Here is a 71,409-nt window from a genome sequence, read left to right on the forward strand (position 1 = left end):
GGTTGGATTTGCGATATTGAACTGAAAAAACACCAAAATGAAAAACAAATCGAATGTTTAACAAAACAGGTGTGTGTTAAAAGGTATACAGACAACTGAATTTGAGTGTTAGGGCTTTTCTCAGATCAAACCTTCATCTTCGATGCAGCAGAGAGTGAGCCGCCGAGATGCAGAAGAGGTGCTCTAGCTCTTGCTCAGGGTTGCTCGCAAAGAAATTAGGGTTTTGTTGGTGGCTCCGGTACTTTATAGTATAACAGTGTAGGGTTGTTATGGGCTTTTTTATGAGAATGGATCTATAAAATATTACCAGAAATTGACCCATGTTCTATTTGGGTTTTGAAGTAGATCTGGGCCTTTGGCCCACTAAAGTGTAAAACAGGCAACTTTAGAATTAGTTTATTGATATAGCTTTTTTTATTATTATTATTTTTTAAACACCAAATAATTTTATAAAATTTCAGAAGCAGCCAACTCAGATGAAGTGAATTTTTAGTTGGGACTTCTGATAATTTTGAAAGTTTTACAATTCATAGACGGTGGCTAATATTAACAAGTTTTTCCATATTCTATTTGGGTTTTTGAAGTAGATCTGGGCACTCTCAATTTTACTAGAGTGATGGCTAACATATAGTGTGCAGTGTGTGTGTGTGTGTGTGTGTGTATATATATATATTATCAATTTGAATTACACCATTTACGTGATCATAACAACCATTTTCATAACTGAAGGTGTAAGAAATTGCTCTCTATCAGGAAAGTAATCTATTACACTTCAATCAATCCTCCTTTACATTCTCTCTTTATTTATAGAAGCGTACAATTGCCCTAACACCTCTCCCAAAAGTCTCAAACCTGGACCAATCTTCAATGGGTCTCATCTTTGGGCCGTAGTGAATGGAAGTCCATTTTGCAACGCTGAAAAGATTGGGCTTGGAAGTGGTTGAGTATATATTTGGTCCTGGTGGGTCATTCTGAAAGTGAATCAACAGCCCAGTAGTGTTCTGAATTGAGTGGACTGGCCCAAAGATGGACCGGTCCACTTTCTGCTCCTTCAATAACACAACAGTATTATCAATTATCATTGATGTGAGTTTGAGTCTCTAAATGGACAATGCGTATTACTGTATTTGAATAGATAATGCTAAGTTTTGGTTGAAAGAGTTTCCCTTATATGGTATTTTAAGGTATGTATCAACAATTAAGGATGCGACTTGATGGTCTAAAAAGTCTATCAGATATAAAATCAACAATTCACCTAAACTTTTTTGAGAATAAAACATAATTCTAAAATAATAAATTAATCAAAATGAGAATGCATACTTATCTCAACATGTATGTAGTCACTATTTATGATAAACTTATCTTAAAATTGATAATAAAATGGTCCCATCCACCAATTTGTTATGTTTTTGGTTCATACTTTAATGTTACGATTCATAAATTCCAAGGCTATGTTTGCGTGATGGAATTGGAACTTTGGAATTGGAGAAAAACAACTTATAAAATTGAACTAAAATTTTCTCCGATTCAATCAATTTTAATTTCAAGACTTCAATTCCATACCGCCAAACACAGCCCTATTTCTAAGAACTCTTTTACCCCTTAAGGTAGATGGATCATATTCATGTTCATAATTCATACCCCAAGATCCATACATGGTATGACCTCCATTTAGGGATTTGTCATGTTTGTTAACTTAAGCTATAAACATATACCTTGGATGGATACAAAGTAAAGGCAATGTAGGTTAATTATCTTGGATCAATCACTATTGGGGTGGCTTAGTGAGAGAAACAGGCACAAGTTTTCTAATAATAAACTACAATATATATATATATATATATATATGTTATTAGAGAAAACTATATATATATATATATATATATATATATATATATATAGTTTTCTCTAATAACATGGTGTATATAACTTGGTTGGATATTTTCATATTAGAATCTTGGTTGGATAAAGCTCATGTCCACATCAGTACATCACTGTGCATTGTGTAGCATAGGTCTCTAGCTATATTGTTGATGGCTTTGCCTCATCTGCTTGGATAGAATCACCCAAAACCATTTGTTTACTCAGTTAGTATCAGTATAATATCTCAGATTAAACTACACATCTCTCCAATAAGTTCCAGATTATTTTTTCAAAAATTTTAATCTAATCTTTGGTTTTTATTATAAACGTATGATAATTAATTGTAGGAAACGACACTAGTAGCAAACGGCCAAATATTATGTCACACCAGTAAGTAGCAGATCATTTTCTATGGCATCAACAACATATCTAAATGAACCCATCAATCAAATATCTCCAACAAAGTGACTTTCTATTGGATTCTCTTTATTAATACACATACATTCCATACACCAAGGAGTTTTTAATTGCCTACCTTATAACAAATATCTCTTGTACTAATGGTCCAACTTTTTTTAATCAAGATGATAGAACACTTTTGTGTTACTTTGTGTAATATTATATTATAATATATATATATATCAAACATCAACCTATTATATATAAACACATTGATCCACACTTCGTATCAATTTATAGAATTATAATTAATGGCGATTGTCAACACATGCTTTAATACAATATATAACAAGATTATCCAACTTCCATTTAGAAAAGTAGTTTTATTGACAATTTTACATAGTACACAAGTGAGAAACAACAAAGCCCTGGTTTCAAACGACATATTATCTAATGAACAGATAATTTGATTCCCTTAGCTTAGCTTAGCTTTCTATCCCGAATTACATTTTTAGCATGATACGAACAAAGCACTCACAGAGCGCACACAAAATCTCCGCTTGTCTCTATATCATCATCTATATCGGCATCATCAATGTCATCTAGATCCATGCTTCCTCCAAGAAAAAGCCCGCCAACTTTGGCGCCCCCTGCAGAATTTCGAGCCTCTTGGATGATAGCCAACACTTCTTCAATACTTTGAGATGGCTTATCTGATTCAGTACTTTCTAAGCTAGCTTCCTCTCCTTCCATGAACTCTATCGGCATGTTCTTCAAGAACCAAGGGTGCTTTTTAATTTCCGGTATTGTTACTCTCTACATAGAAAATATAATTCAAATGAATACAACATAACAACGATTTAGAAAAATGCACAGAAATGTAAAAGTTAGAACGCAAATGACCTTTTCGGGGTTGGCTACAAATATACGAGATAAAAGATGTCTACACTCCATGGAAACTCGGACGTAATCTGGAATTGAGTATTGGACACTAAGTATCCGCTGCCATAAACCATTTGTGTTATGTTATAAATAACAACAGAAGGTAAAATATGAACAAGTCAGTAAGTATTTTTAAATTGGTGTTACTTATAACTTACATTAATTGTTTTCCTGAAGTTTCTCGGATCATCAGGATCTTCAAAGGGATAAGCACCAACCAGCATCACATATAGGGTTACCCCACAAGACCAAACATCTGCAATCTATAGATCACAAGGATAACTTATTGGTTACGAATATTAGGTGACCAAACTAGGTTCTAACATTGGATTTAATAACAGGTGACAAGAAAAAGAAAAATAAATAAAATAAATAATGCCGAAAAATCGATTCAAGTTCTACATTGGTTATGAATATTACCTTCCCATCATATTCTTTTCTTGATAAGACCTCTGGTGCGATATAGGCCGGAGTTCCCACAGTAGATTTGGGTTGAGAATGCAGCACAGATGACTGAAAAAAATTGAAGTTCAACAGTTAGTATCTGAAATCTGAATGCAGATAAAGCTGTATTGAGTTTCGAAGAATTTTGTAAGTTCATTGCCTTGGAATATCCAAAGTCACATATTTTAAGACGCGGTGCTGAGCTCCCATCTAAGAGTGTATTTTCCAGCTTGAGATCTCTATGGCAAATTTGCTGCAACAAATTGGACATCTTACATTCAGCTCAATACACTAGCCTAAAGTGCATATATATATATATATACACACACAAAGGAGTGAACCATTACAAATCAAAAATGAATTGAGAATAGTACCATTGAATGGCAGTAACTGACCCCTGATATTAGTTGTTGAAAGAAAAACCGCGCCTGAAAAACACACGAACAGATAAGGAAGCATTTAGCAAAGAACACCATCAATTGAAAAAAACAATTCATATGTTTTTCGAAATCCAATCAAATGATTTCTAAACTATTGAAAGAGTTAATGGTCTATACAATTGGCAAAGTAATATTTGCGTATATCATTTGTCCACTTTAATTTACCTCGTCCTCACTGAATCTACCAGCATTGCATATTCTCTCAAAAAGTTCTCCTCCTGCAGCATATTCCATTACTATGGCTAGATGAGTTGGTGTTAGCAGGACCTGCACGGCAAAAGCGCTTTAAAATTTCAACTTTTATGGAAGCAAATGCGAGAGAGTACCCTGTTCCCGCCATAAGCAGAGTATTAGAAATTGAACCAATTATGAAAGGATTTACTATTACTTGTTGCAGAACAAAGAACAACAATTAACCATGGTTTCACAGTTTTATGAACTCTAGTGACATGACTGGTGCAAATTTTTTTTTTTTTTTTCCCCTTTCTTCTTTCTAGTAATTTAAGTTTTACCCAAATTAACCACAAAATAGGTTATTGAATGTTTATGTGAGAGGAAGAGAAACTTTTACATGACCACACTGGTGAAGAAATTAAATTCGAAACATTGAACCAATTAAGGTAGGAATAGCTTAGCATTGAACAAATTAAAGTCGGAATAGCTTTTACCATATACTTTTCAGTGTCATTATAGTACTCCATAAAGCAAGACCTGCAAAACAGTTCATCTTCAACTTGCAGTTAGGTATCTGATTCACAGAATCTAACCCATAAAGCCCATTATCCCCCACAACCAAAAGAACACAAATTATACTTTGAATTGATATGTGAAAATTATTTTCATTTATTATAAGTTCTAAACTTAAAAACTATTTTTTCCACTCTTATGGTAGACACAATTAAATACACCAATTATATCTTCGGTGCACAGATGAAAGAAGAGGAAGGACTCAAAACAAATGGAGCTATAAATATATATATATATATATATATATATATATTAGTTGAAATATATATCATCGTACTCTTGAATGCTCTTTCAAATTGGGCAAAACCCCAATTAATAAAAATAAAATAAAATCCTACAAACCTTCTTTAGATATATTGACCTCTTTAACAAAACATGCCCATATGAATTATCAAAATAAATAAATAAAAAGAGAAGCCAATATGAAGAAGGAAATATGACCGTTACAAATAGGTGAATTAGTCAAATACCTCCTTAAATCTAACGATATTGGGGTGCTTCAAGGATCTGTGGTTCATGATCTCCCTCTGCACATGCTCATCTATCTGCAAAACCCACATAAAAATGACACTACGTTCCCCAGTTAAGCGTACAAACAAATAAACAGAGTGTGTTTGCATGTGTGTGCGAGAGAGAGAAAGATGAAGCAGACCTTCTGGCCTCTCTCAATATACTTGACAGCATACAGCTCACCAGTAAATCTCTCTCTAACCAGCTTGGCCACACCGAAGTTCCCAGACCCTATATCTTTCAGAATCTCGTAACGTTCCATTTTGTAATCAGCTTTCTTTCAAACATATATGACTACTTAACAAATTGTCTCTCTCTCTATATATATATACATATATATGTATATCTATATCCTCATTCTATGTATGTCTACTTCAAATTGTTAGGCATCTCCATAGTGCTAACAAAGGAGGAGGAGATGTAAATCTCTCTGATTAATCACTTGTCCAGGTCTTTGCTCGACCTGTTCATTATATACAAGCAATGAATGAGAGAGCAGCACGGTCACACGTGTCCCAATTTTAGAGGTTATAAGTTTGTGAAAAACGAAACAAGTTGCGTCCGACGTGGCATCCCTAATTAATACGTCCTAGGGTACGTTTATAAAACGTACACGCCAGTGCAAACCAAAGAGTGCTCAACTCTGGGGCTATTTTGGTAAAATGACCAATATGTATAGGTGTCGAGATATAAAGGCGAGTATAGTACAGATTGTTCTGAGTCGAAGTTGGGTACATGAATTTAGTGGTGGAAGGAAGGTTGAGAAATATTTGCTGTTCCCGAGGGGAAGGGTTCGTCAGGAAAATTGACGTGGACGGTGACAATGAAGGTAAGCAATTCGATGGTGGGCCCAGATATGATTGGGATGCTGTCATTCAAAAATTATTGTCCTGTATATACACAATAATACTGTACAACATTTTTTTTTTTTTTTTTTTTTTTTTTTCATACTGTACAACATTATATCGTGGCAAGGTGATAAACATTGAACCTGAGAAAAAAACGAAAACATTAAACACAACCTGTTCCTAATTCAATTCATAAAAAAAATAAAAAATAAAAAATAAAAAATAAAAAATTAGGGAAATAAAAGAAGAAAAAGCTTAACTTATGTAACACTAAAATTGTTCCCTTATGATTTGAATTTTGAAGGTCAAGATTTTTTTTGCCTGGTGATATTAAAAAATTAAAAAAGAAAAAGAAAAAGTGAAGTGCATTTTACTACCAAACATTGCATAACATATTTTTAATGTACAACAGATATTTTTAGTGCACTAGACCAATAACAAAATCATGTTTTTGTTAGGGCACATTGGAGGTGAAAGGAGGGACAATAATTAAAAAAAACTTCTGAACAAGTAAGTTGGAATGTAATTTGGGTTGGGCAATCCCGATTCAATTTAAGTCGAATCCTGATTTTTCATTGGCTTGTACGATCATTTTTATAAGTAGAGTTGGGTCGGGGTTGAAAAACTTAATCCAAACTTAATTAGGGTAGAACTTGTTTTTCATTTTTTTATTTAATTTAAAACTAATTCAATATCACATTAAAATTTTATTGTGGAGATTAATTATATGAGTAATCCCGAATTAATTTAACTTTTTTACTTGAAATCTAAATATAAATTCAAGTTTAAAAATTTAAGAATGAATTAAACTCTGATTGGTTAGTTAAATTAAAAGGTAAAGTTAGAGTTAGGTTCAATCTAATTTTATATTTCGAGTGAGCCTCAAGCATTCAATCTCTCCGACCTGCTCGAGTTGCAATAGTAATGAAGTGCATTAATTTTTTTAACATTATTCTATTTATGTGACGTTCTAGATATATACAGGGAGTACAAATTTATAATCAATACTTCAAAATATGTCAATTTCGAGAGATCGAAAGCAGTTTTTTTTTTCAAATAAGTGGGTAACATATATTATTTTTTGTCTCGAGAAAAATATGTTTGTTGCTACCTTCGTTTAGATATTGTGTTTGTGAAATCGTGACTCACAATTTGACAGGATATACTGTGAACAATACCTATTTACTTTAACTTAAAAAATAATACTATCTTTCTTTCAAGTTCACTATTTCATTTTTAGATATTTCAAATTAATTATTCTCTTAGAAAAATCAAAGTAAATAAATGTCATCTTTTTATTATTATTCTTTATATTTTTTAAAAAATTTAAACTTAATAATATATATATATATATATATATACAAACAAAAAAAAAAAACAAATTGATAGTTTTAAAATGGAATAATACATTAATTATAAAAGTTATAAAAACTAAATATAGATATTTAATATGAGACTGAGGGAATAATAACAATAATAAATAAGTAAAAAGTACTTGCCTTCACCTCCTCATACTATTGTTGTCACAGTGATATAATGCCATTTGTCCATTTTAAATTTTAAACATAAAAGGTAAAAAGCTAATATAATATTTTAAAACTTTTTTTCTTTACATATTTATAGTCCACTGTGATTCGACGTCTTTCAGAATGACACGTGTAAATTAATCTTTCTGGATTTAGTCACTGTGATTCCAATTTCCTTGGCTTTGCATGGAAAGGTTTAGGTATCAAACCAGATGCTCACGACAGCGTGTGTACCTTGGCCATCTCGTGTCTCAGTTGAAGTCCTACAGACGTCAATAAGACAATTGGCTTTTAATAAAGTTCGGCAGCATAGCAACCAAGCACTTGTTATTGTTGAGTGTGAAATGACTATCGGGACACTACTCCAATTGTATGATCTCTCCTCTCTAGACCATGTTGAGAGTTCGAGTGTTATCCTGCCAGTTTGCTTCACCTCAAAAAATTATAATAATAATAATAATCAGAATAACAAAAAATTATCTTTAAATAATGAAACACGTGTTTAATTTCAATTTTATTTTTGTTAGTGTATTGTAGTGAAACAAATGCACCAAAGTTTGGTAACGTTGATTGTTCTTTAAATAATATCGATACGTTCGTAATAAAAAAAAGGACAAAACTGAAAGTAAAAGATCGATGTTTTTGGTTGCTTTCATGTTATAGCAAAAACATTGTTAAAAAAAAAATCTTTTAACCAAATACATTTTCATGCTTTATTTTTAAAAATCTTACAATAAATAAATGATATTAAACAAGTTTCTAACACTTTAAAGCTAAAACATTGCATCTGCTTTAGGTCAAAGCGAAAATACAAAACTTTGGTTGTTGAAGGGATGTGCTTCTTTGGGTCAATGCTTTTTCAAAATAAAAATTAAAAATTAAAAATTAAAGATTTCAAAGTCAAAACCAGACCTCTCAATTGACTGTTTTACACAAAACAACTCAGAATTCATCATATTTTTCTACTGCCAACGAGCTTGCACTATTTTTCTTGCTTGGGCTCACACTTGCTTCCTTCAAACGTCGACCCAAAACTTAATTACACCTCAACGTCAGACCATACACGCGAACCACAGAATGGAATGTAGCTCGTATGATTTAATATTGACCATTTACTTCTCTAGTGAATCATGATTCCAGACCTTGATAACAATGAATTCGAATCTTCGGCTCAATCACAACAAGTCTTTCAATTATAAAGTTCAATAAAACTCACACATTTAATTGGTTGAATGACTTGTAGTAATGAGTCGGAACAGCATGATTTCAGACTACTATTTGGTAGTATATTTCTTCCCATATCAACACAATGATAGAATAACCCAACTTGAACACAACCATATAATTTGTTGACTGGCCACAATAACCTAGCCAGAACATTCATATATTAATAATGCATCTGATATATTTTACAGCGCTTTGTTTAAAACATACATCTGGTCATATACAAGTCCGAGTTATCTTCTATTTTAGAGACATACTACAATTTCTTTCATTGTCAACCTAAGGCTCCAGCACTCTCAACCTCCCTCGACTCGACTGAGCCTAAAGTTCATACCCGGGAAACCTTGAGCGCTCTGGTGCAAGCAGATCGAACCAGAGGCAAGCTGTTCCGGCAAGGCCTTGGAAAAGGGAATAGTCTTGGTCAGCCTCCCGCAAGTGTCCCACGGTCACTAGCTTTCTTGCATTGTGATACAGGAAGCTCGCGAATGCATTGGCTCTATCCAAGTATATGCTCTCTCCTGTTAGCCGAAAGAGGGAAAGGAAGGCGTAAGCATTGCCTGCAACACCATCCGCGAGTCCCACCTTTTTTACCAACCCACTCTTCCACACAACTTCCCCTGCTTCTATGGCAGCATTGCGAAATTCCCTATCAGTCGGAAACACCTGCAAATGTCAAAGTATAAATCTCATTTGGTCTGTAATTATGGATTTAATTTAGCAACACATACACCTAAAGCTATTATGTACTACATGACTACTATGTTCGGTAGCATGGAATTGATGTCTTGAAATTCGAATTGGAGAAAAGTTACTTTAAAGTTCAAATTAATTTTTCTCTCATTCTAATTCCATGCTACCAAACATTGCAGTAGTACATTTATACATTCTGTTATTATGTTAAAATTTCAGCAGAGTATTAGTCTGTAATTACATCAGGTAACCTATACACTACATCATTCCGTTACCAAACAAAGATGAGAATGCATTCATAAAATGGAACATCTGAAGCAACCAATATATAATTATGGGGATTATTAGAAAATTGAAAGTATTCATATTACCTGTAAATCTGTCCAAAATAAATAAATAACTTACACGTAAAATTCATGATATTTCAGATTATAATTATGTCACATTAAAAAAGTTTCTGAAACTCTCTCTTGTAAAGAGCTAATTCCGCTTGATTTTCATCTTTGAACCTTCCACTAGATTATCGTTCGTATAGTCTTTTCTGATCATAAGCAGAATTCTAACACCCAAATTCCTTTCTTTTTCTTTTTCTCATTTTTTCTTTTCAATAGTTCAAATAAACTCAGAGCTCAGAGCTACTAACCTGCGACGCCTTGCAAAGTGTAATTGCCATGCCTGTCGCCCCGTGAGACCACTGCACCAGCTTGTCCCTTGGGTTCCCTTCGCTCGAGGGGTAATTTCCACTATGAGGGAACCTATTACTCATCATGTATCTCAAAGTACCCTTAACATCCTCAGAATCCTCTGGGGAGAGTGGGAAATGAAGTAACACATGCAAAATCCCTGCAAGACCATGTGCTGCACCCCAGTACCTCGTCCCGTGCCATCTATACATCAGTGGGCAAGCCGTGTTATCAGATGTCCCTGCTCTGCCCCCGGCTAAGACGGCTTCAACAACTGGCATAAGAAAGCCAGACGGCAATGTATCTGGCCCAAGGTGCTCGTTTATGAACAAAGCAGCCCATAAAAACCCAGCTCGCCCATAAAGAAGATCATATGACATTCCAAAACCACCTTCCTCGGGTCCAATTGGGAGGGCTCTCTCTTGTGCCACCTGTGAATGATGAATTAGACAAATATTAGACACGGCCATTACTATATTCATAACATCGACTGCAGTGGTCAGGAATAAACACAAAATTATCATAGTACTAACCGAAGATTTTCAGTGCGATAACAGTTTCAATAGATATAGTTTACTTATGGATAAAAATGCACAACCCAACGCACCATTATGTGTAAAGCTCCCAATGAACTTCAATTTGGCTCTTTCTAGTATTGGTAAAACATGATATTTAAAAATGCTAAGTATTTGTATGCTTCGAGTTCATGCCAAAGTTCTGAAAATCATGGAGGTATTTTTCTTCCGGCTTCCCTCAGCCAATTTTGATCCCGAAAACAAACCATCGCTTAGGATTGACTTTGGAAGTGCAAAGAGAAGGAAATAGTTGATAATTAAAATAATAATAATGTAATGTTCAGTCCCAAGAAGTCAAATTAGTTTAAGCAACACTTGAGACATGCTTAATCCATCCAGCTGAGAGAAATGTATAGCTAGATCGAACTTACAGTTTGATAAAAAAAAATTCAAAAAATGTTGTACACAAACAAAGGAAATTCGATAATGATAATGACAAGCGATCCAACAGCTGGTGATGTCTCCGGAAAGCTAAAGCCAGGCATATTAGTCCCCACCAATCACAATAATGGAGCAAACAACTCTTATCTTGAATGTCAGACAATTTCCTAATATCCCACTAGTGACCAATTCATCAACCATCTTGTGGGGTTTGCTTCGTGGGGTAAAAGACTCTTGTGTTGGCATATGCTTCCCACAATATGGCACGACTGTTTCATTTTCTAAATCTGCAGTAACACTGCACAAATTTAATTTGTTGCTTAACAACATCGATCTATCATTGTCTAAGTCACATAAAGCAGGAGCAGGAGTGCGAGAGCGCCAAAATCTAAAATATTTGAGAGCCGGAGCGTCTACATATTATATATATATATATATATATACACACACACACATATATATATATACATATTGTATATATATATATATATATTATGCATTTATACTTTTCAAATTATATCACTTTATTAAAAATTATTTTCTCTGTATTCTTAAAATTAGTAGTACGTAGAAATTACCTTTTGATAATCTATTTAGAATTATATATAACTTAGCGAATTTTTATACTAAAACAAAAAGTTGCCAAATAGTTAGATGAACCGGTTTACCTTGTATAGAATTTATTTTTGTATTCATTTACATATAAAAAATCTAGGGAATGTCTCTAGTAAGGGAAGTGGAATGCACGTACGTATGATGAATAATTAAGGGAAAGGAAGTGGAATGCACAGTTACAACCATTGAATGGATAATTGAGGGAATCTTATGCTATTGAAGGGATTTGTTTTGAATTCTCGTTCTCGAAACTTCAATTCACCAATTCCAAAAATTGAATTTGCGAATTTTCGCTGAATTCGCTCTAGATTCGCAAATTCAAATCCCAAAACGATCCCCTGCTACACGAATTATGTGACTAAGGTCGTTGTCCTCCACATTACACAACTCCATAATTTGTTCATTAATTGTATGCACATTCAAACATACTAAAATGACAAGATTCCACCATAAAAGAAGATAAGGTTTAGGACCACCGACCACATGCTGTAAAGCGACAAGTAGATTCTCATAATCTTTTTTCTTATTTGAAAGTGTCTTTGATCGCAAAATCATGCATCCACTTAAAAAAAATAAATAAAGGATCAATCGAAAAATGGTATAAGAAACCTCAAGAAATAATAATCATGACAATGTCTACATTAATACCAGAATGCATGTGGGCTAGGGTTGTGAGTTTTCCACGTCGTGATGAATCTACATGCACGTAGCTAATTTTTCTTTGTGTTTTTAGAAAATGCATTGACATTGCAGATATCATGAGCTAACTTCCTGTGTAAATATTTGAATTTGCCATTTTACAAATTAAAACAAAAAAAGAAAAAAGAAAATTGATACTTTCCATTAAAAGTTTTCAAACTATTCTCACTTTCATCACACTGAACAGAATCAATTGATACAAGGCCTATTCACAAATTTAACCACTCCATCTATTTATGTTACCTAAATTTTCAATGAATGAATTCAAATTTAGTCAACTAGCATCACCCTTTGAAATCAGCCTCAATAAATCTGATGATAATTTTTCTTATGCGTATCATAAGTCTTTTATGGTATAAACCATGAAATCGATTTTTTTATATTTTATTTTTATTATTATTTTTTAAATATGGAGGATTCGCATATAAACTTTGACAGCAACTTCAATAGGATAGGTCAAAATCAATAGATCAGAACATAACAAGCTCAGCCAGTTATAAAGATTTTTATGCCAAACAACTAGAGCAGGTGTCCATGTGGGTTTCGTGTACAACCAAAAATGACCAAATTGACAATTTTTTGTCGCATGAGTGTGTATGATAGATAAACAAAGCTTATCAGATATTTTCCAATTCTTTTACTCAATTGATTGGGAGATAAATAAATCCACAGATATTTCAAGATGGTATTAACACACTGTGGTCCAAGAAAATATTTTTTTAAGGTATGTCGATTTCTGTAGATCTGATGTACACAGTTGAAAAAGTTGTTATCTATTTCAAATTCATAAATTCCTGTTACAATAAAGCAACCTTAACACCACACGCGGACCTACAGTTGCCCCTAGGAACGGACCTAGCCCCCACGAATTTTTTATTTAGTAAAATACCCTTATTAATATACTTTTTTCAAGCATATGCCCATAAAATATTACCATTGCCCCCTGAAATAATATAAAAAATTTATTATTGCCCCCCCCCCTCACATTATTTTCTGAATCCGTCCTTAACCCCTCCAATTTTTTTTAGTAATATACTCCTTATTAATTTGTTTTTTTCAATTATATACCTATAAAATATTACCATTACTCTCCTAAAATTATAAAAAAATTCATTATTGCCTCCTCCAATAATTTTCTAGGTCCGTCCATAACTACACCAACACCCATCCACCTATATGTCACTTGCTGAACATATATATATATGATATAAAACTGAGATGAAATTTCTAAACCGCAATAAATATACACATATGAGTAGTACCTCGCGGAAATGATCCAAAAACAAGTCTCGTTTTGCATGGTCCCCAATGTAATTTGCAGCCACGGCACCAAGGGCGTAAACCCCTCCTCTACCGCACAGGAAAGTCACATGCCTGGGTGTTAGGTTAAACCAAAACATCTCTGTTACTAACCTCATCAATATCCCGCCCATCTCTCAAGAGTCAACATATATGTCATAGCATATTCTCTTTTTTTTTGGAAAAAAAAAAATTAAAAAATTAAAAAATTAAAAATCAATCTATTACGAAGACTTATTTGTCACTGAACGTGATTTTTTCTACAAATGTAAAATCACATAACACGTCCGAGATGTGTGACATGAATGTTCCACTTATTTGATTTAACATCATAATCAATTTCAATCCACAAAATCAAGGTCCACTATTTGATGAGAAAGTGATTAGGGGACCAATCTGGACCAACCTACCAACTGGATATCTCAATTTCCATATGAAATTAAGAATTTAGTAAATATGTTTAATTAGTCAGTTTTTGTTCAACATGAGTCAAAGACTCAAAGGAACTCACAAATCTATTTATATCAACAAAAATCAAAATAAAATATCAGATTTGTCCTTATCATTTCACATGAATTTCATAATTTAACTAAAATCATACAATAGAAGCTAAATTAATACTCATTGCCAGCGTTATTCTACGAAATTTTTTGAGGATAGGTTAGTGAGTATGGACATGCTTGATCCAGTTTTCTTAGTATATAATTTACAGTTTTATAATTTTGTAAAAGAGTTTTTGAACTGGTTTCATAAATTTTGAAATAACGGAATTAAATTTATTTTCAACAAGTTAAATCTGGAAGAATTTCCTGTGTTAAACTCGATTTAATTGTGTTGAGTGCACCAAGCTTGGTGTATTATAGTGCAGTGCACAACATCTCCAATTTTACTCTGAAAAGTGAGGAACACAAACACCAGCAGATGAACATTGTTAACAGTAAAACATAAGAACCTTGAGGAGGCACGTGCGACGGAAGCACACGTGTCGACGATATCGGCGCACACTAGCAGGTCCTGGTGACTACCGGTAGCCTCGTACGACCGCAAGCAGGTGAAAGCTGTCCCGAGCAAACCCGTGTATACAGTTGGGTCCGTGCAATTACTGCTATGTCCCTCACACCCTCCCTCCCACGTTACTTGTACTCCCTGATATCGGACAGAAAAGAAAGAAGCGACATGCTTTAGTTAACGCGCTCCGGGGGTGATAGTGATACGAACTTAACCTACACCACCGCCACACTGAGCTAGAAAATCGACACATACCTGGTTCTTGAGAGAGATGGCAGCTTTCAGGAAAGTGTCGGATGGAAGTGAGAGATTCTTGACCGTTGGATCAGATACGTGGAGGAGATCTAGGCGTTCGTTGCCCTCTTCATGACCGCCTTCCTGAGAAGAAAACTTCATTACAGATGACATTTTCTCTCTCTAGAAACTTTGTTTCTCTCTGTATTTGGAAATGTTTTGATTCGGCAACGAGCAGAGGAAGCTATAAATAAAGGCAAAGGAGGGGTTTAGAGTGTGCTCCCATAGATTGTACAAAAACGCGGTGCCTATTAACCACGTGCCACGTATTACTTGGGTGGAGCATAAGGTTTAATTGATATGTGCGTCCTGTGGGACCCACGCGGCTCTTGTGTGATTTCGATTTGAGGTCTGAAATGATTAGCATGATCTGTTACCATCACTGTATCAATATCGATAATTTTTTTTTTTTTTCTGGACAAAATCAATATCGATAAGGGTATAATGAAATTTGAATATAATCAGTATCAATTAAACGATACAAAACATGTATTGAACTTTAAAAAAAGTGAAATTTTCATCCATACATCTCATATTAAACCATAAGGTGAATCATGATCTAAATTGGGAAATGTAAAATAATAATAATGTGAATTACAACTCTATATTTAATTAATACAATTATTGACTCAAGTTTGTAATAAGAGAAATTAGAGTTAGTTCATTTTAAAAGCTTAAAATAATCAATGGGCTTTATTTGAGTGCCCATTTTATAAGAACCCACGTGGGACTCGTTGTGTTTAATTACAATCAGGTGTACACACGTGATCGAAAGTTTAATCGGATATAGTATTGTGATGTTCACATGTGAAAATTGCTGCGCACCGCATAGATAGAATAGAACGATATTGTTCCTCAATTATATCTATTGGTTTTTATAATCTATTTAGATGTCAATTATTTTTTATTATTTCCTTCATTTTAAAATATATATTTAACTTTTTATTTTTAATTGTTTTAAAATAAATGTCTCAATAAAAAATTGAAGAATTTTTTTTTTTTTTATAACATTATTAATTTAATTTTTTCATTAAACTTATAAAAAGTAAACCATTACATTCATGTAGAGTTGTAGATTTAATAATTTGATAATTCATTCAGTACAAAATTAATTAAAAAATATTAAAATTCATATTAGTTAAATTTCTAAATAAAAAAAAAAGCACTAGGAAACTTGTTATATAAAAAGTAAGATTAACAAGTAATTTTTTTTATATATATAAAAAGCACTAGGAAACTTGTTAGGTAAAAGTAAGATTAACAAGTAATTTTTTTATATATATATAAAAAGCACTAGGAAACTTGTTAGGTAAAAGTAAGATTAACAAGTAATTTTTTCTATTTTTATATTATCAACTATGCAAGTTGGAAATTAATTACATCAATCATATAATTAATTTATTGAAAGGATATGACATTTAAAAATGTTAATGGGATTGACATTTGACATGAATGGAATTTGTCTGAATTTATAAAAAGTGAATCTTACATTGATAGAAATATGATAATATTGTCCCTTTTGAATTTGACAACCTAAATTTTTTTCTTAAGATAGAACGCAAATTAATGTGATATTACCATAACTTTTGTTTGCTTAATAATTTATTTGTTTTGACTTCGAAAAAGAAAAAAAAGCTTTCTACTATTATCACGGAGTTAACAAAAATAAAAATGAAAAAATTACATATAAGTGGTGTTAGACGTGGACGTGGTATTCTTTTTTTTTTTTTTTTTTTTTTTTAATCAAGTATGATTTATGGCGTGGTACATTATTTTCCCATTACCTACTTATTATTTTATTATTATTTATTTGAGTAATGTATATACAAATGGTACGGTTGATGTTGATGCCTACAAAAAGTGACCAAAAACACCACAAAGGAGACTAAAATATTATACTAGCAATAGATATTAATATTATCTACCTGTTTGTTCAACTGTGGACAATTGAGTAAATTATTACAAGTGAGGCCCACTAATTTGAGCCTTCACTTTTCACCCATCCCGTCTGTCCTTTTACTTTATGCCTGGTACGTCGTTAAAAATTGTGAAAGTCCATATACTCAACTTTTTCTACCCGGATGCTTTTAAGAGTACTTAAATAACAAAATTATTTATTTTAAAAGTTTATTTTTTAATTTATTAAATTAAAATAAAATAATAAAAAATACATCAATAATTATTGATAGTTGAGATTCAGTTTGTAACGACCCACGTGCATTACATTTATGAATAATAATTAAACTATCTTCATTATTTTTGAACATTGTACTTCATATTTCTTTTTTAAAAAATACAATCTCAAGAATCAAAAATAAATCACTATACATTTGAGACAATGTTATCTGAAAAATTACCAAATTATCCTAATATATGAAATATAACGTGAATTTGAAATAAAGCTTTTTTTTTCCCCTTAAATTATTTGTTTTCAATCAATTTTTTAGCAGAATTGTTTGGAGAAAACTAGTTCGGCAACATATTTTTCTTTTATTTTCTTTTTCTTTTCTTATTATTTTTTTCCCTATGTAAGCAAGATGATATAATATAATTGAAAAGAATTTACAGATTACAAGGGGCATACCCAGGTGAGCAATATCTATAATATAATTAAAAAGAATTAGTTGTAGGACTTTGTTGAATTTTTTTTTTATTTATAAAAAGCACTAGGAAACTTGTTAGGTAAAAGCAAGATTAACAAGTAATTTTTTCTATTTTTATATTATCAACTATGCAAGTTGGAAATTAATTACATCGATCATATAATTAATTTATTGAAAGGACGAGACATTAAAAAAATGTTAATGGGATTGACATTTGACATGAATGGAATTTGTCTGAATTTATAAAAAGTGAATCTTACATTGATAGAAATATGATAATATTGTCCCTTTTGAATTTGACAACCTAAATTTTTTTCTTAAGATAGAACGCAAGTTAATGTGATTTTACCATAACTTTTGTTTGCTTAATAATTTATTTGCTTTGACTTGGAAAAAGAAAAAAAAAAGCTTTCTACTATTATGACGGAGTTAACAAAAATAAAAATGAAAAAATTACATATAAGTAGTGTTAGACGTGGACGTGGTATTTTATTTTATTTTATTATTATTTTTTTTAATCAAGTGTGATTTATGGCGTGGTACATTATTTTCCCATTACCTACTTATTATTTTATTATTATTTATTTGAGTAATGTATATACAAATGGTATGGTTGATGCTGATGCCTACAAAAAGTGACCAAAAACACTACAAAGGAGACTAAAATATTGTACTGGCAATAGATATTAATATTATCTACCTGATTGTTCAACTGTGGACAATTGAGTAAATTACCACAAGTGAGGCCCACTAATTTGAGCCTCCACTTTTCACACATCACGTCTGTCCTTTTACTTTATGCCTAGTACGTCGTTAAAAATTGTGAAAGTCCATATACTCAACTTTTTCTATCCGGATGCTTTTAAGAGTACTTAAATAACAAAATCATTTATTTTAAAAGTTCATTTTTTAATTTATTAAATTAAAATAAAATAATAAAAAATACATCAATAATTATTGATAGTTGAGATTTCGTTTGTAACCCACTCTATCACATAGTATGATATTATCCGTTTTGAACTTGAGCCAGCATGAATTTACTCGACATACCTACATATAAGCACTTCACCTTTTCCTTACCATCACATTTCCCTTACCCAAGGTATGTAGTGTAGCTCGCCGGTATGCAGTGTAGTAACCCATATGGTATGATATTATCCACTTTAAGCCTGAGCTCACATGTTTTTACTCTTGGGCTTGATTCCAAAAGGCCTCATACCTAGGGATGGTAATTAAACTCGTCCCCACGATTACCCGCCCTGTCCCCTTTTTGGCAGTTTTGGGGGTTCGTTTTGTTTATTTGGGCAGGAATGGTTTGATATAATAAAAATTCAGGCGGGTTTGGTGTAGGGGCGGGGGGAGGTTGCCCCGCACTGTCCTGCCCCACTCCATTTAGATAGGCAAATTACATAAGAACTCTTATTTCATTAGTATATATATTTACCATTATATATTAAGTACCCCAAATAACAATATTAAAGTAACAAATGAATTTGATTAAAAGGAAAGTTGCAATAGTAAAGAATTGAAGATGAAAAAAAAAACAAAACAAATCTATTTCAACAATAAATAAATTATGGTCTTAAAAGGGGCGGGACGGGTACCCACATGGGTAAAAATGTTAAACGGTTACGGGACAGAAAGTTTCTCCCATTTTGGGCGAGGATGGGGGCGGGATTTTTAAACGGCTGCGGGGCTGGGAAGGGTACACTTGCCCAAACCCGCCCCTGTTGTCATACCAATTGGAGTGACACCTAGTCACCTACATATAAGCACTTTACATTTTCTTTATCCAGACAATGCGGAATTGTGCATCCGTAACTCGCCAGTATAGTAACTTGACAGTGTCTCGCACCTGCCTATAGTGTCATCACATAGTTTGAACAAGCAAATACGAATAAATTGACTAGTACATTCCTATCGCAAACCCTCATCCACGATCACCTCAACCGCCGCTGCGGCAGTACTCAAATCCATCCTCAAAGTCCCCGGCACAACAACTTCCACCGCTGCGGCGGTACTCAAATCCATCCTCAAAGTCCCCGGCACAACAACTTCCACCTATTACTATGTTTATTAGTAGTACGTGTTATTGGATGTGTTTGTATGAAAAACAACCCACTACTGTCATTTTGTCTGTGCAATTTTCTCCTTTAGCAGATAGAATATCAATCAATTTAGTCTAGCGGAGGTGATGGTTGATTGATTTTAATGCTTGAGTGAGAGAGATTGATTCAAGACATGGCTAACCCGTTTTTAGAATGTTTAATTCTTTTTAAAAAATAAATTAATTAATATTATATAATTTTTGAACAAAATGGGGAGTTTTGATTAGACCACTTGACCTAATCGGGTATGGCCAGAGAGTCCTTAAGGAAGCCATGAAAATAAAGAAAATCCGAAGAAATCATAGTACGAGTGCTTGATGTCAAAAATCCATTGCATTACAACATCTTGGAATTGTTTTTTTTAATTTTTTTTTGGTATTTTGATTATACGATTTAAAGATGGATATTTTGATATTTTGGAATAAGAACTTAAAAAGTATTTTGGACTTTAACAATTTTTTTTTAATGCATTTGTAATTATTTTATTCAATTCAGTCAATTTAAAAAATAAACTTTTAAAAAAGATTATTTTGTTATTTAAAACGCCTAACTTTATTTATGTATAGTTTTCTCAATAAAAAAATAGCGGGAAATATTTTATATTTATTTCATCACACCGACCACAATTTTCATTCTCTTTTTAAATTGGTATTTGTTATACGTATCCCAGCCATCAAATAATAGTGTGCCTTGTCAACACCGTGGGGTGGTTAGTGGAAAGATCAAAAGTTGTCTTGAGAATTCACTTAGCTTCGTTTGGTTAGGTGGAGTAATGAATTGTTTTTTTTATTTAATTCTGTTGAGAGTTTGGATGGACACAAAGAGAGGGTTTTTAAAAAAATAAGTTTCATCGTATGTATTTTCTCCAAAACATTTCTGACATAAAACACAATGAAATTTTACTTTTTCACAAAAATTATGTTTTTATATAATAGTTTCCTATTATGCCCCAAGTCAGTTTCTGCATCTAATTCTTTACAGATTAAGGGCATTCCTCAATTCCCAACTGCTTATATTGATAGTTCTTGATATTTCAGGTCTTGTAAGTCATTAATTTAAAAGTGTCAACTCTGAGTCTTGTACTGAAAGTTGTGATTAATAATCTCTTTCGTATAGTGTTGAAAGATGAAGATTTATATTTATAGGTGCTGAAAGATTGAACTTTTGGAACTCTAATTATATTTTGGTAATGATATCTTTATTCAACTACTACTACGTATTCTTCATGGTTGTGCTTATATCTATATTTGCTATTTTTCTCACCTATCCAGCCACCTCGTAGTGCAATCTGGATATCCAAATAATATACTACCAGTTTTATCCTGTTATTCAAGTTGTACCAAATATGAAATTGGGGGTAAAAGGCATCCTGAATGACATTATGTTGTGTCTTACTAACAACTTGCTGTAATTTGTCCATTTAATGTTTGGAATTGTGATTAATATAAGAAATCAGAGAACAGTCAAGATTCAGGCAGTAGTCTATTTTTATTTATTTATTTTTCTTCTTGAATGGAGATTGAAGCTTTGCACCATATGACATCCACAAACTGTTAAAACCAGATAAAATTATAACTACAAATGCCGAGGGTGGTTATATTATTAGGCCACCAATCCGAATTGAATCTCACCAACAATAGCAATGAAAATTCGGGAGAGCATTTCTTTACAAGCATACACTAATGCTACTTCAACATGCAAATTTCTCAGGCAAAACCGATGAAATATAGGTTGGAAGTTGAAACACCCTACGGGAGTAGGAAGATCAATTGTCGTGTCTTACGAAAAAAAAAATCAGAATCTAATAGCATCACAGAAGCAAAAACTCCACAGCAATCATAGGAAGCTTGCAGTAAATATTTTCCTCAGAAGAGAAGGCAACATAAACAAGATCCGCCAGTAATGCAATACTCTCAGAAGTAATTTCATTCATAAACTTTATCACATAAAATGACATGGACCATATTCAAATGTAATTTACAGACTCGTAATTATTGTTACACAAGGAACTACATAAGTAATTCTAGCATTAACTAAAAAACTATGTAAATCTAGGTAAATAAAAGGGCTTATTCAATGGATGGTTCCTTTTTATGGGAACTTTTCTTTTTTACAAGAAGATCTCCGAATCTTCGTAACATTGCTCTCATTTTTCTCTGTGACCCATGATTTTCTGCATCATCAGAATGAGTCTCATCTAGATGACCAAGATCTTCTGAATTTGTTGATTCTCCATCATCCATGAACGAAGACTTTCTTCGGTGATGGGACACTGGTTTTGGTGTTCGGGGCTCTGATTTTGGTGTATCTACGTTATTATCAAATATTGAGCCCTTAAGTGCCTCGGCCTTTTCAGGGTCCTCGTATACAATCTCCTTAAATACATCTTCATGTTCATTCAGAATTTTCAGCTCATGTAGATCAAAACTGAAAGCTGTTCTATGCCTGTTTTTGCCCTCTATACGCTCTTCAACCACTGAGAGTGGTGACTTAAATCTCCCTCCTCTATCCATATCCTCCGTCTTTAACTTTGTTGAAAGCAACCGCTTCAACTCCTTGATGCTTGCATGAGCTGCAGCATCATCGATCCTGAGGCGTTCGTTTTCTCGGGTAAAAAAATCCAAAGCCTCGTCCTTTTCAGTTATGCTATCCTTGAGATGGGAATTTTCAGACCTAGCAATGGCAGCGGCTTCTTTTGCAACATTAGCTTCATTGAGAGCCTGCTTAAGTATGTCCCTCAGTTTGTGATTTTCTTCCTTGGATGTCCTAGTCATGTTTTCAGCTGCTTTTAGGGATTCAACCAGTCTAATGTTCTCCTGTTGTGTAGAAGTCCTTTCCTCTTCAGCTTTTTTTATACAACTGACAAAGCACTTTTCTTTATCATTCCATGCCAAAGTTGATTCCTCAGCTTCTAATCTCAGTCTCTCCACAGTGTTCTCATACCGCTCTACTTCTATCTTTGCTTCCTCCAAAAGCTTTTGATACCTATCCTCAGTGTTCCTTACCAACACCTTCAATTGCTCTGCCTCCTCTTTTAAATGCTCTAGCTCCACTTGGGTTGAGCTGAGTTCCTCCTTCGCTTGATTGGCTTCTGTCGCGACTTCTTTCAGTGCTGACGCTAGATCGTCCATAGCCTTCTTGTTTCTCTCTTCTGCTTCAAGTGCCAACTTCAATTCATTCTTAAGCAAATCTGTCTCCTCAAGTGGACTATTGGCCTTCAGAGAAGCAACTTCCTCATCCTCCTCGGCACTTGCCAGATTCTCTTTTGGCAATAAGAGCTCGGATTTCAGACCTTCAAAATCTTCCTCCATGTGATATCCACTAAGATCTTTACTACTATGCCCAGAGGTAATTCCCAAATGATCCAACTTATCGCGAAGAGAAGCAATTTCAAGCTTGGATTCTTCAAGTTCAATCTTGGTTTGCTCAAGCTCTTTTGTTTGGGAGACCACTGTATCAAACATTTTGGACTCTGATTGCTTTCCTCTCTCTGCTTCACCCTCGAGTTCCCGAATCCTTTTCTCACTTTCTGACACTAAATCAGCCAAACGAGTATTGGAGGCTTTAACATTACTCAATTCCTCATTCAACCAATCTAAAGACTCTTCGTCTCTCTCTTCCTGATTGAGCTCAAACTGTTTTGCCTTTTCGAGTTCTAGTTTCAAAGACTCGACAATCTTTTCTTTGTCCTCCAATTCAAGTTTTGAATTAGACAATGATTGTTTCACAGTATTAAGCTCGGAAATTACCTCCTCCACCTTCCTAGACGACAATGCCTCACTTAGCCTCATATTAGCCTCCTGAGCCACAATCTTCATCTCTCGAAGCTCATCGTTTGCTCGATCTCTTTCTTCTTCCGCTGCAACCAGTTGCTCCTTCAATCGCTTCAGCTCATCCTCAAGCTCACCCATTTGCAGTTGCATCTTAACAATCCGATTCTACACCGAATTACACAAAACCCCATCAACATCATCATATATATTACACCAAAACCCAATCCTATTAATATATAAATCAAAAAACATATCTACAGAAAAATTAGTTTTATACCTCAGATAAATTGACAACGTTGAAGGGCTTTCGTTGGAGAGATTGAATCGCTTTGGTGTCAATCTGTGAGACCAAAGCGTCCCCTCTGCATAATTTTGTTGCAGAGATTGTCCTAGAAAGAGCAGAAACGTGGCTCTTTTGTCCAATTTCGATATAACCAGATCTATAAAACACGTAAATCACACAAATTCAATGCCAAATTTGTGGTATTAAGGTGTTTGATGGTTTATATATATATATATATATAAGCTACACATATATATAATCAAATCCAATGCCAAACACATAAATATTAGGGTGATTGATGGTCATACAATATATGTATATGCTATATAAACACATATATAATCAAATCCAATGCCAAACGGCCCAAACACATAACACTAGGGTCAACATGTGCTATATACACACACATATGATCAAATCCAATGCCAAACATATGATATTAGGGTGATTGATTGTTCTATAATATGTAAGCTATATATATGTGTGTGTGTATAAGCATGATACAGTAAAACCCATCAAAAGAAATGCATGAAATCCCTAAATAAAATGACCCAAGAAATCAAAAACCAAAAATAGTATACAATACAGATAATTTATATGTATATATATCTGAATCTAAATACAATACAATAAATATGAGTAAAAAGAGATAGTACCTTGATTTTGAACGCGACATGTTAGGATTCGGCTAAGTATATGTTCTATCTTTGGAAAATCAGAAGAATTGAGACAAAAATAGAACAAAGTGCAGAGGGTAAAATTTAGGACATTACAAGGAGAGAAACCTTGTTAATACTTACGAAGGTCCGAAGTTGGCGGACTAACCTCTTAACGAAGGCAAACTTGTCGTAACGACAAAAAGTAGATTTAGAGAGAGAAAGAGAGAAGTGTTTTGGACGGAATTGTTTGGGGGTGACTTTTGGAATTTGGAAGAAATATGTGTTAGTTGACCAAATCAACCTGTCATTTTGGATTATTGACGGAAAGGCCACGAGGTTTACTCTTTCTTTTCGCCGGCGCACACAGCTTAATTTATTTGAATTAGTGGACTGGGTCTATGAATGGGATTGAATCAACTTTTGTTTTTGTCAGTTGGGTTTACATCAAAACATTTTATCTCAATTAACTTGGATTTAACTCATTTAAGCATATTTAAGAGTACCGTTTAGAACAAACCAAGTCTAATTAAATTCCACAGATATTATTATTAATACAGTAATACTTAACGAACATTAATGAGAGCTCAGTCCAAACATAAATCCAAATCATCAATTCAAAGTCTAAATGGAATTAAAATTTAAAATAACTTGAAGCTTAAGCTTCAGCTTCAGCTTTGATTGTTTATTGGATTTCGACATCAATTTTATTTTAAAAATTAATTATTAGATTGTTTAAGACTATGTGATTTCGGTCAATTAAAATTAAAATTCTTTCTAGACAATTTATAATTGGCCAAAATTTATTGATTTTGGATCATCTAATAATTTTTTAATTGGGTTTAGACTGAAACTTAGGTTAAGAAAATTTTATTTTAGATTAAGTTTAGTTAACCCTCGTGATCAATGACTCGTTATAAGCCACGTAATAATGTTAGATCTAGCCTTGGGCTTACCAAATGTTTCATTCAATCAATTCTTTCGTGGCACTGCTCCCCATAACTAGACCCTTTTTTTTTTTTTTTTTTTTTTTGAACATTAATGAAATGAATCTTCAACAATATCTACACATTGCATGTAGAAACAGTCACATATCCAATAATCACACTGTTGAAAATTGAAGCTTTATATGTCATAAATGCAAGCATTCTTCCTGATCGATTAATTAATTGAACATGAATTATATACAAATTCACAAGTCAACCCAAGTATCATAATCATCTAACAAGATCCGAAAACAACTGTTAGGTGAGACTACCATTTCCTATATATATATATGCAAATGAAATTAGATTCAATTGACTACTTAATAAAGAATGCTTACACACAAGTAATGAAAAAATCTCCTTATGATATTATAATATAATCATGAGGTTACCCAGAAATTTCCTTCTTTTTTTATTTTTTATTTTTATTTTTTCGAAAGAGAAGGCTATTCTCACATAAAATTAGGCGGGAACTCTATAATTGGACTCTGCTTATTCCTGTCTGTGCAAAAAGAAAATAAGTTCACAACTTGAAGTTCAATTCATAGTCATGTCATTTTTGATTGCTTGTGTTCCCTGGTATCTGCCCTAAGCTGGCAACCCTAAGGAGAATATCAACTGACACCAACATTTACAAATCACCTTCCATGCATAATGACTAAATTCTCAAATTTCTACCCTAAATGCTGAAGAGAAACGGTTCATAATATTTGTAAAATCAGATTTCTTGAATTATTCACGAGAATAAAAGCATAGAATGACAACATTTGTTTCGCTACTAACCTTGTCAGACCTAATTTTTAGTTGCAAATCAAACTGTTGCTGAATAACCCCTAAAACAAACTCGTCACTGCACAATTTCATGGATGTCCAATCCTTTCGTGCATTGTTTGCTCTGTCTTCTGGCTCCATTATTGGATGATACATTGGATCATTACTTTTACCCCTCCATTGTTCACATCCCAAACCATGATTTCTATCAAGATTCTTCTCCTCGTATATCTGGAAATTGCTCCTCGACTTTTTTATCCTACATTAAAATTAAGTCCCGAGCATCTGAGGTCAAGTTTCTCTTCCTTGGGCAAATCACATACACGAATGAGGATGTATTTCAACTTAAACAGCTCCATTTCGAAACAATATCAGCAATTCTGTCCATGGACTTCATTTGTAAGTTGATCCGCTTGAGCTCTAATTGAATCTCTTCAATATCTGGATGAGATGTATCCCCTCCCAAAAAATAATGTACTTTATTCTCGATCTCCATCCAACTATATGCAGGTTGCTTCTTAACTCCTTGCTCTTTCATCAAGCTCCTCACCCTAGTAACTTCCTTCCACATCCCAGCTGCAGCATAAATATTAGACAGCATAATGTAAGCTCCAGAATTCTTGGGTTCCAATTCTACCATCTTCTTAGCGGCTAATTGTCCTAGCTCTACGTTTAAACAAACACGACAGCCTGCAAGAAGGGCACCCCAAACCCCCGAGTCACCTTCAAATGGCATTTCTTGGATCATTTTGTAGGCTTTCTCAACCTGACCTGCTCGACCTAAAATACCAACCAAGCAAGCATAGTGCTCACTCCTAGGGATGATGTTGTAGTTTTTGATCATTGAGTCAAACCAGTACATACTCTCATTCACCATTCCAGCATGACCACAAGCAGATAATAGACTAAGGAATGTTATCCCGTCAGGTTCAAAACCACTGCAGCCCATCTGTTTGAAGAAATAAATAGCTTTCTCATAGAGGCCATGCTGTGCAAAAGCAGCGATAATGGTGTTCCATGAAACAAGGTCTGGACTGTCAAGATGTCCAAAAGCCAATTCAGAGTCAAGGATGCCACCACATTTGCTGTACATGGTAATCAAAGCATTACATACAGATACATGCGAGTCAAACCCATTTTTGAGAACAAGTACATGAGTTTGTCTTCCTTCTTCTAGTGATGCAAGAGTAGAACAAGCAGTAAGAACTGAAACAAGGGTGGAGTGATCTGGTTGCATGCCACTCCTGAGCATTTGTATGTGTAACTTCAATGCCTCCTCACCGCTCCCATTTTGTGCATAACCTGTAAAATATGAAAGGCTTTATTCTAATTAAGAAGGTGCAAGCATGCAGGGAGAAATCACTAAGGTGGATATGAGCATCATCAGTCACTAGCCTTGATTTCCAAGGGTTGGAGAAGCTACCATTTGGGTTTCTTCCACTTATCTCTTTATTTCTTTTATAGAAAATAAATCACCAATGTGGATTTGGAAATATATTAAACAAAAAAAAAAAAAAAAAAAAAAAATTGTTAGCCACTCTTATGAAACAAAAGTAGCACCTAGAAATTATATATATTTTCCACAACTAGGCAAGAAGGCAATCGGGTAATACCTAACAAGGTGGTGGCCTAGCCTTCCAGATACACCTAAACAATGGGCACCCTCCTGGTGAGGGGGTAGCCAGGCAAACATAAAACAAGATTCTTGGCAAATCCTATAAAATACTTCAATTCACGCATGTTCAAGACAAAATATTCTACATGTGAATGCACGTACTCAGAATTTTCATCTTTTTGCCTGTCTAAGTCGACCTAAGGGTAATCTTTCTGTCGAGCAACATATGGAATGGATCCTAGACTAACTGTCAAGTTCGATTGTCAGCAATTGCCATGTAGCCTTGACAAATTTGGTCAGATCCCAAGGATCTCATAATGGATGTGTAACAAAAAAATCACATGTACTAACAGGCCTGTGGCCCAGCAGTATCCGGCCCCTACTTTCCAAAGGAAGGTCAGGAGTTTAAATCTCAGTGGAGGCATGTGTGTGTGAGTACCAACTAAGAGTGGAGGCATGTGTGTGTGAGTACCAACTAAGAAAATATATATATATATGTATATATATCACATGTAAAAGCTACAAAAAGTAATTATGTATACCTTTCAAAGTGTTTTTTTCTGCATCAGAGTCTGACCAATGTATATTCTTATATTTATAAAACTAACTTAAATTGGAAAATAGAAGGCATATCATAAACAGGTGGAAAACAATATGTTCAGAGCATATGATTGAGGTACTCATTCAAAAGTGTTCTTTACCTACTTTAACTGTCATCATGAGTGATACCACCAAGTTTGTTACAGGTACTCTATCTTGAGCACTTTAAATGTCATCTCCACACATACTTTGCATACCTGTTATCATCGCATTAAACGACACTCGGTCCCTGCAATGAATTTCTTCAAACAGAATCCTCGCATTTTCCATCTTCCCCTCCTTACTATAACCCGTGATCATAGCTGTCATTGCAACAACATTCTTATCGGGCATCTGATCGAACAATTCCCTCGCCTCGCCATATCTCCCATTCTCCACATACCCACTAATCATCACGGTCCAAGAAACGGCATTTTTACACGGCATACAATCAAATAAAGCTCTCGCACGCTCAATCTTCCCTTTCTGCGCATACCCATCAATCATAGCGGTATATGAAATCACATTCTTCCATGGCATCACTTCAAAGAGCCTACTCGCTTCCTTAATATTACCACACCTAACAAAACCCGAAATCATAGCATTCCATGATGCAGTATTTCTCTCAGGCATCATCCCAAAAAATTCAAAAGCCTCATCTATTCTATCATTCTCAACACAACCCGCGATCATGGAATTCCAAGAAACAACATTTCTCATGGGCATCAATTCGAACAACCTCTTCGCTTCCTCGAAATACCCATTTTGCCAGTACCCAGTTATGATCGCATTCCACGAAACCACATCTCTATTCGGTATTGTATCGAACAGTTGGCGGGCAGCTTCAATCTTGCCAGCGCGAGAGAGTGATCCAATCTTGACATTACAACGATAAACATCTTCAGCAGAATGGAACCTCACGGATTGAAGGAAAAAGTGGCGGGTAAAGCAACGGTCAAGTGAATGGCCAACGAGACTTTGAATTTTAGGTACAAGAGAGATACAGTTGCGAGAGAGTTGCCGTGTAAAGCAGAGGACACGCATCAGGGCTTAGCAGACTGGTAGAAATTTGGACGGACCAACGGCTCACTAACAAATACTATATAACTCAATGTTAGGTAAAGGTGTTTGTATATAACTATATATATAATTATATATTAATGAGAATGTAAATTCGATTTACTTTATGAGATTAACTCACATGCAATTTTGCAAATAAAATTTTATCTTTTTTCTAATATACTTGCTGATGAAATTAGGGGTGGCAATAATGAAATATAGACAAAATTGATGAAAACAGATTGCAGCAAATTGGACCTGGATGGGCCAAGTTTATTTAACTTGAACTTCAATATTCAAACCTATAGCCTTGGACAAAAACCCAGCCCATACTTCAATATTCAACTACACTCGATTTGTAAAAAATACTATCCTTACTCCTTAAGATAATTATTTGTTGTTCGAACACCGAACAGCCTGAAAGTCCCATTATTTAGTATTTTATTTTTTTCCCGGAAGATAAAACTCAAACAATAAACTGCAAGTCCCATTATTGTGTAGTGAGCAAACCCACACCTGGCCACGGATTGGATCGGAGAGGAACGGATTGGATTTGTAAAATGACGGATTAGATTTGATTGATTTTTTAAAAAAATTGTCCAATATTATTTATTTTTTAATATAAAATTTTAATTTATCAACATTAATTCATATATTTAAATGGTCATTAACTAATCAACATTAATTCCAATATATATTAACTAAAAATTTATGAATTTATCAACATTAATTCATATATTTTTAGATCCCATTAGATGATAAGTAATACCTTTTTTTAATATGTATATATAAATCTTGTGGAGTGGGTCGAATTGTCGATCCGTGAGCTACGGGTTCATTTTTTTTGAATTCATCACCAATTCGTGGGTACAGTAGGGGTGGCAATTCGTATTCGCGAGTCATAATTGTGTCGTGTCAACGTAAAGGTATTTTACGAAATTCCTCAACCCGAATATGACCCGTTTAACATTCGTGTCAAGAACTCTCGACACTAACCCATTTGATAACTTGTTTACTAAAACAAAAAAGTTATATTATTTAAATTATTAATAATACTCAATCAAATAATAAATAATATCAAAAAATAACTTTCAATCCAACCAAATTACTAAATTGCCTCTAACTTACAAAACATACAAAACAATAATTTTAAAATACTAGTTTAGATAGTTATTTTAGAACTTACATATAAATTTATTTAAGACAGTATAGTTAAATGGTATGAACAGATTATGCCTGTTTACAATCCAAGCTAACTAAAATGTGAATAATTCGCCAATCATTTACTCATCCCAACTAGTCTCTTACTCGATTATTCAAAGTTTTGCCGCCTTTATCATTACTTTTTTCAATGCTGAGTCACCTTCCTTTACCGAGTCAACTTCACCTCCGTGAAATTTTCAGTTTTTTCTCTGTTATAGAGTCTCCGCAGTAGCATGATGTTATAAAGATTTTCAATTCACTTAAACTTGTTTTCACACGTTTGTTTCTACAGCAGAGGAGGATGACTCCTTAGAGAGAGAAGAGTCGGATTAAATCAGTTTCACATATCACGTTGTTCGAAAACCCCCTTGTTGCTGTCGTAGTATAAGATCGTTCTAGTGTATTGTAGAATAAACCAAAGGCTTTCTAGTGCATAATTAAACCAGAGATGTTGCCGTGGTGATCCTCAAGAGACTTATAAAAAATGTGAATTTTATTGCCAACCCAACAACAGAATGTGAATTGTATTGCTAACCCGACAACAAAAGTTGGAACCTTTTAGGAACCAAACCTGCAATTTGCTGCCGGAGAAATTTTTTTTTACTGAACAGTGATTTTCAACTTAACACTGCTTATCAACTAACATGCTTGATTATTCTCATTTGTTAACCACAAATCACTCTTTACCAGACCAATATTTTTTACAGAAAAGGGAACAATCATTTCACATCAGCCAAACAGTCTAGAGAATCCAACAAAAAAACATGTCAAAAGAAGGGCCGGGAGGACGAAATAATTAGAACAAATTACCTACTTCATATGACAATATAAAAGATTGTTTGTCACACCATTGGTGTACAACAAAGACAGCTTTAACAACAAAATACCATTCCCAACAGATAAACAAACGTTTGCCCAATCACTGCACACCACCAACCCAGGCATCCAAGGGATACCACCACATACTACTGCTACCCAAGCACTAAAACTTCAAAACTAAATTATATCCTACATTAATTGAGGATGGAAAGAACAAGAGACCCAAAAGTTCAGACCACCATCAACCACAAAACATCCCATCAACCATCCTTCCACTTAAGCACGCTCACCCCTGATCCTCCTAGCCAACTGGATGTCCTTGGGCATGATAGTCACACGCTTGGCATGGATGGCGCAGAGGTTAGTATCTTCAAACAAACCCACAAGGTATGCCTCAGCCGCCTCCTGCAGTGCCAGCACTGCATGGCTCTGGAAACGCAGGTCGGTCTGCAACCAAATAAATACCATATCAGTATGTGTATCCCGACCCACAACATCAACCATGGTTTCAATTACTATTTCAAATAAAATGAAGATAGAAGAATCAACAAGAACTTCAATTTACCTTGAAGTCCTGAGCAATTTCACGGACAAGCCTCTGGAATGGCAGTTTCCTGATGAGCAGCTCTGTACTCTTCTGGTACTTGCGGATTTCACTGCATATCATCAAATATTATCATTAACTACTAAAAGGAAAGAGAGAAGAGAGTGGCCTCTCTCTACTATCATTATCGAACAAACAAGTCTAATGCAACTATTGTTATAATCATCCAACAAATGAAACTAATGTTAGTGTGCTTTCGAATACAAACTCACCGAAGGGCAACAGTTCCAGGGCGGTATCTGTGTGGCTTCTTAACTCCTCCAGTGGTTGGGGCAGACTTACGAGCAGCCTGAGACAAATCATTATATCAATGACATAACCCAAAAACTAATTCAAACACACTGATATTTATTCAGCTATGTGAAGGTGTGCTCAAGATACAAGACATACCTTGGTAGCAAGTTGCTTCCTAGGAGCCTTTCCTCCAGTTGACTTGCGAGCAGTTTGCTTAGTACGTGCCATCTAAAAGTACAAACATAAGTTCATAAATTTCTAAAATCCAAGTAATGTATAAACAGGACATGCCCACTAAATAGAGCCGACTTCCTAGATCAACTCAAACACAACCATAACAATTGGGTGCACAGATAATCATATTCGAAGATTGTGGTAGAATCGGGCCAGTGAAGCCAGCTCTACTTTGTTATTCATGATAGCTTCTTTCTCCTAAAGTCTATCACTGTTATAGTTCTTATTATTCCTTCAAACAATACTTTAACTTGATAATTATTAACCAAATATAGAATGATATGGAACGGGTATTAAACGATCAAAAATTCAATAACAACCAAATACACATATATATACAAACATATGTAATCATCTTAAACAATAATTGAACATCCCCTGATAGCCCGTTAAATCATCAACTAATAACTCACACAAATAACTCTAATTAACAAAAGAGCTACATCGACAAATCGATCAAACAGTTTCAAAATTAATCTCAACTACTATCGATAGTATAAGAACCCTAATTCTAAAAATAAAAACAAAAAAAACGTTTCTAGTGCACAACAGAAAAACGAAGAAGAAAACCTCAAAAATACGCAAACAAGGCCAAAAATTTCAACAAAATACGAGATCGGAAGGCAAGAGAACATAAAATTAAAATCGGAACACCGAAACCCTAACCCTAGATTTTCATATGGGGCACAAGAGCGGCAAAACCATAACAGAAATTAAGCCGAACCAACAAAGTAAAATCGATCAATACAAAGATATAATAAATCAAAGACTTGATAATTATTAGATATTAAAATAAAAAGACGAACTAACCTCTCAGATTATGAACAGCTATCTTCGCCTTCTCTCTCTCTAGACAATCAGAAAGTTTGGGGCGTTTAGTGGTATATCGGTATATATAGCAAGCAGGTGTTGGCGAAAAGAGTGAATCTAACGGTTAGAATTCATTATCCGTGACCTCTTCTGGCATTGTATCGCACGGTTGACAATGGCGGAGGTTGTGTTTTCTCGAAGGAAGTGGACGACTCAGATGTGAAGATGAGTGTTCCACTCGGATCGCCATCATATAATACTCGTTTCCTATTGGTCCGAAATGTTTGAATGTTTTTTCATGTTAGTCGTGGTTGAGTAGGGTTCGGATCTATAAAGTAGTAATTTATTTATCTAAAAAGCCCTTTACTTTGTAAAAAATTTCAGAACCAAACGGAATGGCTAGTTTGGCAAGAAAATAAATGACATTATTGTGATTCATAACATGATCTCAAAAAATCAAACTTTTTTTTTATTTTGTATTCTATGAAAATTTTATGAGAAGTTAGGTGATTTTTGAAATTATTTTCTGTGAAAATTTTCTTTTATATTAATCTTGTTATCCAAACCCCTTACAAAAATCATTTGCTTTATTTTTTTTTTTTTGCTATTTTCATCTAATCAAGGAAGCCTAAAATGTTTGAGTTTTTCATTTACTTTCTTACTATTTCCAACTTACTAAATATAGCCTAAAATAATGACTTATGCATAATTATTTAAGAGAATGGAATAATGATTATATTCCTCTCTCTCTTTAGGATTAGGATCATCTAAGTTAAAATCTCTCACATTATCTTAAATTGAATTATTATGTTTTAACATGTGTCTTTTCACCTAAATTTAAGATTGACAATGTTCCATATAATTTAGTGATAAAAATGTCTTAAAACGATAAGGTTTTGAACCCAAAAAAAAACAACTTTAAGTTTCTAATAACCCACCTCTTCTATTAATATTCTTGGTTTGATTTTTTTTCCGTTTCATCTCATGTAACTAAATTATCAGATTTTCAGATCTCTTCAACTTTCATTGTCTTCCCTCTATTTCCTCCCACTGGTCATAAAGCTAGATTGTTCTATTTTTTTTTGTTTTATTTATTTATTATTTAAATTAATAAAATAATTTTGTTCTTTTAAATACATGATTGGTTAAATAATTTTTATTTTTATTTTATATTTTTAATTTTTTAATATGATATATTATGAGTCATAGATCTGTAATAAAGGTCACATGTTAAAGTTTATAAGGTTCAACTTAGAAGTTCCTAATCTCTTTCTTTGAACATCGTACTAAATTATCTATTTAAGTTTTTGCATTTCTTTTATTTTTTCAAATATTTATAACTCAAAGAAAATTAATTAAATTTGTTATTTGATTTGTGATGTAATGTTTCGAAATTGGTTTTTGGTCTAACTTGCTTTTTGACCTGACAACTCTTTTGTACTCTCTTGTATCCCGTGTAAGACACAAATACTGATATACCCATCCAGCCTCTTCGGGTCCCACATGCTACTTTATGTTTACAACTTGTCTTTTTTGTTTTTTTTCTTAACTTTACAACGGCTCTTTCAATACTAAAAAACAAATTATAGTGTTCGGGAAAAAAAGAAAGAAATTGCATCCCATAGGCTACAAAATGCTACGTTTCCTATATAAAAAAATATGTATGATTTTAATTTTTTTTATCTTTTGAATTTTGTTTAAAAAAACTTGTCAACAAATATATGAGAAACAAAAAATTTAAAAATAATATTTTATTCATCACAAAAATAATATTTTGTAGTATTCAAATATATATATAAAAAAAAAAATCCGGTGACTTGAAAAAATAGCGGTTGAAGAAAACAAAAACAAACAATTAAATAACAATGTTTTTTTTTTCTAATTTACTCAAAATATTAAATATATAAAAATAATAATATTATTAAAAGTTGCTAGGCCAAACCGAATTGGACTAGCCACGTCAACAAAACAAGCAATACACCTGTAAATATGGTTCGGCGATATAGCAATATATCTGTTGTCCTTAGAGCATCTGCAGCCTACCAGCGGAACCCAATTTCCGCGAGAGAGAGAGGGGCTTTGGGTCCTGCAGCAGCCTTTGCAAACTGGTAGGGCCCATTTTAGGCTTGCGGACTGGCTCGCAGTATTCAGTGAGCCGGCCCACGATCGCGGTAAATTTTTTTTTTTGTTTTTTATGGTTTCAAAACAGCGCCGTTTGGCTGCCTCTTTTTTGTCTTTTTGTGTAGGTGCTGTAACAGTGCAAGGCACTGTTTGGCAGACTTTAAAAAAAAAAAAAAAAAACCCTAAAAATAGGTCATTTAGAGCTCTTTTTTTTGGGAAAAAAATAAAATAAAATTCATTAAATAAAAAATATATTGTTTAGGCATTGTTTGTCCAAAAAAAAAAAATTTTAGGCCAAAAATATATTAAAAACCTTTTTTTTTGTTTTTTCACTTAAAATTTAGTTTTTTATTTTATTTTTTTGCTTTAAATTTTAAATGCGTAGGCCAAATAGTGTATTCGGCCGTTAAGGCACTGTTTGGCTAACACAAACAATGCCTTAACGGCTATAATTTTTTAAAATATATATATAAATATTTTTTTTTAACTTTTTGAAAAAAAAAATAATTATAATTACAAATTCATCTACTTATTCCCATAGTATTTTGTAATACTTATTTTCTTATTCCAATCTTAAAAAATCATTACATAATAAAAATACTAATATACGAAATGTCATAACATCTTAATATAAAACAAAATGCAACATAAATTAAACATCTTCAGTAGCATAGCCGTTCCACAAATTTTCCATTAAATCATTCATCAACCGCGTATTTGTCTTTTGTTACGAATCTGAAATTGGTGAGAGAATATGTGTGCCGCTAAAACTGATGGTCGTCGACTTAAAGTGGGAATCGGGATTGCATCCTCCGGTGGCAAAGTCTATCTTCCAACATTTGCGTGACACTCGTCTTCAATGATCATATTGTGAAGAATGATGCACGTTTTCATTATGAGGCGCAAGTCATCTTTCTCCCAGTAACGCACTGGTCCTTATATTATTGCCCACTTGATCTGCAATACCCCAAAAGTCCGTTCCATATTTTTCCTTGCTGCCTCTTGTAACTGAGCAAATAATTTTTCTTTCGTAGTGGTTGGGTACGGGATGGTCTGCATCAAAGTTGTCCACTTAGGACATATACAATCAGATAAATAATACCCCGTTCTATAGTGATGTCCATTCACTACATAATTAACCGGAAGTAATTGGCCATTGACGATACCGTTGAATACCGAGGAATGGTCCAACACATATATATCATTGTGTGAACCCGGCATTCCGAATAATGCATACCAGATCCACAAATCTTGTGAGGCAACTGCTTCCAATATGAGTGTATTCTTGCCAGATCGTCCCATATGTGTGCCTTGCCACTCCACTGGGCAATTCTTCCACTCCCAGTACATACAGTCGATAGAACCAAGCATACTCGAAAATCCTCTATGCTCCCCTTCTTCAAGCAGCCGTGCTATGTCAGCTTCGTTGGGTAGGCGCATATACTCCTCTGCATACACAGTAACAATAGCATTACAAAATGTCTTAAAGCATTTAATGGCAGTGCTCTCACCGATTTTAATATACTCATCATAGTGATCAGCTACACAACCATATGCGAGTATACAAATAGCAGTTGTCGTTTCTGTATAAAAGACAACCCCAGACGACCAGTTACATCCTTTTTTTGGACAAAGTAGTGATCATAAGCTTTGACATCATTAAGGATACGAAGAAAAAGTTCTCGTCGAATCCTGAATCGCATGTGAAAGTATTCCGGTAGATATGTGCAATTCTCGTTGAAGTAGTCTCTCATTAGCTGATAGTGGCTTCCCTATCGGTCACGATGAATGTACCACTTCTTTTTACGGATTTGAAATACTTGCTCAACTATCTCTGGCCTCACTGAATTCATAATCTCATATAATTCATCTTGATCCTGTTGAATCAACGCCCCAAAAGGATCATCTTCCGAAGAGGATGACGAGGAAGATGAAGAATTAGAGTCTGCTAAAGGAAAAGCTTGTGATGACGAAGCCATTTGTAAAACCCCTAATTTAAAAGGACAATCTTGAAATTTTAATTTAATTATTTACGTGTATTTTTCTTAATTTAATTGTTTTATTTGGCTTGGTGATTTTGTTTCTTTATTTATTTGCATGCTTTGTGGATTATTTTATTTAAATTGTGTATTTAATTAAATGGTTTTTATTTTTATGTTTTTGGTTAATTATTTTAGTCTTATGTTTATGTAATTAGATTTTATTTTATTTTAAATGGATTAAATTATTTACGTGAGTTGGTTTACATTAGGGTTTTGCTTAAATTGATCGTTTATATTAGGGTTTTGCTTAAATTCATCATGTCTGGGTTTTAGCTGACTTGTAGTTGGTTTAGGATTTAATTTAGGGTTTCAAATAAAACCTATAAATATATAGGTATATGTCTGCCAAGGGTTTTTTGTAAACCCTATTCACCATATTCACGTACATAGAATACAGAAAGCAACCGAGTGTGTTTTGTAAGACAAAATACAGAGAGAACCTTAAGAGATTAAGGGAGGGATTCAAGGAGGAGTTATAGATTTAACTAGGAACGGCAGAGGTTGATAGCAACAATTGACGTTGCCGAAGTTACTAGAGACGATAATTTTAGATTTCCAATCGAAAATCAGAGGCAAGTCTCTGTTCTATTCTTTTCCTTTAATTCGTGTTCTGTGCATGCCTAGTGTAATACCCCTAATTTTAAAAGGATAGTCTCGACATTTATTTATTATTTTTATTGTATTTTTGCATGATTATTTGGATTAATTATTTTTATTTATTGTTTTGATGTAATTGTTTACCTATGTGTCATGTGTTTTAAATTGAATTAAGTTATCTTTTATTCTTTAATTGGCATTTTATTGTTTAAGTGTTTTTAATTATTTAATTGGGTTATTTAATTGGAATTAATTATTATTATTTTTTCATTTAATTCTGTTTTAAATTACAGTTAAATTTAGGGTTGCAATTACATAGGTGGCCGACGTAGGTATTTATCTTAGGTCGGTTTACGGGCCGAGATGGGCTCTGGCTTTAAGGTTACATGGATTAGGGTTTAATCACTAAGCCTATAAGTATGTGTGTCACGGTGGTTTAAGGTTTGAGAATAATTAAACGTAATTTCTGTAAAAACAACAGAGACCGTGAGATACAGGGAGAGAGAAACAGAGAGCAGTTGTGGGAAAACAGAGTGAGGCTTAAGAGGATTTGTACAGAGAGGACCAAGGAGGTTGAGTAAGGATTAGAGACAGAGTTTGTAATACCCCTAATTTTAAAAGTATAGTCTCGGTATTTATTTATTTATTTTTATTGTATTTTTTTTTTGTTTAATTGATTATTTGACTAATTATTTATGTGTTTAATTGAATTAAGTGTTACTTGATTAATTGGCTACTTATTTATGTGTTATTTGTATTTTGTCTAGGTATTATTTGTATTATTTGTTTAATTAAATTGTGTGCTTAAATGATGTATTTGATTAATTGTAATTAATTGTAAATTAAATGATTAAATGTTTTATTTTATTTTATTTTATGGTTATGGTTAGTGGTAATTGGCTAACTAATTGGGTCCCATAGACTACTTGGATAGGAGGTTGGATGGGTATGGATAATTACCCAATGATAGTTCTATATGTATATATATAGATATATATGTATATACATATATATAAAAAGGAAAGTAATTTATTAATATTATAGTAACTTTAGTATTAATAAATAATCTGATGTATATATTTTATATATTTATATAATAAGGATACGTAACATGTTTTAAGTTACTTTTTTAATATTATGGTAACTTTAGTATAAATAAATAATCTGATGTATATATTTTATTTATTTAATGAAGATATAGATAGATTATATACGTAACATGTTTTAAGTTACCTTTTAATATTATAGTAACTTTAGTATTAATAAATAATCTAATGTATATATTTTATTTAATTAATAAGGATATACATAGATTATATACGTAATATATTTTAAGTTACCTTTTTAATATTTTCATTTTTATTTTTCTTTATTAAGTTGACTTGGATTGGGAAAAGGAATAGGGTTATTATTTAGCCTATAAATACACAACTATAGGTTGAAAAAGGAGTGAAAATATATCACGTAATATATTCTAGAGAGAGAGAGTTAGAGAGAAAAGGAGAAAGAGGAAGGAAGGAGGAGAAAACCCTTTAGAGGGAAGATCAAGGAAGAAGAAGTTTAACTTTCAATCCGAAAGTTTAAGGCAAGTTCTTCTTCTATCTCTTTCCCTTTGATTCGTATTTCTATACATGCCTAGGAAATTCCAGGATTTATTAAACACATAAAATTAAATAATTATGCATGTTTAATTGGGTTAGAACATAGGTTTTATGAAATTGGTTCATATCTGTTCTTGTGTTATGAATTGATAAAATGCATTATTTTGATTTGATTTCTTATATGAATTTTTGCATGTTTAAATTATGTATTTTTCATATCTGTGGAATGATGGAACGTAGAAACATGCCTAAGATTCCTGAACATTAAATAGGGACTAGGTTTGGGTTTTAGTAAATTTAAATAGACTCAATCATAATGATACTTACTATTTGAATGTTTTAAACAAACGAATGGATTTAATCTTTTAAAATATTTTAGCAATTTAGATTAAATGTGTAGGATGAATTGGATATGGAGAATCCTTATTTAACGGTATAATAAAATATCATCATGTATAAGATTCAGTTTGTGTAGGACATATGATATAAGAAGTTTAAAGAAATAATAAGTCATTCCTATTATGTGATAACTTGATATCATATTTATCATAGTTATTTATGGAATGTTTGATGTATTTCCTTAATTGTTACATCAATTGTTGGATTGTGTGGTTTAATGCACCGGTATGGGACGGTGGCATTCTAGGGATGGATTAACTTATTAGTTGAGTCCTACCTATTTTATATAAGGGAATGGATTAACTAAAATGTTAAGTCCTACTTATATTTAAGTCAGGTCAGCTGAACAAGTTGAATGACTTATGGATGATTAATTTATTATATAAGGGAATGGATTAACTAAAATGTTAAGTCCTACTTATATTCAAGTCAGGTCAGCTGAACAAGTTGAATGACTTATGAAGGATTAATTTATACTGGATAGGATGGTTACTAGATTTTATATATATAAGTATGGTGCCATGATATGAGGTTGAGTTTCAGGATCAATGGTTAAGGCGCGTATATCGCCAGGGATGTGTAGCTAGATATAGTGTAGTTGTGTACCCTGGTAGGTCTAGGTACTCATGCCCACTATACGTGCGTTTTGCATGTTGCCTACTATTCAGGTTGAGACAACCCTATAGTCTAGTGAGGTTCCTTTAGTGTGTGTATATATATATACGGACTACTAGTTACTGTTGGATTGACTAGGATGTATACGTGTATCGGATCTCTGCTTGGACTGTAGTAGAGTAGAACTTGTTTGTGGGCCTGACCCACCATTATTTTTCAGGTGTTCGTCACGAGTAGAGGTTATTCGGGCTGAGCGGGTATCAGTCTACTTCATTCTTCCGATGCTACATAGGAGTTCCTTTATGATTCAGTTTCTTGTTTTAGATTACTGTCATTTGTTTAGTTTGGATTTTCTAGGGGTCCACACAGTATGGATTCCCGAGTTGTATTTTGGAGGATCAGTTGTATCAGAAGAGTTTATTAATTAATGGAAATATATTATGAGGTTTATTATTAGATTATCATTTTAGTTTCTTGTCAGCATTTTATTTATTCTTCTTTATTCTTTTGTACTCTGTGTTCATTTATTATCAATTTGTTTTGATATCCTCGGGTATTCGGGCGTGGGCCTGGCCAACCCGTATTCGGAAATTCGGGGGTATCACAGAGTTATAGGAAGCTTGGCGGCGTTCAGAATTGCAGGAAAACTTAGAGACGACACAGGGATTTCACAATTGAAATCACAGTCAAGTTCTTCTCTTTCTCCTTCCCTTTGGCTCGTGTTCTGTGCACCTAGATAGTCTCTAGGGATTAACTAATTAGTAAATGAAACTTATGTGTTCAATGTATGCTTGTTGATGATTTGTTTGCATTGAATCCAAATCTGTTTATAGTTCGTGTATTGTTGCTTCCTGTTCTGTTCATTAAAGCATATTAAAAATCTGTTGAGTTTTAGTTATGACTCTTGCCTCTATCTTCTGTAAACAAACCCTAGGGATGTTAATGGGATGTTATAAGACTCCTAAGATCAGTTTGTGAAGAGAAACAGAGAGGTTGGAATAGAATTATAATTTCAGTTTTGTTCCTAACGCAGGTTAGTTCGGTAGCAAATTTAATCTCTGTAATTGTTTTTAATTGTTGATATCAAGCCATTGGGATGCTACTGGGTATTAATATGACACCTAAGTTTGGTTTTAAAAACTAACAGAGGGTTAGGAATAAGCCGGAGAAGGAGCACAAGAGCTGAAACGACGCACCGGGGACGAAAGCTCTCAAATGAGGTGAGAGCCGACTCCATAGAAGTGGGAGCCGGCTCCCACAACAAAGTAGAGCCGGCTCTAGGGAGTCCTAGAGCCGGCTCTAGGCTGGAAAAGAGCCTGCTCCAAATTCTGGAGCAGGCTCCCTTGTTATTTTGTTTTATTTTACGATTTTTTTTTAATTTTCTACATACTATGTTCACTGTTGGAGCATGGAGACTGTTTGAATGAATTTGGAACTTTACAGAGGGATCAAGGAATGAATTTTGAGTGTTATTAAAACCCTAAATTGAGTAAAGTTTAATTCTAAGTTGTCGGAACAAACAGTGTAAAAATTAAGGCACTTAACAAATGGAAGTTGAATTAATTGTTGAATTAAAATTCAGCAATTTGATGGAACATAATGTGTTTATAAAACTTGTTTTAGAATGCATTCAAGTGCATGATAAGGTCATTTAATTATTAGTTTTGATCTATGCATGCTTAGGAGGCTAGTTGCTGAATTATTAAATTGTTTACTGCAACTATATGGTTAATGCTTGGATTTAAACTGCTGAAATATTTAAACAATCTTCTGAATTGTTTTAACAATTTATTGGTTAATAATAGGATTATTTAACCTATTCACATGCATGATGGAGTCCCTGACATATTAAATTTGGTCTATGCATGCTCTAGATGTTAGTTGTTGATTTGTTAAATCGTTTCGTGCAACTATATGGTTAAATGCTTGGATTTAAATTGCTGAAGCTTTAAATATTTTTCTGCAATTGTTTGGATGGTAGTTTTTGGTCTGTAAATTATTGAACTGTTATATATGTTGTAATTTACATGAATATGGAGGATGGTATGTACCGGTATGGGACGGTGACATACTAGGGACGGTTTAGCTCAAAACGCATAAACCTAACCTAATGGATTAATGGAATGGATTGAAAGATATCGAATCCTAATTATGACTAAGTCAGATCAGCTGTAAACAAGTTGGATGACTTATTGGATTAACGGATGGTAGTTAAGTCATATCAACTGAATAAGTTGAATGACTAACTAGTTGGTTTATTGTATGACAGTTTAATAAATAGTTGAACTGCATACCCTGGATTTGGACGGACTTTATATATATGGTTATGGTACCACGAGTTGAGCTTGAGTCTCAGACTCGTTGGTTAGGGTGCGTATATGCAGTGGATGCGTAGCTGGTTATAATAGGTTGAGGTGTACCCTGTTAGGTCTAGGTACTCATGCCCACCTTTGGGTGCGTATTCGCATGTTGCCTTCTAATCAGGTTGAGACCCCTATTATAGACTGGTGAATGTCCCTTAGTGTGGATATATTTATACGTATGGACTAGATATATATTGTGAGGTGTCTACGGTGTATCTGCGTATCGGGTCACTGTATGGATTGCAGTTAGATTATAACTTGCTCGTGGGTCTGACCCACTCCTTTATTATTCTTTTCAGGTACAGGACGGTTCCAGCCTTAGAGCTTGATCGTGCTTGTCGAGGACAGTCTCACCTTCATCTGATACGTAGGACTTCTCTCAATATTTCTAGCATTATCTATTTTTAGTTTTCAGTTTCAGTTGAACTTTTGGTTAGGGGTCCATCAGTGAATTCCCAAGTTGTAACCTTGAAGTTTTGGAGGATTGGATTTTCAATTTTCAGTTATACATGGAGGATTTTATAATTAATGTTTCTTTCAGTTTTATTCCATCTTTATTATTTCATTTTGTCATCTGTGTTCGCTTTAAAATACTTTAATTGTTTGATATTCCCTCGGGTTTGAGCCTGGGCCTGAACAACTCGTGTCTCGGATCCGAGGGGTATCACACCTAGTTAGACTCCAGGGATTAAAAAAGGATTAAACAAACATAATAACATGTCTTTTATGCATATATGAAGTTTACTTGATCTCGTTGAATTAATTGGTTTGCATGAATTTTGTGACGCTCTGTTATTTGTTCCTTCTGTGGTTTACGATTGAGTATTGTTTTAATTGAGATAAGTAATACAATTGGAGGCCTTTTAATTCATCTGGGACTGAGTTTGAACTCTAAAACAAATGCTTACAACAGTATTTAATTATACTAAATAAATCTATTTTAAATCTGTCGTAACTTGGTTAAAAACTGCTAACAGAGGTTCTGTAAAACGTGGCTTTAAAACTGGTGAATATATACATCTTAGGATTGAAGTTCAGTGGTTTAAATTTATTTAGGACTAAGATTGAATCTAGATTAGGAATTAGAACACAGTACAGAAGTTCTGAAAATCACTGGGGATGGAGAAGACGATGTAGGAACAGACTACGGCATCGAAGGAGAGAAGAGCAGGCTCCAAAAGAGGAAAAGCTGCCTCTTCCTAACCTTAGAGCTGGTTCTACCCTGCTAGGAGCCGGCTCCTAAGGTGTTGGAGCCGGTTCTTGTTGAAGAAGAGCAGGCTCTGCATTTTTTCAAGAGCCTGCTCTCACCTACAATCTTCCAGTTTTGTTTTTTTGGGCACTGTCTGACTGCGTGGGGTGTTTTGATCAGTTTAAATTGGTTTAAAGAATAGGGATGACTGCTGTAGACCTGTAAAAATAATGGTGAAACATTAGTTTGTAGTTGGATTAAGGGATGAAGCAATACAAAGTTAAAGAAAAACTAAGGAGTTGCTCACTGTTTTGCAAATTTTGTGCACTGGAACTTAGTAGGATTTTATTATATGATTTAATTGAGTATAAACATATTTTTCCCAGTGTTATAGGTATGGTAAATTAAATAAACTCAACTATACCTAGTATGGATTTAATTGGTACTTTAAATTGTATTAAATTGTATCAATGCGTGGATTTTGTTGGAGGATGTAAATGTTTGCATATATTATAACAGTTTATAACATTAGATATGGTTTTTAGGCCTTGTATTGAATGCTTAATATTTATGTATCTGGATTCATATATCTTGTGCATAACTTGGAGTATGGTTGATAACTATTTAATATTGTATTGTCAACTATGTTAACTGGAGGATTGTATGTACCGGTATGGGACGGTGACATACTAGGTATGGATTAGTTCAAGTACTATATCCTACCTAATTTGGAACGAGTTGGATTAACCATAAAAAAGGTTAAGTTCTACTTATATTGATATATATGAACCGGTATGGGACGGTGTCATATTAGGGATGGCTTAGTTCAAAACACTAAGACCTACCTATATTGGGAATGGATTAGTTCAAAACACTAAGTCCTACCTAATTTGGATTAAGGTATGGATTAACCATAAAGGTTAAGACCATCACCTACTTGTGTCATGTCAATCAAATAAATTGAATGATCTACTATGGTTTCAGGATGGATTTGTTATACATATATCAGACCACTATACAAATGAATGATATTTTGTATTAGGAGTACGGACTTTATATATTTATTATATGTGCCATGGTATGAGCTTGAGTCTCAGGACCATGGTTAGGACGCTTATATCGCTTAGGATGGATAACTGGACATATGTATTGTTTCATGGTAAGTCTAGGTACTCATGCCCACCTTTGGGTGCGTATTCGTATATTGCCTTCTATTCAGGCTGAGACAGACCTACTAGATTAGCGAGCGTCCTATAGTGTGTACTATATATATATATATATATGGACTACTCTAGATATTGTTGAGTCTTTCTTGGATGTATCTGCGTATCGGATTACTGTTTGGATCGTAGTAGATCAGGACTTACATGTGGGCCTGACCCACTCCTTTATTTTTCAGATGTTCGTCAGTTCCAGGGTTAGAGCTTGGACGTGCAGAGCAGATACAGATATTCATTCCTCCGATTATATAGGAATCTTCTCTATGTTAGCTTTGGATTTTATTTCTAGTATTTCAGTTTTGGTTTGAGAATTTTATTAAGGGGTCCAATGGATGGATTCCCGAGTTGTAAACTTATAGAGTTTTGGATTATCAGATTGGACTAATTGTGATATAAGGTTTTCTTTTAGTTTTTTCAGCTTTGAATTTTATTTCTTAAATTATTTTTGTTTTCCGTGTTCGATTTAACATATTAATTGTTTGATATCCCTCGGGTTTGGGTCCGGGCTTGATCCACCCGTGTCTCGGATCTGAGGGGTATCACACTATTCGAATTTCGAAATTAAAAAAAATAGATGATGATATTTTGTTATAATGGAGAAAAATGAATATACTGATGATTTTCAGATGAGCAAATGAGTTTCATTATATAAGATGAAAAATATAGTCGTTACAAATATAGTCGTTTAGGAAAAGTTAATAATAATAATAATAATAATAATTATTATTATTATTATTTTAATTTATTATTATTATTATTATTTTTTAGAGTGAAAATTTGGAGAGCCTGATGGAGTGCATGTTTCTGGAGAGGGAAAATTGTTGACATGGCTCTTGGAATTGCTGATGTGGCTCTTGGAAAAGTTGATGTGGCGTTTTTAGAGAGCCAAAATCCAGAGAAGCTGGTGAAGATGGCCTTAGAGTGGGACGTTTTTTGAGAGATTGAAAATGGGTGAGAGAGAGTGTGTGTGTTAAGATTTGAGAATTGTAATGTGCAATTTTTTAATTTTTGCACAGTGAAATAGATCTTAAACATGAACATAGATACAATTTGTGCTGAACCACACTAAATCTTTGTATACGCGGTGTATTTATTTGTCCATAACATTTGGGTTTGACCCTTATTAATTGGATTTGCAATAAAGTAATGATACTTTGGCGGACTCTTTTAGGTTGAGTCTGAATTACCTATTTTTTCAACAAGTGTATTGGTTATTAAGCATAATAACCACTCACATTTTGCGTGTTAAGAAAAATGCTTTCAATTTTTAAAATTTACACTTGATGCCACTAACAATAAAAGAATGTTGAAGCATGAATTTATTTTCTTTTTGATGTCAAATTTGTATGTGCCCCATCTAATTGGATTTAATTCCTCTAAAAATTAATAAAATAAAAATTAAAATTTTCTAAAAGTTAATGGTATTTAATTATTATTTTTTGGTTACAAAATAAACGGTACTTGAATCATAAACAAATGAGATATGTTCATATTAAAAAAATGATTTGATACAAGAAATAATTAAGCGAAAAGTTTAAAAATATATTTATAATAATTTTTTTCTTTAAAAAACCTATGAATGTTTTAGTATTTAGAGAAATTATATTAGAAATTGACACATCACCTTTTTTTTAAAGAAAAGAAAAGGAGATGACACAATTATCTCTCATAAAAAAGAAGGTTAAATAATGGTATATTTCGTTATCTAATTCTTTAATTTTTCTTATTCTTATTTTTAGTTTATTATTTAATGACCAATTTTTTAAAAAATTTGTAATTATATTATATTTTAATTTTAAGAATTTTAATGTACTTAAATTTTGAAAAAATAAAAATTTATATGTTGAAGGTGTGGAGTTTGAAAGCTTTTCTGAAAAATTAATTGTGTAATCCATTTTTTTTTTATAATAAATAGTGTATAATTAGGTTAATTTTTTTTTATTATTATAAATATTTCATTTATAACTTTTCACTCAATAATAAATTGTATCAAGTCATTATATCATTTGATATGTGTAAATCTCATTTAAATTTCTTTTATGAAAAAAAGTTATTAGTATATGTTATTAATTTTTAGAGCAAGTAAATCTAATTAGATAGAGCATGTGCAAACTTGACATCAAAAGGCATATGAATGGCGATTAGTGGCATCAATTATAAAATTTGATTCATTCAAAGGGTTTTCTTAACATGCAAAATTTAAAATGTAAGTATTTATTACAAACATTGAAAAGCGTGAAAAAAATAATAATAAAGAGTTCAGACTTTATTTTGCCCTAAACAATCGGAGAGAATATTATTAGCCAACCACAAATTTATCGTGTCAAATAAGTTAATTAATTTATATATCTCATCAAATCCAATCAATTTCCCTTTTTCTTTTGAGATTTCGATATATTATAAATTTCCCAGTTACACAAAAAAAAAGTTCTATTGGTAGGTAAGACGCACACAAAACACTCACCTGCTCTATATTTTTTTCATTTTGCATAGTATATTTTGGTCCCCCCTCCCTCCGTCTCTCGCGCGCGCACACATACACAAGAATAAGAAATATTGGAATATAACACACATCATTTAAAGCAAAATATACTTAGACAAGGAAATGGGGAATGCTAAATATACCACTTTCCACCAATTTTTCCTTTTAACCACCATGATTAAGTTAGTACTATAATATTTCAAGCAACAAATTCGAGTAACAAATGACAATAACAATCTTTCCCGCAATCAGTGAAGATACAGGAGAATGGTAACAATGTCCAATATTCTTCAAAACATTCTTTGAGACAAGAGGCCCCCTATGAATGTCACAACTTTCTTTAATAAGCATTCCTGACTTTTTAACACTCGTCTATAATCTGCCTTTTAAGTAAAAATACCGTACACATGAACATTCAAAAAAAAGAAAAAAAAAAAAAAAAAAGAGAAGGAAGGAAAGAAAGAACCCTCCTAATATCTGGTTCTCTTTCACAAAGGTATAAAGAGATTAGCACTAATTTCTCTAACAATTTCGACAAGCAGACAAACAATCAGCTAATAAATCCATAAGCATAACGAACAATTCACCAAGGAGGCCACGAGGAACTTGACATGCCCCAGGCCAGACACTATCAAACCAGAACAAACCACCATATGCATTCTGCACAGGAACGGAACAGCAGCAAGGTCACACATAGCACTAATACACAAGCAACCCAGCAACGAAAAAGGACATCCCTTACACTGCCCAAGTGCCATCCACAACTCCACTAATATTATCTTTCTCTGCAATTCAGCGAAGTACGAACTCAATGGTCTCCCGAGTCTTTGTCCTATTCAATTGATGAAACTTCTATCTTTACAAAGAGTAATCTTTATCATACAAACACAGTTGTACAAAATTTGTGCTAACTATACGCCATTGGAGTGAAAGCAGTCGGCGACTCCAAGGAAGTTTGCAAGCCGGAGGACGGCTGATTGCACAACTTGAGAGTTTGGAGAGACAGAGCTGGGAAGTTGCGGTAGGCAAACAGGCAAATATTGATCATTATCGTCCCAAGGGCAGAAAAGCCTAAGCACAGACCGGCAGAAAATAAATCTGGATAGAGGACATTAAATAAGACCATATTTCATTAGTTTACCCCAAAATAATTCAACTTAGAGTTGTTATTAAGCTATTTAATTCATCAATAAGAACACTTTAAGGTCACTTGAGCTTTGTCAAGTTGCATGGAGTATGGTCCTCATTATTTTAGGACCCACAGACTATATGCAGTTTGGCATGTTCCGTTGTTTCAGATGCCGAGAGCTAGTCTGTATTGAGATAATTAGAACAGAATTGTGCCGTGGAGGTTAAGCTTATTTGATCTGGCTGGTTTTTTACTGCATGAATTTTTTTCAAGAGAAATGAATGTGAGACGATCTCTTGATGTCTGCATACAAGGAGAGTAGGATGTTGGATGTCCTAATGTAAAAAGTCCAATTACTTCTTACTTTTTCATGACAAGAAAATTGGGAACTCTACTCTTTTATTTGTGTTGCAATCTCGTCATTACAATTTGACAAATTCATAATGAAAGGAAGACACAATTTTGTGGATGACTATCTCCACAAATGTGGATGAAACCTAAAATATCTTTAGAATCACCAAGACATTTTTTTTTATACATATGTAATGACAAACGCTACCATTCCTCTTGTACTACCGAATTCATTTCAAATTGTTGTTGAAAGCCATGTTATAGTTGTGACAGTCAACCAACCTTTTTCCCCTCCAGCAAGGCGTCCCAAAATAATTCTTATTTGGTAATGTGCTTGAAATACATGTGAATATTTTGTAAGAAAAATTTACCTAAGAATAATCCGCCGCAGAAATGAATCAGATAAAACTTGAGCCCAGACGAGGTCTAGGCAAGTTGATGTACAGAGTATCACTTCCCACTCTGAGAACGAAGTGGACAGCATGTTATCTGCATCGTTGTAAACATCCTGAAAGCAGAACCCATCATGAATGAATAAGACCATAGGGACCAGAATGACTTTGATGTAGGACAACAAATAAGACCATAGCAGCTAGAAGCCTAGAATGACTTTGATGTAAGACAAGATAGAGCTGATGTAAGATGGAATGCATTGATACCAACTTAATGTAGGACAAGTAAAAAGGGAGGGAATAAGAAAAATAAGAGATGAAATTAGAAGAAAAAGAGATATTTAGACGGAACGGATTGAAAAGATGATGAGAGACACAACAGAAGAAGAAAATGCAGAAGAGAATTATGTAACCCAAAAATTATTCAGTAATCAAAAGTCGAATTATTTGTGAAAGAGCTGCTTTATATAAACAAAATAATAAGTAAACTCTAAAATAAGAAAATACAAACTAAACCTAAAATTTTAAATTTACTGAACTATTAGAAAATAAATAAATTTGGTTTGAGATTTGTCTTCTCTGTGTTCATTTTTCCCCTAGTGTAAACTGCTTCTCTTTCCCTCAATCTATCTAGCCTAGCCTATCTTTTCGTCTATTTCTCCCTCTTTTCTTCCAGTCTTATCTCAAATTCTTATTCTCATCCCTTCTTTCTTTTTTGTCCTGCATCAAATTGGTATCAGAGCTCTATCTCAGCCGAAATCAGACTTTGAAAGAATTTCAATAAGTTTTGCAATCAATTTACCTCATCACTATCAGAAGACGAGAGGCCAACCAACTGGCGGAAAGCCTGAAGAGGAGCAGTCAAAAACAAAGTAAACTGACTTCCATTTTGTGTTACATCAGCATTAGTTGGGTTCTTGAATGCTGGTCTCAAAGGGGAAAGAAGTTGCGCAGCTGTTTCCCCCCTTTCTGCACCATGTAGAACCTGCAAAGGAATTCACTATAAGCAACATGACACAGAATGAGGATTTCTTATTTCTTAAGGAGAATGTCACACACAAACTGACATTTAAAATAAGATACCAGGGTACTTCTGGCATTTTGCATAGATAAACAACCACACCACAGCCGTCGAATTTGTTTTAAACAGATTCTATAATACCTGCTTGTACTTTTGGGTTGTGACCATTGGGAAAGGGAAAGTATTTCTGTGGAGGTACTTCCGATAGTATATATTGCAATTACAGAACATTTAACATTAGACCATGCTGCCCTCAGATATCCCAAAATGAATGGAACAGTCCTAAAGCATTGATGGAGATTATGATTGGCTAATATAAGGGTTTCTAATTCTAAAACAAAAGAGTAGTTATCTACAATATATTCTCCAAATAAACCACAATAATAAATTCTAAGGGTTAGTATCACTGCAACGCATTATTCCTTGGTGATTCTAGATACCTCCTTAGACAAAGGTACTCAATGTTACATGTGTAGTACAGTATGAAAAGACTGGAAAACACCCTCCCCTAACTGATATCCCGAACTACTTTTAGTAATACATGAATAACCATTTCAACAACATTTCCATGTAAAATGAAAAGATTCTCTGACCCTAGCATTTCTTCTGATTGGGGAGTATAATCTACCAATACCATAGCAGCAAGTATTATTAATATTATAGCTGATAATGCAATTGGTAAAAGTAAGGGGGGGCAAGGGAAAAGGCAAAGCAATAAAAAAGACAACTTTTTTCCTAAATCAAGTTCCACAATGTTATCTTCTCAATATGATACAGACTTATAGGTCACTGCCACTTTCAAGAGACAAAAAATACTTTGAAAGCAGTCAGACAGGGACAGCAAATACATGACATATAGCACAAGCAATCATGACTACAGAATAACAACCTGGATTTGAATATTAATATATCTTATAATTAATAAAAAAACAGTGTGGCAACAGTAAGTCATACATAAGTTTTGACAAACCTGCCTTGAATGCATGGCTGTTGTCACTATCAATGATTAAGAAAAGTGGTCTTCTGGTGAAAGGAATTATATCACCAGGGTAGAGGTTATTTGAATCTGAAAATTTAAAAGAAGTATTTGTAAAGGTGAGTAAATTGATAGTATAATGACTGAATCTCTGAAGAGAAAAAACTAACATAGCATAAGGATAATATGAATTCCTACCTCCATTTCTACTTGGACCTAACCGCAAACAATTCTCAGAACAGTGCTTTGAGTCTCTCTTCTCATCAACATGATTTTCAAGCAAAGTGCTATTCTGTTCATGGGAAGTATGAGAAACAACTTTGACCTTTGAAGATTTCCTTGAACCTCCAGAGCTTTCCCTTGAACCTCCAGAGTTTTCCCTCTGTAAAGCACCATTCCCTGCACATAGATCATTGGTGTTAGTAATTTAGGGACAGGGTGATCAGGTAATGATGAGCTCCCCTTGAAACTGCATTAAAAAAAGAAAAAGAAAAAGGAAAAGCAACCTGAGGCTGATATATATACTAGCATAACGCTATCTGGAGGGAGCTCCTCACAAATTGTAGCAAGAACCTGGCCATACATGAGTAATCGAACACAGTGCAAATTAGAAATCTAAATAAGCAATGATGGAAATTTTGCATCAAACAATTAAGGAAACCATTTGTCCTATTTAATATTTCCTGGTTTCCTACGTAAATAGCCACAATATATATATATATATATTCAGTGTCATGGCCATGTAAAGCATGGTACTCAAATTTCACGTGCTAGAAAGGATGGGTTTTTTCAATGAGCAAGACCGATGTACCCTAATTACTAGACCTTGGAAATGCAGAGAGGCCAACAAAAATTAAAGCATCAAATGTTTCAATTTGAACAACTCCCCTGGATCCTTGAACAGAACTGGCAACTCTATTGACTCCAATCAATTTACCAAGTTAACTAAATCAAGTTTTTGACACTCACAGCTATCAATTGTGTCACAGATGGTCGATAGAGAATAGCCTTTCTTGGGTTTGGAGGCAAAGTTGGATCAGTCATATCCGCAACCAGATTTATATCAATTAGTCCAGAAGTACCGGAATGATCAATTGAAACACCATTCTCTCGTGATTCAAGTGGATGTTTTTGATAGAAAGATCCACTAGGTTCCCATTCTAAACATTGCAGCATTCTGTAAGTGTCCAAAGTAAGCTCAGCAAACTTGACCTGGAATGATGATGCACAGGCAGGGGAGAGAGAATTTTTCAAATGATTCATTTTGTATTATCAAACAAAAAAATGATGTCACGCCAAAAGCTATCCTACAAAAACCAATTACCTCGTTCCGGTGATAACTAGTCAGCAATGCATCTCGAAATCTTAGAATCTTCTTTGCATGGAAACGGGCCACGTATGGAAGAGAAGCTGGATAAGAATCAAACATGGCACAATACCGCAAAGGCCGAACGTTGAATAAGGCTGTATCAGCTTTCATAAACCGAAATATTTCCTGAACTACTTGTCTCCATTCTTTGAAGTTGGTTTCCTGAGAAGAATAGTTCAAATATCATTCATCAAATTACTAAAAACTACCAATGGGCCAGTGGCCCAACGGTACCAAGCCCCTACTTCTCAAAGGGAGGTTAGGGGTTCAAGCCTCAATGGAGGCATGGTGTGTGAGTACCAAGTAAGGAAAAAAAATTACTAAAAGCTGGATACAAAAATTCTTGTTTTTCTGACAAAGAGATGGCGGATACGGCTTTAACTACTTATGATGCAATCATGCAATTAAATACTTAAAGCTGGAAACAGAGTTTTCTTTTCATTTCATATCTCTTGGGAAAGAAGTGGTGGACACTACAATAAGTAATTGTGAATACACATAATCCCCCTTCCCCCCCCCCCCCCCCCCCCCCCCCCGCCCGGAAAAAAAAAAAAAAACACTATAAGTAAATGGCGCCAAATATAATAACTCAGAAAAAAGGAACTGGTTGAACCAGAATACAGTGATAACCACCCAAATTTCATTACAGTTTTTGAACATTATTAAAGCACGTAGTTGAGTGAGCAACTTGTTCATGGTCAGAAAGGCACATGCACTTCAGAAGTAGACTGAAAATAATTTGGAAGAGACCTGCATCCAAGCTCCCTCGCATCACAATATTATGCAGGAAGAATAATTGCTATAATATCCTTCAAAAATTATATGTATCACAAGCACTGCTTGATATTTCTACAAGTAACATTACATGCAGTCCATAGTTTTTTAGCCTAATAGTTGAATGTGAATTGTGAAACCAGAAAGCTTGCAAATTTTCCTCTGATTCTATCCATTAACAAACTTAGGGCAGGAGCTAGGGAAACAGATACCTAGAAAATTTTACTTTGATGACATTTAGAAAAATTTACTTTGTTCACATTTATAAAAATGTACTTTGTCGATGTATAGATCAAATTAGTTTGATTAAAAGAATTTATACTTTACTCACAATTAAAACCTTCTTTAAAGTTTATTTCCACAAAAGAGGAAGCTTTTCATTCTATGGAGTCGAAACTTATTTTATTTCATATGAGTCAAATGTTTTGAGTGAAAATTTGAAAATGCAAATAAGATTCCACAGCTATGACTTGCATATTTCAATAGTTGTTAATGAACTGATTCAACAACCAAACCACGATCCTCTATTTCACATTCAAATGCATCAGCATTCTTCCTTCTACATTTCCCTTCAATCTCCAATCAGAAATCAAAATCTTGTTTGAAGTGACTGACCTCTCAACCAATTTTGATTGGTATTTATTACCTTCCATCAAACTATATAATTTAGATGCTTTTTTCATAACTCCACTAGTATAAACTATATAGGCTTAAAAGTTACAAATACAATTTAAACACCTCTAACACCCTCTCACATATAAATTTCCTACTTTATGTCCTAGTCCTTTTGATAAAGGATACAAAATTCAAAATTCCCAAAATCAGTTAAATAAATGACCTCCTTGTGTCTATACGACGTACAAACCCCATAAATCTGCCGAGAAACTACCAAATAATCCTAAAATTAGACTCAGCATCCAGAAATAGTATAAATCAGAATGATTTTTCTTGATGTCATCTTATAATCGCACAAATCTCAAAATTGAAATAGATAGGAACTACCTATTAACCTAAAAGTATTAATCTCAAATCCGCAAAAATATGACAAAAGAAATACTCAATAAGCGACACCTAGTCAACGAAACAGCTTTGTATCACAAAATTATGACAAATCAATCTAAATTTTAGCCAATTTATTAAAAAAAAAAGGGTGCTCCTATTCTTCTTCAAGCTTTTTACAAAACTGTACTCGAATTGAGTCTGAATCAAGCAAAACAAAATAATTATTGTAGAATAGGTAGTTGGTGCAAATGTAGAGTAAATTGTACCCGATAAGTGGCTTTGCTATCATCAACAAGAGCCTTCAACCTCTCCACGAGAAGCTGCACAATCTCCGATCGATTCAAAATCAACGAAACCAACAAAAATCTCGCGTAAAACCTCAATTCCTTGAACCTCACACCTCGATCCTTAGGCGAACCCTCCGATCCCTGAAAATAGCCTCTGTTGAGTATGGCTTCATAGAAAATATACGATTCGAGCAAGAACCTGGCCTCGCTCGTCCTCATGTACTGGCCGAAGTAGAGCTGGCCGATCCTAGAAGCGATCTCGCCGATTTCCCAGCGTCGAAGGCCCGACTCAACCAGCTTCGATCGATTCTCTTGCTGGTACTTCCATAGCCTCATGTATGCTTTGAAAACCTTGTGGAAGTAGTGGTTCTGGCCGTGTCCGTACACCGGAACGTCACGGACCCTAGCGAACTTCCGGTCGGCGCTCTCAACTAGAGCTCGGAAGGTCCTCGGAACAACGTCGTCCGCCATGTCCGACGTCAGAAGCACTCGTCGCCGGCGGTCATCGGAGAATATTTGATGCCGTATGTGTATATGTATTATATTCTATATAGAGAGAGAATGTGAGTGAGGAGAGAGAGAGAGGAGGAGGAGGGTGAACTTTTTGGTGGTCAGATGGGGATTTTGTGGATTTATGAAAATGAAGAAATCATCATAAAATTCTGTTTTTTGTTTTATTTTAAAATTTTGTGTTGGTGATTTACAGTGGCGGCGTCGAGGAGAGAGAGTTTGGATGATTTGATCTGTGACGTTTTGTGGCTATCTCCCACTCGACTCGACAGCAGAGGACACTGTACGAACTCGGGGATAGATGTTAATGTGACAGTGAGGAGTATCATTTTTTTTGTTGGGCATACCGTTTGATCATTTTATATGTGCTCGTCAGAGAGATCGAACGATGTGAAATTGGAGATCGGATCCAACCTGCGGAGGTGTTTACGGCATTGGACGGTTCAGATTTCTCCCAGCTCGTGAAACTGAGTAGGATATACTCCTGAATTGCGGCAGGTACGACTATTTTTAATTAATGAATCAAAGAGTTTAATGAATGAATCAAAGTGTTTATGCACTTTACCAATGAACTGTTGATTTTATAATAAAAAATATATTGTGAAAACAACTTTTAATAAATTAACTAACTCAAACTATTTTTATAAGCATGATCTTTCCTTATTTAATCACATAATTAAAACAGCTTATTAATGTGAAAAATCATAAATTATTTAATGAGTATGTTAATTCATTGATTTAGTAAAAAAAAATCTCATTATGAGCAAAAAATATTTAGTGTGCTCGATGCATCATGCACAAAAACATACTACTGTTATGGTTTAATGTACGTTACACCAAACACACTGAATATAATCTCCATCGTAAAAAGTCTCATATAACACATGTTATATGGTTACTCTAATCTTACTTTGCTGGCAATTTTTCGAAATTGTTCCTTACCTCAATAACTTTATATTATTTACATAATAAATTTAAATTATTTATATAAAAATAACTAACTTAGGTAGTTTATATATATATATATTTCTAATTGATTACACATCTTTCTAAAGAATCAAAGCCAACTGAGAGCTAACCCCTTGAGATTACAAATGTAGCTAGATCACTTAAACAAATTTTATATAGCGTATTGAATAATCGATATATTATGTCGGTAATATTGCATAAGTGGCACAAAACATCTAGTGTCATGGGAGGTTTTTTTTATTTTTATTTTTATTTTTATGTATATTATATGAGTTTTGTTATTTAATCTAGTATATATATAAAAAATATATATATTCAACTTTGCCTTACATGTAGTTTTTATCTTCTTTTTTTTTTATTATAAAAAAGGTAAAGTCTCTCCAAGTAAACTAATGACTCTCTTAAAAATAATAACATAGATAGTGAATGAAGAAGTTGACAACAGGAGGCATGACTGTCCAAATAAAGTATAGAGTTACGTCAACACAATTGATAATGTGGCTTTATATTTCAATATGCATAATTGCACACCAAATGCGTGGGTAGGAATGGTAATGGGTGATTTGGGGTGGGTATCGTCATACTCGTATTCGTCGAGCATATCTATCTCCATTTTTGTCCAAAATCGTTTATCAAATGGGGCAGGATGAGACGGGGCGGGGACGAATTTTCTAAAGTATTTTCGTAATTTTAGTACAAATCTAATAAAAGTAAACAATGAAACAAATTTTAAACTATGATAATTTTTTTTCTTCTATGTAGGTAAAAATAAAGATTGGACTTTTCAATTGAAATTTGAGACTTAATACTATTGCAAGAATATTAAATACATAAAAGATTTCAAATAAGAATAATGAAAAATGATATTTGGTGATTATAATAAAATAAAATAGGATTTGTTTAATATATAACTAATATTATTGAATATAAAAATAAAGTATAAGAATAAATTTATAATTTATCACTATAAATGGGATAGAATATTTTGCCATTCCTAAAAAAAGTGGGGAAAATCAGTTGAGAAATAAAACCTTACAAAAAAATATATATAAAAGGTAAATGAACTGTTAACCTCTGTCAGACATAGAATATACATGGTTGTATGTTTTATTTAATAATTACAAAGTAGTTACATTCATATAGAATTACTGTGCTCAGTGCACCAAATCACATGCGCGCGCGCGCACACATACATCTACATATATATATATATATATATATATATATATATATATATTAAGCTTGCATTTTAATTCTATTGCTCGATTATGGTGCTAGCAAAGAGGAGAATGGCAGTTTGGTTAAATTATTTCCCTATAATTGAGTTTGCTGTCACAACAAAAGTAGTCAACTACTAATAAGTATGACCTTACAATTTAGTCGCATATGACGTTCCGATTTAAAAATAGGCTGTTTTCTATTGTTTAGAGCACCAAAACCACGAGTAACTAATGTATGGTACACTTTTATGTCTTATTATTATTGTTATCGTGTTGTCATTATTATTTATCATTATTATTGTTAGTTTTTGTTTTTTTAACTTGAATCCTATTATGATCTCCTCTTTTACGCCATTTGTGTAGTATGTGTATATATATATATACATATATTACTCGTCTTCAAACCTTGACATATGGACTTGGGGAGTTACTATAGGACCCAAAGTAACTTGAATTATTTACATATATTAGGATTTATATTAGTGACCAAGAGTTTTTAATTCAATGGTATAACCCTTCTTTTCAAAATGATTAATGCGTATAAGTTTGTTTTTTTTTTTTAAAAAAAAAAAAAAAACTCTCTTTATAGAGCTTCCTTAGGAGCGGTGAACCATTCACATTTAATAAATGAATTGAAATATATATTAAATAATTAATTTAACTCAAGACCGGTCCTAAGAGGTCCAAAATTTTATGAGGTCCTAGGCGAATTTGAGAGCTCAAAATTTTGAGAGGTCCTAATAATATAAAATTTTGGGCTCTAGTAATACATGATTTTGAGTTTAAATTAAAGGCCCTAGACGACTGCCTAAGTTGTCCAAGCTCAACACAGACCTTATTTAACTTTTAACATATTTAATAAAATTGAGTGATTAAATATAAAAAGTCATATTTTTGTCAGGAGACACTCTCATTGGAGCATTACTCTTGAAAGACAATAGTAATGAATGATTGGTTGCACTAATTAATTGAAGATTGGTTTCTTTTATTATCAATCCAACAAGGTATCTTTCAATGTAATTTTATATATTAAATGATTATCCACACTCCATTCGTATGCTTAGCAATTAAATTTTATAACCACCCCAACCAAGCAATGGTCCCTCCTTATTTTGGTGTATAGAAACACTCAGGAAAAACAATTTAAATTTTTTTTGTTATTTCATTTATAAAAAAAATTCCTAAAAAAATTAGAAAAATAAAAATTAGACCCAACAAGTTTTTGGCAGAAATGGACTATCCATACGTTTTATTTATTTATTATTTTGTTTAAATTAAAGTTTCTTGTAGGATTTTTAATTTATTACTCAATTATTGGATTCCTTCTTTTTCGTACATGTTCGGAGTTGACTTGGCAAAAGGCACCGAAAATCTGTAATCTAGCTGTGAATGTGACAGATTTGATATGTCTGTCGGTCAATTAGTAATTAACTTTCTCATCTTATCAATTGAGTTTTTTTAAGAAGAACAGGGTGATTAAGAAAATTTTAAAAAAAGAAAAAAAAAAAAAAAAGTTTGTTTGGTCTGATTCCAAAAACAAAATGGTGTTTTCAATGGTTGGGTCAACATTTACGAGAGAGTAATTGTAACACTTTTTCAATTTGTTGACTAGACTAGTATACCATAAAAACAAAATGCTGTGCTGGGATTCTATCTCCAAAGTGACTGTCACAAATTCAAATTGGCATTTTTATATTTGTTGGTTTAAATTTTTATTATTGTAGTAAAAATAATAATTCTTATAGAAAATATTGCAAAGAGTTCTCTCCTCTCCTCCTATTTGGAATTCAAATTTAATTACTTGAAAAGCTAAAAAAAACTATAAAAATTTTCTATACTCAAATATTGAGTGTCTTACGTAATAGTGGGTGCGAGACATCTAACTTTTGAGTGTGTCAAGTTGTCGGTTGTTACCGATGTAATGATACTCTCTCTCTATATATATATATATATATTGTAGTTGTTATTTATTTCATTTTTTTTTTTTTTTTTTAAGTAATCTACAAAGGCAAGGGAGTAGTTGGATATGAATAGTCTGATTCGCACTAAACGTTTTGACTTGCATACTCACCTTAAGACTAAACCTGGCTTTATGCTTTTGTCTCTTTTTCCCAAATTTCAATGAGAGTTCTTTTCTTTTGCTTTATTAGGTGAAGCATTGTCGACTCACTTTTTCCAACCCTTCACCTACAATATCTTCTTGAATATATATATATATAGTTTTGTATGAAAATTAGTTTGGAAAAAATAGAAAATCCACGTCCTTGAAAAAATCTATGATTATATATTCATTTTATTTTTAATAAAAGTTTGTAACAAAACATTTAATCACCAAAAGGAAACTAATTTTTGGAGGTTGGATTGGACATGGTTAGAGAATAAAGACTACTAAATATCAATGATATTTTTTTTCTTTTATTTTCTAGCCTCCGAACTAGATATTATTATTTTATTTTTTTCGTTATTAATCACTATCTATCTTATTTTATTGAAAAAAAATAACATGGTTTCATAAAAATATTTTTTGACAATTCACAAAGAATAAAAGAGTTACCCAGAAATAAATACAAACAATTAAATTGTTGGATAAAGTAAGAAAGTGAAATAAAAAGAAACACCTTTCACATGGAAATAATATTGTTGCGTGTTTTGTGTATGAAAAGTGTTGGGGAAAAATAGCCGAATATTTCTTTTTCCTTCTATCCAAACTCCAAAAAAAAATAAAAAAATTCTATTTTTTTTTAGTTGATTTCATCTAACGAAAGCCCAAAAAAATTTAGAGTGAGTGGGAGGAGAAGTTAAAAAGAAAAATGAAAAAGATGTTAGTAATTTCTCCGAAGGGGGAAAATAGAAAGTATAGTCCTAAAAATGCTGATCCTCTTACATCATCATCAAATATATTTGATTTTTTATCATCCTTTGAAGTGGTTTTGATCGCAATTTCTTAATAATTGGAGCAAATTATTCAATCGTCTACCGTATTTATTGATATTTGTTGAATTTGTGTTTCAAATTCTTGAAGATGCTGAATGCTAAAGAAGTTCGATCGGTTCGACTTGATTTTGACATAATACGTCGCTAAGTCCAACCGGTCGCACTTTGTATGTGTCAGATTTGTTTTCTTATTTGAGGAATTATCTTCTTAGAGACGGGAGACTTGTATGGCAAGTTGTTTTTTTATAATTAAGGAATTTGTTTGCAAGAAGGTAATTAGTTACCACAAAGGAAGATAAATATATATATATATAGGTGGAGTTTGTTGGAGAAGGTACAAAGTAGAAAAATAATTTGCTTGGGTGAGAAGAGAAAATAGTGGGTAGTGGGTGAGAAGAGAAGATGGTGGGTAGTGTAGAGGGATACAGCTTTATAAGAAATGAATTTGCTCTTAATCAGAAATCAAGAACGGATTAGCTCTAAAAGCATGTTAAAGGAATGGTAAAATAAATATTCCTAATCGTAATTTCAACAATGTTGACTCCTTGAAAAAAAAAAATAAATAAATAAAAAAGATTGTAAAGTCTAATCATAATTTCAACAATGAGAAACTGGTTCATAAGTCATAAGTGGACAAGAATTGGAAGTGAAACACTACAAATGAATAAATAGTGTTAAGAGATCATTACCAACGTTGACTCCTACATTAATGCATGTTTTCTTGCTGTCCATTAGGTTAAAAACAGGCCAAATTGCACTAAACCCCTATATTTTTTAAAAAAGTGGCAAAATACCTCTTCTATTTTTGTCACCAAAAAACCTGTGTGTGTTTTCAAAAGTTGCAAAGCGCCCTCCTCCAACATATTTACTGAAACATTAATGTATATTTACTTATCATGGGCTTGTTTGGTACACGTTTGTTTTAATTCAAAACAAAACAAGTGTTTTGTGGTAAAGTATTTTGAATAGTAATTGAAAGTATGTTTAATAATGTCCATTTGTTACAAGATTTTTAGAAGCAAAAACATAAAAACAATTTAGTAAAAAAGTATTACAAGTTTGAAAAATAATAATAGTTAGTTTAAAAATGTCATTTAAGAATTTTTTTTTTTTTTAAAAAATTATTGTTCATTGCTACAGTGCCAAATGATATAGTACGGAAACATATATAAAAACATCAAATTGGTGTTTCGATTTTTGGTTACTATTTACGAAACATTTCGACACTGTGCAAAACAAAACAGTTTTTACTAAATACGTTTTTTCCACTGTCCACTGTTACAACACTGGACAAAAACAAAAACACTAAAGATTTGTTCGATTGCATGGAATTAGAATTAGTAGAATTTAAAAAAAAAAAATTGATTCAATTTTTTTAGTTATTTTTGTCAAATTCTACCAATTCAAATTCTAAAACTCTAATTCTATACAAGTGAACACACTCTAAAAACAAAATTTGTACCAAATATGTTCTATATTTGCCAAAATAAAATTTTAAAAAAATGGATACAGTATATATATATCAGGTTTAAAAATATGAGCGCTTTTAAATATCATTGAAAATTGACACGGTTCCACATCTAATTCCAAAACAAGCACCACCATATCCATGTCAGTGTTCTATTTAAAATGATGGGTTTTGGCGATGAATTTCAAAGCATACGGCACAAACTGTCAAAATTTGAAGCTTCTTTCCCTCTTTCATCATTATCTTTTATGACTTGTTCTTTTGATCCTTAAATGTGGAGTTGCTTTTATGCTTTAGAAGATTCTCAAACGAGGACTCAGAAAGCTTTACACTTCCTTCAATGTCCATTCATTGGTTTTAAATTTTCTGTTGCTTTTCTCACACTCAGATCGCTGCCCCAATATCTTTAGCTTCTTTTCCAAAGCTACTCAAATGCCTAACTGTTTGCTTATGCTTCACACACATTACATTTAATCAAATAATGAGTTGCATGGACCCCATCACTCCATCAATTTTCTGTTTTTAATTATGAATCTAGGTTGTCAAAATTCAATACAACTCTCGTACAATTTTAATTGGATTCGGGTAGTAAATAGGTCAATATGATTAATTAATTTTGTAAATTAAGATTGAAGGTTCAACTTGAATAATTCGTTTAACTATGAATAATTAGGTCATTGCAACATAAACCCTAAGAAAAAAAAGATATATTAGTTCTAATACTTTCTAAACTTGTCTCTTTTAATCTACTATTTTTTGGACTAAAAATTATTTAGTAATTTAATTGGATTGAGACTTATACATATTTTTTATAGTATTTTTTATTATTTGATTGAAGATTATAAATAATATAATGTTTGGTTTTAGTAAATAAGTCATTAAGAGCATCTCTAATGGCATTGCCAAATTTTGGTAATCCAGTAGCATTTTTTCAAGAGCCATATAAGCCTTTTCAAGAGCCAAGTTAGCTTTTGAACACTCCAAATTTTAGTTATCGCATATACTTCAATTGTGCGTTTTTGCTCTCCGAAAATAATAATATTTAATTTAATTTTTTTTCTTTTTTCCAAAGGCTATATTTAAAACGGTTATATAAAGAAATTAGATAATATAACATCCATTATGAAATAAAAGAAATTAAACAATTATTTAAAATAAAAAAAATTAAAAATTTTTGGGTGCGCCTAACGGCTCTTTTAAATATGCCATAAAATAAAAATAAAAATAAAAATAATTTTATGGCATATTTCTCAGCCAAACAGGCTTTAATAAAATAAAATAAACAGTGTCTGGGCCTTTTTTAAAATAAAATAAAAAATTAGAAGAGGGCCCCTCATGGTAGGCCCGTGGTGGCCTAAATCGGCGACCCATAAGGATTATGAAATTTTCGCGGCCACCAATGGAGTGGGTTGGGTCACAGAAGTGGCCTGGGCTCGCAAAACAGGCCTGCATTAAAAATAAATAAATTTCAAGCTACTGATACAATTATTAAACAGAATGTGTCCGAAATTCAAATGAACCTATTTAATATAGTATTCTAAAGTTGCCACACTGAGATTTTCGCAAACACGAATTGCCACCACTGTGGCAGTTGGCCTGCTCCTGATTGTTTTTCGATTTTAGGTTAAGCTGCTTTTACTGACTCTGCAAAACTTCTTAATTAGGCCAGTACTGACTAGTGTACCAGGTTCACTTTTAGGTTTAAAATGGGTTGAGAGGGATCTACACAAATTGGCTTGTAATTGATGTCAATCTATGCGCACACATGCACAAACCATTTATTTTAAATTAATGCCGACCATCATTTGACGGGTACATGAACATTTGTGCCATATATATATATATATATATATATATATATATATATATATATATCTCAGCGCTCCAGGATTGTTATCCACAAGAACTATATGAGCTCCCCATAAATCATAATACGGTTGAATCAAATTTATGTCTAAAAACATGACAGGCATGGATTTATTTAAGACCATGAAATTATAAATGTCATGGTCCGAAAACATCTGATATTTTTTTCTTTTAATTTAAAGGTTTTGTCCTATTTAGTTTAGTGTCGCATACTTGGTCTATTCTTACATAATAAGGTTGGCAGGGACACGGACACGGATACAAACGGAGCCAATAAAGGCCTAGGGAGCACGTGCCTCCTAAGTTGGTCTGCACTTTATAATGTATGTGGTAATTTTTTAAATTTTTTCCATATATATGAAAAAAAGTATACAGTGCCTCTCCTAAATTTTGTAGTTCCTAAAATTATTTTTTTATTTTTTCTTTATTTTCTCTTTTACTCTTCAAATTCTTTAAATTTCCTTAATAAATTTTTAACTTTTTCCTTTTAAAATTCTCTTCTTTTTTTTTCCCTTTTTTTTTTTCTACTTCTATTCTTAAAATTCTTCTTTTTTCTTTTTAAAGTGCATATTTGAATAATTTTCTTCTTCTTCGTTTTTTGAATTTTATAGTTGTTATATTATATATATATATACACACACACACACTCCGTATTGTTTTTTTTTTGACAGCGTGCCCTACCTCACTTAAAATCCTAGCTCGGTCAATGGATGGGGAACTTAGGGTAGTCCAAGCTGGTATGAAAGGATATTGAGTAATGATACACTCAATTTCAAGGATGTCAGGTTGTACTTACTCTTTATATTTCTAATCATTTTATATTTCAATAAAATTATTTCATAATTCAGTAAAATCATTTTATATTTCCTTAAAGTTATTTTATTTAAATAATTTCTTTTCTTTTCCTAAATATTATTACTATCACTTCCTCTTAAGTAAATCACAGTGTCTCCCAATTCTTTTCACTTCATTTCTTTTGTCTGGTAGGTTATAATTAAAGTTAAGTTTAAGCGGATAAGAATATGACAAAAGCAACACGTTACTTGTAATTCTACAATTTCTTTTCTTTTTCACTGTACTAAACATAACCCAACCACTGGAACAACAAGACACTAACATTTTTATAATTTCTGTTTTTTTTTCCTAGTTGGGAAACGCACACACGCTGCCTCCACTGAGGTTCGAACTCCTGACCTCCCTTTGAGAAATAGGAGCCTGATATTGCTAAGCCACAGGCCTATTGATTTTTATAATTTCTTTTATTTTTCATTGTACCAAACATAGTCCATGTTTGATTCATTAATAGCTAAGGATTGAATTCTTCAGTGGTAATAATAAAAAATTGAGTAAGGAGTACATCTTTTGTTTGGGAAGTTCGATCCATTTACTTAATGATCAAACTCAACCTTAGCTCGTTTAAGTACTCAACCTTAGCTTATTTACTTAAACGAATGAGTTTGAACCGATCTCGAACTTTTCAACGACTTGATTCATTTGCAGCCCTATATACTAGGAAGCACCGATACATACACGGGATACATAAAAAATAATAATAATATATTAAATATATAAATAATATTTGTATCCCCCTTCTATCTATATAATCATTGATAAAATCACTAATTTGAAACTTAGTGCTATATATTTTCTATTTTAGTTTTTTAATTATTTTAAATTGCATTGAATCCCATTCTCCAACAAATATTACAAAATCACAATGTCCTATTAAGTGTCCAAAACATATCCTTGCCGTGTTCATACTGTGTCCCAGCCGTGTCCAACCAAAAATAAAATATTCAGTTTTCAGATACTTCTAACAATAAGAGTCAGGAGCTATATCCGCATATCCGAAAAGTGTCCACTACCGATAGGGCATCCTAATAGAAATTATATGTGCTTCCTAACCTTCTTGCTTCAGTAAAAGATATATTTATTTTTCTATATCAACTTGTTTTATTCCTGACATCGTTTTCTGCAATGAAGATGGCAATTATTTACAATGAACCACATAATATCAAAAAGAATTTAAAACATAATCATGAAGTACAATGTGGAAAGGTAAAGAAAACAGTTGAGAAGAGGAATCAAAGCATTATAACCAACTCACTCGACATTAAAATGCCTATGCATCGCTGAAGCGCATTCTGAAGTGCATCAAGTGAAAAACCAGGACTCATAATTTCAAACAATCTACCCAGAATCAGAATTTTGTGGGTAATTTTGTGCTCTACAAATACTTTCTTGAAGGGATGGTGTATAAAGACATGAATTAAGAATGTTGAAAGTGTGTCCAATTATCTGCTGAGGCTCTCTCTCCTCTTTTCAGATGAGTAATTACTTCTCATTTTGGCAAGTCCGATTCACTTACTGAGGAATCCTAAAAATAACAAACACATCACTCCCTCCCCCGCCCCAAAAATTGAGAATCCAAAAAGATTATTAAAAAATCAATAAAAAAAACAATAGCCTTTTCAAGTAAAAGCCATGTAACATATGTTACATTTATCTTGAATATGTCGCAAAATCATAAACCTCGAGGGAGGACAGTGAAAATATCGAAGGAAGAAAACCATAATACAAATAGGAGCAACCAAACTCACTATTCTATGGTAAGTTTTCAAACCTCACCTTGTGATCCAAACCTCCCTTGGCACCAAGCTGTAGTCTAGAAACAATAAATGGAAGTATTCTTTTCACAACATCACTGTTAACAGTCGTAAGAGAACCCAAAGCCTCAACAGCAACTGCTGAGCAGCTTTTTGTAGTCTGTAGTCTGAAACCAAAGTTCTAAGCTGTAGTCTGAAACTTTTTGTAGGCAAGACCTAGAGAAAACACTCAAGTGCAAGCATCTACAGTAAAACATTAATTAATGGAGTACCCAGAACAAGGACTTACATGGTTTGATAAAACCTCCCAGAACCCCCAAATCACAGATGTATTGTTGCACTATAACCATCCTAGGTAGTGGTACGCCAGATACTTTTAACAACATCAAGGAATTTCCACTTATTATTTATGTGCACAAGCGCGCACAAACACACATGCATACAGTAGGGAAAAAAAAAAAAAAAAATAGAGTAATGAGTCAGACTACACAAAACCTCAATAAATCAATGAACTGATGCAAATAACTTACACGATAACACTTTTCTTACACTGTCAAATATCTGCACAATTCGAACAAATACATGGGTGTCATGTTAAGGCAAAGCGCATAGAATTAGTTCCTCTCTATTGTACATGTGGATCCTATAATCGCACAACTAAACATTAGAAGAGCCAAAATAATTACAAGTACATATATATACACACAAATGTAGGAACATGCATCTTTCATATAATTACATGTCTGTAAGATAAATGCACAATTACCAAGAGAGAGAGATGGACAGTAAGACTAGAATGGTAATACTGATGCTTACATGTACCTACGTAACAACAAAAATTTCTCTTTTGCCTATCTCTATCCCGATTAGCTGAAACCAAAGCTCTTATTTTCTGTTGAGTAATAGTTCAAGTAAGTGTAAAAGGTAAAACATGGGGAAAAAAGTGAATCAATTCAAAAGACAAGGCGGCAAAGGCAATGGCAGTAATTATACAAGAAAACATCACTAAAAGATACTCTAATGAATCAACAAAAGAAAAATGTCTTTTGCAAAAGGTATCTATACTAGTATGAACAACCCAAGTAAATTGTTTGAAATGGTTAGTATAAAGAACACGAGCTTATATCCACATCCATCAACTATTTCATCATGAAAACAACCATAGGACCGATGCACCATAGAATAGATGCTTTAGGGCAACTTCCCAACATAAAATGAATTGCCTGGGTAACCATCTGTAACATCTGATAAATATATTGTGGCAGATGTAAGATTGCAACAATACATGCCTCAAAATGCTTATTCTTAGACATCTCTCTCAACAAACCCCACACTAGAAATCCAGCTTTTCTTCATACAAGCAATTTTTTCATGGCAGTCCAAGCCCACCTCAATTAAGCTCATCTCAACAATGTCATGAATTTGGTAACTAACATAGAACATAACATTTCAACCACTCATTTAAGCAGGCAAGTTGAGATTGTATCAAAAGGCCAATACATAATTCACAAGGATGATTAGATAAGTCAAAGGTGCAAGTTAAATTTCAACCTCCAAGGCAGAGAATAATTAACATAAGCAGGCTAAGACACTAACTTGCTACAAACAAACTCGATCACCAACCTCCTTCCAAATAGAGAGAAGATAATATATTGATTTTTTTGAATATGAGACACAACAAAACACAATGATTCATAGTTTTATCCTACAACATTTCTCAGACAAACAGCAATTCCTGAAGACAGTCTCTCCAATCTCATGCAACATGGTGCACATAATTTTTCATGTCTTCATTGTTCCTAATTTATATGCATATAGCCATATATTGCAACATAGATTCCAGAATCATTTAATATATGTGTGTGTGTGACCATGACTTCTTAAGTTCTCCTGACATTAAGATACAGACCTGGATTCTAATTTACAACAAACCCTAAAATCAAGTGAATGATTTTATGAAGGGTGTATGAGAACACCAAATAACAGAAAATTATTACCGCGTTGGAAGGTGGTAAAAGGCATGGTTTACACAACACCATCAAAAGCAAAAGAAGAAACTTGAGAAACATTATCCGATGCCTAAGGGTAAATATCATATATATATCTATATATATACACATACATACATATATAGAGAGAGAGATTATTAAAATAAATATATAAAATTGCTTCTTAAAGCTCATGGCAATACCTGAACAAGGTTAACCAAGGCCATAAATACCACATGAAAACATTGCAAGTCAGTTGGTTCTTTCGCATCGGTCTCGAGCTACCTCAGCTGGATCAAGCTTTTGATAAGTTTAGAGGATGACACCTTATTCACTAATAAACCAACAATCATCAAAACACCAACCTATACACACACATAAAGATTCCAATCAACAATCAATTAAACAACACAGTATAATACACCTCTTTTCTTTCATTTGACAATCCTGATCAAAAAGAGTTATCTACCTCCAATTCAAAGTAATTGTACCTCAAATTCTAGCTAGGTTCTGCTGTTCACAGACTTATATTAGTTCCACAAAATTGTATTGTTGGAAATGGATTCTGCAATAGCTAGATCTCAAATTTTGCAGTTACCACCAAGAATGAACCATCCCCTCTTTTTCGTAGTGTTGTTAAATGCTCCCTAAAATTTTGCTTCATGTCTACTCTTCCGATAGGATCAAATTTCGCACTCTAATTGACAAGAACGCATAATTGTTCAAGTATCAATTTTATCACTCAATATTACAGCGCTATACATGGGCTAAGAACTCTACGTCCCTTGCAAAATAAAATATAATGATTTAGAATTCAAATAAACCCTCAATGTGGCCCCACAGGCCACACGTGTTTTCAGTAAGACATTTTCTTCAAGTAATTACAGAGTCACTACTAAAGATTTTTGCTGAGGTGGTGGACATTGGTGCAATGCAATAAAATTTGGACATTGGATCATTCATTTCTAGAATACAATACAACAAACCACTTGGCAAATTTAGCTGGTCACCTTATAGTAGTTTTTCATACGGTAAAACTTGTTTCACTCTGATGATATTTTGTGCTCTGCGGAAGAATTCACGAGTACTTTCTCAGAGGGATGGTGCATAACGACATGAATTCAGAGATCAAACATTAGACAAATTTCCCCAGCCACGGTTGGAGATTCAAAAGGAGAGCACATCCCATGATACTGTGCTCCCAAGTTTAGAATGTTGAAAGTGTGTCCAATTATCTGCTAAGCCCTCTCTCCTCTTTTCAGATGGGACTGATTTACTTACTGAAGAATCCTAAAAACAACACACTCATCGCTCCCTTCCCCCACCCAAAAAACCGAGAATTGATTATTCAAAGAAAAAAAATTCCAAAAGACTGCCACTAAAGGATGTGCCTGAGGAATATATTTAGCCTACTAGTATATTCAAGTAACAGCCTATGTTACATTTATTGTGAAGTTGACAAATTATGAAGACAGAAGTTACCAGGGAAAATTACAGTGACCACCCTTGTAGTTGAGCAAAAAAATACAATGACCTCCCTACTTTCTAAAATTACATCAACTCTGTTAAAACTTGTCGTTAACTGGCGTTAAAGGAAATTGTAAGTTTACTGTTTAACTTCATAAACCTCTATTGTCTTTACACTCGTTCTAATGGCAACTTGGCAAAGTTGGTGTTTTCAAATTTCCATTTGCTAATATAAACAAAAATTATATTGACCAGAGTTGACTGTTAATGGAAGGAGGAACACGTTACCAAATCATAAACCTCAAAGGGGGCAGTGAAAATATCAAAGGAAGAAAAACAAAGACAAAATACAAATAGGAGCAACCAAACTCGCTATTGTATGTTAAGTTTAAAAAGCTCACCTTGTGATCCAAACCTCCCATGGCACCAAGATGTAGTATAGAAGCAACACATGGAAGTATTCTTTCCATAACATCAATGTTAACAGTCGTAAGAGGACAACCAAAGCCTCAACAGCAACTGCTATACAGAAGTTGATCACAGGCCTCGAAGGCTGAAACTTTTTTGCAGCTGAGGCCTAGAGAAAGCACTCAAGTGCAAACATTTACAGAAAAACGTTAATTAATGGACTACTCAGAACAAAGACTTACTACATAGTTTCATAAAACTTCCCAGAACCCCAAGTCACGGATGCATTGTTGCACTATAACCTTCCTAGGTGGAGGTGCAACAGATACCATCAAGAAATTTCCACTTATACGAGAAGCTTTTTCTTACCCTATTTCAAGTAGCTGCACAAAGGATTGTACATGTATTGTGGCTAGTTAAATAGATTACTTAGTCTCAACACAGGCATCCGGCATCTACTCTTTTTAGCTTACTCATAATGAAACCATTACCTCTTCAAAAAGGATTCAGCCTCCGTGT

General features: G+C 33.3%; 8 protein-coding genes across 10 annotated transcripts in view; all 8 read right to left on the reverse strand.

The window, feature by feature from the left end:
- The window catches only part of LOC132284089 (small ribosomal subunit protein eS6-like), a 2,937-nt gene extending 2,690 nt beyond the window's left edge, over positions 1–247 (reverse strand). The window contains exons 1-2 of the mRNA XM_059786156.1: positions 132–247; positions 1–21 (exon numbers count right to left, since the gene is read on the reverse strand). The exon at positions 1–21 is cut by the window's left edge and continues 44 nt beyond it. Coding sequence (XP_059642139.1) covers positions 1–21; positions 132–137 — 27 coding nt within the window. The 5' untranslated portion in view covers positions 138–247. The remainder of the gene's footprint in view (positions 22–131) is intronic.
- Positions 248–2,608: 2,361 nt separating this feature from the next.
- Positions 2,609–5,798, reverse strand: LOC132283615 (serine/threonine-protein kinase SAPK2). 2 transcript variants are annotated; one of them, XM_059785600.1, is made up of 9 exons: positions 5,488–5,798; positions 5,306–5,380; positions 4,254–4,355; positions 4,023–4,076; positions 3,809–3,901; positions 3,625–3,717; positions 3,363–3,467; positions 3,166–3,264; positions 2,609–3,078 (listed from the first exon to the last, which is right to left on the reverse strand). In XM_059785600.1, exons 1-9 carry the CDS (start codon positions 5,605–5,607, stop codon positions 2,797–2,799), a joined length of 1,023 nt encoding a protein of 340 aa, XP_059641583.1. In that variant the 5' UTR covers positions 5,608–5,798; the 3' UTR covers positions 2,609–2,796. The 2 variants fall into 2 exon arrangements, with proteins under 2 accessions (XP_059641583.1, XP_059641584.1); XM_059785601.1 differs by lacking the exon at positions 5,488–5,798 and adding an exon at positions 4,757–4,799.
- Positions 5,799–9,061: 3,263 nt separating this feature from the next.
- Positions 9,062–15,406, reverse strand: LOC132282658 (lanC-like protein GCL1). Its single transcript, XM_059784396.1, has 5 exons — positions 15,149–15,406; positions 14,838–15,031; positions 13,849–13,960; positions 10,277–10,747; positions 9,062–9,606 (listed from the first exon to the last, which is right to left on the reverse strand). The coding sequence occupies exons 1-5, from the start codon at positions 15,299–15,301 to the stop codon at positions 9,265–9,267; spliced, it is 1,272 nt and encodes a 423-aa protein (XP_059640379.1). The 5' UTR covers positions 15,302–15,406; the 3' UTR covers positions 9,062–9,264.
- Positions 15,407–21,690: 6,284 nt separating this feature from the next.
- Positions 21,691–26,445, reverse strand: LOC132285021 (putative WEB family protein At1g65010, chloroplastic). 2 transcript variants are annotated; one of them, XM_059787180.1, is made up of 3 exons: positions 26,380–26,445; positions 23,949–24,111; positions 21,691–23,836 (listed from the first exon to the last, which is right to left on the reverse strand). In XM_059787180.1, the coding sequence occupies exon 3, from the start codon at positions 23,819–23,821 to the stop codon at positions 21,968–21,970; it is 1,854 nt and encodes a 617-aa protein (XP_059643163.1). In that variant the 5' UTR covers positions 23,822–23,836; positions 23,949–24,111; positions 26,380–26,445; the 3' UTR covers positions 21,691–21,967. The 2 variants fall into 2 exon arrangements, with proteins under 2 accessions (XP_059643163.1, XP_059643162.1); XM_059787179.1 differs by lacking the exon at positions 26,380–26,445 and adding an exon at positions 24,611–24,791.
- A 248-nt stretch (positions 26,446–26,693) lies between these two features.
- Positions 26,694–29,815, reverse strand: LOC132285022 (pentatricopeptide repeat-containing protein At4g02750-like). The gene is made up of 2 exons (XM_059787181.1): positions 28,780–29,815; positions 26,694–27,669 (listed from the first exon to the last, which is right to left on the reverse strand). The coding sequence occupies exons 1-2, from the start codon at positions 29,603–29,605 to the stop codon at positions 26,708–26,710; spliced, it is 1,788 nt and encodes a 595-aa protein (XP_059643164.1). The 5' UTR covers positions 29,606–29,815; the 3' UTR covers positions 26,694–26,707.
- Positions 29,816–31,619: 1,804 nt separating this feature from the next.
- On the reverse strand, positions 31,620–33,683 carry LOC132283482 (histone H3.3). The gene is made up of 5 exons (XM_059785428.1): positions 33,525–33,683; positions 32,637–32,708; positions 32,459–32,535; positions 32,208–32,298; positions 31,620–32,089 (listed from the first exon to the last, which is right to left on the reverse strand). The coding sequence occupies exons 2-5, from the start codon at positions 32,706–32,708 to the stop codon at positions 31,919–31,921; spliced, it is 411 nt and encodes a 136-aa protein (XP_059641411.1). The 5' UTR covers positions 33,525–33,683; the 3' UTR covers positions 31,620–31,918.
- A 2,898-nt stretch (positions 33,684–36,581) lies between these two features.
- On the reverse strand, positions 36,582–37,624 carry LOC132282010 (uncharacterized). The gene is made up of 2 exons (XM_059783653.1): positions 37,429–37,624; positions 36,582–37,228 (listed from the first exon to the last, which is right to left on the reverse strand). The coding sequence occupies exons 1-2, from the start codon at positions 37,622–37,624 to the stop codon at positions 36,582–36,584; spliced, it is 843 nt and encodes a 280-aa protein (XP_059639636.1).
- A 10,955-nt stretch (positions 37,625–48,579) lies between these two features.
- Positions 48,580–56,268, reverse strand: LOC132281145 (uncharacterized). Its single transcript, XM_059782877.1, has 9 exons — positions 55,434–56,268; positions 53,347–53,553; positions 52,992–53,234; positions 52,529–52,595; positions 52,221–52,421; positions 52,021–52,112; positions 50,828–51,010; positions 50,005–50,141; positions 48,580–49,251 (listed from the first exon to the last, which is right to left on the reverse strand). Exons 1-9 carry the CDS (start codon positions 55,923–55,925, stop codon positions 49,065–49,067), a joined length of 1,809 nt encoding a protein of 602 aa, XP_059638860.1. The 5' UTR covers positions 55,926–56,268; the 3' UTR covers positions 48,580–49,064.
- Between the last annotated feature and the right edge of the window lie 15,141 nt (positions 56,269–71,409).

The sequence above is a fragment of the Cornus florida genome, unplaced genomic scaffold (genome assembly GCF_030987335.1).
Source record: "Cornus florida cultivar Cherokee Brave unplaced genomic scaffold, ASM3098733v1 CherokeeBrave_3.0.0_Hap2_Chr11, whole genome shotgun sequence".
NCBI lineage: Eukaryota > Viridiplantae > Streptophyta > Magnoliopsida > Cornales > Cornaceae > Cornus > Cornus florida.

Excerpts from the sequence above, each read along its gene's own strand:
- LOC132283615 (XM_059785600.1), bottom strand. The coding sequence starts at position 5,607 with ATGGAACGTTACGAGATTCTGAAAGATATAGGGTCTGGGAACTTCGGT. Across the intron at positions 3,902-4,022 it reads TCAGTTACTGCCATTCAATG|CAAATTTGCCATAGAGATCT; the intron begins GTACTATTCTCA and ends AATTTGTTGCAG. Across the intron at positions 3,468-3,624 it reads GAAAAGAATATGATGGGAAG|ATTGCAGATGTTTGGTCTTG; the intron begins GTAATATTCATA and ends TGTGATCTATAG.
- LOC132282658 (XM_059784396.1), bottom strand. The coding sequence starts at position 15,301 with ATGTCATCTGTAATGAAGTTTTCTTCTCAGGAAGGCGGTCATGAAGAG. Across the intron at positions 15,032-15,148 it reads CCATCTCTCTCAAGAACCAG|GGAGTACAAGTAACGTGGGA; the intron begins GTATGTGTCGAT and ends GTCCGATATCAG. Across the intron at positions 9,607-10,276 it reads CACTTTGCAAGGCGTCGCAG|GTGTTTCCGACTGATAGGGA; the intron begins GTTAGTAGCTCT and ends TGACATTTGCAG.
- LOC132285021 (XM_059787179.1), bottom strand. The coding sequence starts at position 24,630 with ATGTCGCGTTCAAAATCAAG. Across the intron at positions 24,112-24,610 it reads ATGTCGCGTTCAAAATCAAG|ATCTGGTTATATCGAAATTG; the intron begins GTACTATCTCTT and ends CGTGTTTTATAG. Across the intron at positions 23,837-23,948 it reads ACGTTGTCAATTTATCTGAG|AATCGGATTGTTAAGATGCA; the intron begins GTATAAAACTAA and ends AATTCGGTGTAG.
- LOC132285022 (XM_059787181.1), bottom strand. The coding sequence starts at position 29,605 with ATGCGTGTCCTCTGCTTTACACGGCAACTCTCTCGCAACTGTATCTCT. Across the intron at positions 27,670-28,779 it reads GTTTAATGCGATGATAACAG|GTTATGCACAAAATGGGAGC; the intron begins GTATGCAAAGTA and ends CATATTTTACAG.
- LOC132283482 (XM_059785428.1), bottom strand. The coding sequence starts at position 32,708 with ATGGCACGTACTAAGCAAACTGCTCGCAAGTCAACTGGAGGAAAGGCT. Across the intron at positions 32,536-32,636 it reads GGAAGCAACTTGCTACCAAG|GCTGCTCGTAAGTCTGCCCC; the intron begins GTATGTCTTGTA and ends GATTTGTCTCAG. Across the intron at positions 32,090-32,207 it reads AAATTGCTCAGGACTTCAAG|ACCGACCTGCGTTTCCAGAG; the intron begins GTAAATTGAAGT and ends ATTTGGTTGCAG.
- LOC132282010 (XM_059783653.1), bottom strand. The coding sequence starts at position 37,624 with ATGGCTTCGTCATCACAAGCTTTTCCTTTAGCAGACTCTAATTCTTCA. Across the intron at positions 37,229-37,428 it reads AAAGAAGTGGTACATTCATC|AAACGACAACTGCTATTTGT; the intron begins GTGACCGATAGG and ends TCTTTTATACAG.
- LOC132281145 (XM_059782877.1), bottom strand. The coding sequence starts at position 55,925 with ATGGCGGACGACGTTGTTCCGAGGACCTTCCGAGCTCTAGTTGAGAGC. Across the intron at positions 53,554-55,433 it reads ATAGCAAAGCCACTTATCGG|GAAACCAACTTCAAAGAATG; the intron begins GTACAATTTACT and ends TATTCTTCTCAG. Across the intron at positions 53,235-53,346 it reads CTAGTTATCACCGGAACGAG|GTCAAGTTTGCTGAGCTTAC; the intron begins GTAATTGGTTTT and ends TCATCATTCCAG.